General features: G+C 50.9%; 8 non-coding genes across 8 annotated transcripts; 1 reads left to right on the forward strand and 7 right to left on the reverse strand.

Moving 5' to 3' along the window:
* Positions 1–23,233: 23,233 nt before the first annotated feature.
* Positions 23,234–23,398, forward strand: LOC120394330. Its single transcript, XR_005592263.1, has one exon. It is a non-coding gene; the product is annotated as a U1 spliceosomal RNA (small nuclear RNA).
* Positions 23,399–27,769: 4,371 nt separating this feature from the next.
* Positions 27,770–27,965, reverse strand: LOC120394333. Its single transcript, XR_005592264.1, has one exon. It is a non-coding gene; the product is annotated as a U2 spliceosomal RNA (small nuclear RNA).
* A 3,264-nt stretch (positions 27,966–31,229) lies between these two features.
* On the reverse strand, positions 31,230–31,301 carry TRNAE-UUC. Its single transcript has one exon. It is a non-coding gene; the product is annotated as a tRNA-Glu (tRNA).
* Positions 31,302–31,953: 652 nt separating this feature from the next.
* Positions 31,954–32,026, reverse strand: TRNAK-CUU. Its single transcript has one exon. It is a non-coding gene; the product is annotated as a tRNA-Lys (tRNA).
* A 1,236-nt stretch (positions 32,027–33,262) lies between these two features.
* Positions 33,263–33,371, reverse strand: TRNAL-CAA. The gene is made up of 2 exons: positions 33,334–33,371; positions 33,263–33,308 (listed from the first exon to the last, which is right to left on the reverse strand). It is a non-coding gene; the product is annotated as a tRNA-Leu (tRNA).
* A 3,909-nt stretch (positions 33,372–37,280) lies between these two features.
* TRNAE-UUC lies at positions 37,281–37,352 on the reverse strand. Its single transcript has one exon. It is a non-coding gene; the product is annotated as a tRNA-Glu (tRNA).
* A 650-nt stretch (positions 37,353–38,002) lies between these two features.
* Positions 38,003–38,075, reverse strand: TRNAK-CUU. Its single transcript has one exon. It is a non-coding gene; the product is annotated as a tRNA-Lys (tRNA).
* Positions 38,076–64,508: 26,433 nt separating this feature from the next.
* Positions 64,509–64,582, reverse strand: TRNAT-UGU. The gene has a single exon. It is a non-coding gene; the product is annotated as a tRNA-Thr (tRNA).
* Positions 64,583–70,383: the final 5,801 nt, after the last annotated feature.

Below are 70,383 nucleotides of genomic sequence, written 5' to 3' on the forward strand. Positions count from 1 at the left end.
TCTAGGAAGCAAGCCGGCTAGACAGGAAAACATCAGATGCTGCTCCCAATGCTACACTCAAGTTTTTCAGAAATTAGTCGACTTTATGGCCAGAAGAGACCATTAGAACATCTAATCTGACCCCCTGCATATCACAGGCCTCCTGTATGACACAAGAGCTACTTTTGGGGGCAACACATTCCAGAAAGGCATCTAGTCTTCATTGATTGACATCAAGAGATGGAGAATCCACCACTTTCCTTGGTAGCTTGTTCCTGTGGTGAATCATCCTCTCCGTTGAATATTTGTGCCTTAGTTGTAATATGAATTTGTCTCTTTTCACCTTCCAGCCATTGGGTCTTGTTATGCCTTTCTCTGCTCGATTAAAGAGCCCTTTAATACCCAATATTTTCTCTCCATTAAGGCACTTCAACACTTCCATGAAGTCACCTCTCAATCTTCTTTTGATAAGCTAAATAGGTTGAGCTCATTCAATAGCTCACTAGAAGGCATTTTTCTCCAGCCCTCAGAACATTTGGTGGCTCTTTGCTGCCCCAGCTCCAATTTCACAACATATTTTTCAAATGAGGACACCAAAACTGGAGGCAGCATTACAGTATCAGTCTCACTGATGCCGTGTCACTTCCTGTGACGTTATTGACATAATCTATAACTGTGTAGATCATTGTTGCGACCACTGTTCTATATTTTCAGCCAATATGGTAGAAAGGTTGTTGTGTAAGGGGTCTATGGAGAGGTTCTGATTGGCTGATTATAATGATGCTATCTCTAGATGTGTATCATTTTTGTAGTTGATGTTATGAATATTGGCTCTATGCTGCCCATATTTCAAACTTGTGCTCTGCTTCCGGGGAACACCCCAGACAAGTTGGTGTCAGTTCTGTCTAGCCTGTTTGATGGCTCATTAAGGACCATCATCTGTACAATCGACCCATTGAGAGAAGGAGGATATGCCTTGTGACTCAGCAAGGTCTGCAGGGACCTGCCTATGGACAGAACTTTAAGGTTTTTCTATGCCAGGTGCTGTATAGAGTGTCCTTGGGACAAAGACCACATGGCAACAGACTATAAAAGGCTGATGCCTCGTCTCCATCTTGTCTTCAGTCCTGCTTCCTACCTCTGGATGGACTTTGCTACAAACTGAAGCTCTCTACAAAGGACTGAATGACCCCTTATTTTTTCTCTGGCCTAGCAAGAATGAATTGAATTTTGTGACTTTCTGGAAAGTGCAGCGAAATTAAATGTGGGGAATTTAGTCTCTGTATTTGTGAGCTGATGTTTTCCTCTCACAGGTCAGTGCCTGCACTGAAATACCAAGAGGGATCTAAGGGCTGGTGTACGCTGGGCACTGAACTGACAGAGCGACGTCTCTCAGGGTGTGACCCCCCCAACCCATATAGTTAAGGTGACCTAAGCCCTGGTTAGATAGTGCTAAATAAAAGGAAGAATTGTTCTGCCCATGGAGCTCTTACAGGGATGGGAAAACACCTCCAGTCACTGTCTACTCCAAAGTGCTATAGCAGTGCCACAGCAGCCTTTTAAGTGTAGACAGAGTGAAAGCAGATCTGGTTCCACTTTGCACTCTGGATGCTCAGGCACTAAGACTAGAGTAATAATAACAACAGTACAGTGCCTGCATAGTTGGCAGGATTTGAATTTGTGCAGGGTGACCCCAATAGATGCCTAACCCATTCCCTTAATGACTTGGCCACAACTACTTGATATAGAGCTGTTCTATTACATGATGATTCTGTTCTCACTGAATTGTCACTTCAAATTGCTCAGACCAGCTTCCCCAGCACACTCACGGCTGTGCATTAGTGTAAGTGTGTCCTTGGGTGAACAGCGAGAATTCCTGCCCATTTCCCTTCCAGCTGGAGCAGGATGAGAGTGTGTTTGTGTGAACGACATTGCTGAAGATTGTTGTTCATTCCCCACAATCAGACAGTCCCTTTCCTAGTCAAATCTCCAGCACATCGTTCCAATAGCTGGGGGCAGGATTTCTCTGGGGCACTGAAATTTTTTCAGGGGGCTGGTGCATGAACTCAGCCTTGCATTCCACCCTTGATGTTTCATGGACTAACAACAGCAGCAGAAAGAAAGAGCCGAGCCAATATCTCCCTGGCAGGGATGCAGGTGCCATGATCCCGCTGTCTGACTATCGCCAGTGCAGGAGTGAAGGGTTCACTGAAATCAAATGCCCTGGCTCAGACCAGAGACACAGGAAGATTTTGCTGTTCATGGATCTGTGCAAAGGAAATTGTGTCTCTGTGTGAAATTGAGGCAGGAAATGAAACATCCACATGGTGGCCCAATGCTCTAGGGAATGTGGGAGAAGGACTCGGGCTGAGAAATGATTTAACAGGGGTTTGTATTTATTGCCCTGATTAAAATCTATGGCTAAAAGGCAGCCACTGTTGTTAGTACTTGTACCTGTGTAGGGACACCCCAGTGGGTGTCAAGTCCATTGTCTTCACAGGGGCAGTCATTATTTTATCAAGGTACAAATTTCTTGGCCAAGGTATAGTCAAGGTCTAGACTCCAGAGAAAACAATACACTGCTGATAAGAAGAAGTACATAAAAAGATTTTGCAGCCACCATGGGCATAACTATGATGTGTCGTGTTTCACTCTCCTTTCCCTTTGGTGCAACCTCCTTTCCCTTTGGCCTTGTAGTTGACCAAGGGCAAAGCTGAACATCTCCTCAGACACCAGGGAGTGTTTATGTCCATTCCTGCGAGCTACACAGGGGTTTGATGTTGCTGCTTTCAGTCCTCTGGCTCTGCCGGGATAAGGAACAATTCAGGCTGTCACTGAACTGAAGGAGGAAGATCAGTTTTTGACAGGGAGAGGGACGCCTCCTCTTAAAGGTGTTTGTCTGGCTGGCAGTCCTTGTTCCCAGGTCTCGCCCGTGCGGTTCCAGCAGTTTTGGGACCAGGTCACTCCCTTGGCCCCACCTGCTGCCCCCAGGCGCTTTCCCCCCCCCGCCCAGGGGCCCCGTCAGTGCAGCGGAGCTGAGCAGCGTCTGCCTGCTCGCTCCAGTGGCTGCCGGCCCCTCCCCATGGCAGGGCAGGGTGGGGCTGTTCCTCCGCGCGCTGCCCCTGTCCCGAGCCCCTGCAGCCAATGGGACACTGTGGGGGTGATGCCTGGGGGCAGCAGCACATGGAGGCCCCCCAGCCTGCCCCACCTTGGAGCCCCAGGGAAGCGCCACACTCCTGACCCCCTCCCAGAGCCTGCACCCCGGTCCACACACGCCTGCCCCCAACTCCCTCCCACAGCCTGTGCCCTCTCCCTCCACACACCCCCTCCCGCCTGCCCCAATCTCCCTCCCAGAGCCTGCACCCAGCACCCAAACTCCCAGAGCCATGACAAGGAATTTTTGTGCCCGAGGCAAGGGCCGGCTCCAGGCTCTTTGGCGGCAGGTCCCTGAGTTCCTGTTGGAGGAAAGGACCTGCCACTGAATTGCCACCGCCGCTTCATTCATCCTTCGGTGGCAATTTGGCAGTGGGTCCCTGAGTCCCTCTTGGAGAGAAGGACCCACTGCCGAATTACTGCCGAAGAAGGGGCAGTGGTAGAGCTGCCGCCGAAGCGCCGCTGATCGTGGCAGAGCTGTGCCCCTCCACTTTGCACGCCCGAGGCAAGTGCCTCACTCGCCTCACCCTTGTTACAGCGCTGCAAACTCCATCCCAGAGCCTGCCCCCCAGAACCCCTCCCCCATCCAAACTCCCTCCCAGAGACCAGCCTCTCACCCCTTCTGCACCCAAACTCCCCTCAGAGCCTGCACCCCAGAACCCCTCCCCCACCCAAACACCCGCCCCGAGACCAGCCACTCACCCCATCTGCACCCCAACGCCCCCCCGAGCCTGCACCCCTCCTGCACCCCAATCCCCAGCCCCAGCCCAGGGCCTGCACCCTAGACCTCCTCCCCCCATCCAAACTCCCTCCCAGAGACCAGCCTCTCACCCCTTCTGCACCCAAACTCCCCCCAGAGCCTGCACCCCTCCTGCACCCCAATCCCCAGCCCCAGCCCAGGGCCTGCACCCTAGACCTCCTCCCCCCACCCAAACTCCCTCCCAGAGCCTTAGGCAGGTTGGGGAATGGAGTTTTGGGGGATGGGTTCTGGGCAGTATGAGTGACATTATTGGCCCACTGGGAGGACTGGAGGACTGGCCCTGGCCCTAAGGTAAATTGAGGTTGAGACCCTGCTTTAAGGGATTGGAGCAATGCTGGAGAGACTGACGGGTAGGGAGCTGGGGAGCTGTGTGTGCCCCAAGGAGAGTTGTTGTTGTGCTCTGGTGAGACAGAGCGGGGGTGGGGAGTTTGTAAGCTGTGGTGTTTGTACAGAGATAAAGTTTACTAACCCCCACATTAAAAACTGTTCCTGCTCTGGGCTATAGATGACACTCTTTGTTGAGAGTATAGCTCAGTGGGTGAATGTTTCCCTACAGCATAATGGGTTCCTAGTTCCAATCCAAGTGATTCCCTTAAAAAGCTTTTTCAAATGAAAATCGATTTCCAGACCCATCTCCAGTATGTTCAGGAGTTTGCTGAAGGCAGGAGTGGCGGGGTTGAAATGAATTTAAACTCTCAGCATTTTCCTGTGCAAATGAATAAAGACTCTAGCAGAGCTGTCCAGCAGCTGAAATCAGTTCCAGTCCTCGGCGTCTCTAAAGCCTGGTCTACACTAGGCGTTTAAACCGGTTTTAGGAGCATAAACCGATTTAACGCCACACCCGTCCACACTAGGAGGCACCTTATATCAATTTTAATGGCTCTTTAAATCGGTTTCTGTACTCCTCCCCGACGAGAGGAGTAGCGCTAATATCGGGATTAACATATCGGAATAGGGTTAGTGTGGCCACTAATCGACGGTATTGGCCTCCGGGCGGTATCCCACAGTGCACCACTGTGACTGCTCTGGACAGCACTCTGAACTCTGATGCACTGGCCAGGTAGACAGGAAAAGCCCCACGAACTTTTGAAATTCATTTCCTGCTTCCCAGCGTGGAGAGCTCATCAGCACAGGTGACCACGCACAGCTCATCTGCACAGGTAACAATGCAGTCTCCTGAGAATCGAAAAGAGCCCCAGCATGGACTGCACGGGAGGTACTGGATCTGATCGCTATATGGGGAGAGGATTCAGTGCTAACAGAACTGTGTTCCAAAAGACGAAATGAAAAAGTATTTGAAAGAATTTCTAAGGCTATGACGGATAAAGGCCACAGCAGGGACTCACTGCAGTGCAGAGTGAAAGTTAAGGAGCTCAGACAAGCCTACCAGAAAACCAAAGAAGCAAACGGTAGGTCCGGGCAGGTCGAAAACATGCCGCTTCTATGCTGAGCTGCATGCAATTTTAGGGGCTGCGCCACAAGTACCCCACCCTGACCATGGATTCTGAGGTGGGGTCGTAATCTCTGCCATGTCTGAGGACTTTGCGGACGGGGAAGATGAAGATGAAGAAGAGGAGGACGACCTAGAAGAGAGCACACAGCACTCCATGAGCCCCAGCAGCCAGGAGCTTTTTCTCACCCTGACGGAATTACCCTCCTCCCAGCCCTCCCAAGCAACTATCCCAGACAATGACGCCATGGAAGGGACCTCTGGTGAGTGAACCTTTGCAAATAGCAAACATTGTTTTTTAAGCAAGCGTTTTTTAATGATTGATTTGCCCTGAGGACTTGGGACGCATTCGCAGACAGTATAGTTACTTAGAAAAGTTTGTTAACATGTCCGGGATTGAACGGAAATCCTCCGGGCATCTCGATGAAGCGCTCCTGAGGTACTCCAGAAGCCTTTGCAGAAGGTTTCTGGGCAAGGCAGCCTTGTTCCGCCCACCATGGTAGGAAACTTTACCACGCCATGCATGTAGCAAGTAATCAGGTATCATTGCATGGCAAAGCATAGCAGCGTATGGTCCCGGTGACTGCTGGCATTCAAGAAGCATCCGTTCTTTATCTCGCTGTGTGATCCTCAGCAAAGTGATATCGTTCAGGATAACCTGGTTAAAAATCAGGAATTTAAGTAAGGGGATGGCCATTTTCCTACTGGGTTCGTGGACTGCAGCAGCTTAAAAAAAAAACTTTCCTGCACTTAGCCAAGCGGGGGGAGGAGAGGAGTGAAAAGCCGATGATCTTTTCGTGTTTGGTCAGCGGGATCTTCCTGCTACCAGCCACGCAGTGGGTGGGGGGTGGGGGGTGGGAAGGGTGTTGATTAGCAGGGAGCTAGCATGGTATTAGCCATGCATTGGGGGGAGGGGTAAATCACTACAGAAGCCGAAAGACAGTGGCTTACCATGGCCGCATGCAAGCTGAATTCTGATGCCTGGACCTGTGTCTGTGAGATCTGTAACTCCAGAGCTGCAGGCACTCAGTATTAAGATGAAAAATGCGACCTTGTAGGGAAATCACATGTGCTATGTAAGGTGAATAGTGCTGTTCACTGTGAAAGAGTATAACCATTGTTCTGTAAAATGTATCTTTCTAAATATTTCTCTCCCTCATGCAGCTGCAAATTTTTCAACCATCCCTCCTCCATCCCAAAGGCTAGCACAGATAAGGCGGAGGAAAAAGAAGATGCGAGATGAAATGTTCTCAGATATTATGGAAGTTACACGCAAGGAAAGAGCTCATCTGAATGAGTGGAAGGACGTGGTATCAAATTACAGGAAAGATGCCAGTGAACGTGAGGACAGGAAAGACACCGGAGATGAGAGGTGGCGGCAGGAAGACCAGCAGGAAAATCAGCGGTGGCGGCAGGAAGATCAGCGGTGGCAGGATGCAACTCTGGGGCTGCTGCATGATCAAACTGACATGCTCCAGCGTCTGGTGGAGCTTCAGGAACAGCAGCAGGATCACAGAGTGCCGCTGCAGCCCCTGTATAACCACCCTCAACCCTCACCATGTTCCACATCCTCCTCACCCAGACGTGTAAGAACGCGTGGGGGGAGGCTCCGTGCACCCGCCCACTCCACCCCCGTGGACAGCCCAACCAGAAGGCTGTCATTACTGTGAAATTTTTAAATGGCCTTCTCCATCCCTCCTATCCTCCTCCCAAACCACACCCTTACTTCTCTCCTCTTTTATAATGAATTAATAAAGAATTCCTGATTTTTATACTATAGTGACTTTATTTGCACAAGTAAGCTGTACTCGACGGGGGAGGGTGAGTTGCTTACAGGGAATGAGTCAATCAAGGGGGGGTGGGTGTTCATCAACAAACACAGCAGTCACACTGTACCCTGGCCATTGATGAAGCTCGTTTTCAAAGCTTCTCTGATGCGCACCGCTTCCTGGTGTGCTCTTCTAATCTCCCTGGTGTCTGGCTCTGCGTAATCAGCGACCAGGTGATTTGCCTCAGCCTCCCACCCCACCATAAAGGTCTCCCCCTTACTCTCACAGAGATTGTGGAGAATACAGCAAGCAGCAATAACATAGGGGACATTGGTTTGGCTGAGGTCTGAGCGAGTCAGTAATGTGCGCCAGCGCGCCTTTAAACGGCCAAATGCACATTCCACCACCATTCTGCACTTGCTCAGCCTGTAATTGAGCAGATCCTGACCACTGTCCAGGCTGCCTGTGTATGGCTTCATGAGCCATGGCATCAAGGGGTAGGCTGGGTCCCCCAGGATAACGACAGGCATTTCAACATCCCCAACTGTTATTTTCTGGTCTGGGAAGTAATTCCCTTGCTGCAGCCGTTTAAACAGAGTAGTGCTTCTGAATACGCGAGCGTCATGAACTCTCCCTGGCCATCCCACGTGGATGTTGGTGAAACGTCCCTTGTGATCCACCAGTGCTTGCAGCACCATTGAAAAGTACCCCTTCCGGTTTACCTACTGGATGCCCTGGCGCTCCGGTGCCAAGATAGGGATATGGGTTCCATCTATCGCACCCCCACAGTTAGGGAATCCCAGTGCAGCAAAGCCATCCACTATGGCCTGCACGTTTCCCAGAGTCACAACCTTCGTAGCAGCAGCTTAGTGATTGCTTTGGCTACTTGCATCACAGCAGCCCCACAGTAGATTTTCCAACTCCAAATTGATTCCCGACTGACCGTAGCTGTCTGGCGTTGCAAGCTTCCACAGGGCTATCGCCACTCGCTTCTCAACTGTGAGGGCTGCTCATCTTGGTATTATGGCATTTCAGGGCAGGGGCAAGCAAGTCACAAAGTTCCATGAAAGTGCCCTTACGCATGCGAAGTTTCGCAGCCACTGGGAATCGTCCCATACCTGCAACACAATGCGGTCCCACCAGTCTGTGCTTGTTCCCGGGCCCAAAATCGGCGTTCAATGGATAGAATCTGCCCCATTACCATCAGGATCTCCAAAGCGCCGGGGCCCGCGGTTTGAGAGAATTCTGTGTCTACATCCTCATCACTGTCATCGCCGCGCTGCCGTATCCGCCTCCTCCTCGCCTCGGTTTGAAGGTCCTGGTTCACCATATACTGCACGAGAGTGCGCGAGGTGTTTAAAACATCCACGATTGTGGTAGTGAGCTGAGCAGGGTCCATGCTTGCTGTGCTATGGCGTCTGCACAGTTCACCAAGCAAAAAAGGCGCGAAACGGTTGTCTGCTGCTTTCAGGGAGGGAGGGGTGAGGCTGTACCCAGAACCACCCGCGACAATGATTTTTGCCCCATCAGGCACTGGGATCTCAACCCGGAAATTCCAACGAGGGGGGGAGGCTGCGGGAACTATGGGATAGCTACGGGATAGCTACCCACAGTGCAACGCTCCAGAAATCGACGCTAGCCTCGGACCGTGGACGCACACCACCGATTTAATGTGTTTAGTGTGGCCGCACACAATCAATTTTATACAATCTGTTTTGCTAAACCGGTTTATGTAAATTCAGAATAATCCCGTAGTGTAGACGTACCCTGTGTGTCAGTGTAGATGCTGCTGTTCATTATATCACCATAACTGGCCTCCTCCAGTATCCCACAATGCCCGCCGTGAACTCGCCTGCCCTGCATTCCTGCTACAGAGCCATGGGCCCCTCCCCTTTCATCGCTCTGGGAAGTCCTGACAGCTGAGCCTGCTGCTCTGCTCCGGCAGCCAGGAGCAAATCACTGCCGTGGATGCTGCTCTCTCCCGCCCTGTGAACACAGAGCCGGTGGCGGGAACTTCCTTACATGGGGGGACACTGGCATCCGAACTGTGACACCCCCAGGACACCCCTTCCCTCGAGGAGGCTCTTACCTTCTAAACAGGGATGGCTGTTTTCTAGTAAAATCACTAAAAGGGAAGGAGAAAACTCGAAAGAGGTTCCTCCTGGCGCTCACGTCCGTGAACCCGAATACTTTCTCAGTCCTCAAAGAGAGACCTGGAGAAGGAGACTTGCTGAAGCAAAGCCACAGGGTCTCTGAGGTTTCCCTGGCCCCTCGCCCCTGTCCTGCCTGGCTGATGTCAGCATCTCTCTGTGAGGTCACCACCTCCCCACCACCTTTGACCAATAGTCTGAGGTCCTGCAAAAGGCCTTTGTGATGTCACTGCCTGTCACGGACTCACAGATCGTGCCCACTCTTGGCCCCGTGCGGTCCGTGGGGGGTGCCCCTTTCAGTGCGACAGCCCTTCTCGGGGGTCCACTCTCTCTCGGGGTCAGGCCCCTCCACCTCCTGGAGCCGCACCTCTCTGAGCCTTAGCACGTCTGTCTCTCGCCATGGGGCCCATCAGGGAGTCCACGCGCTCTGGACCCCCTGGGCCTCCTCACCCCCGAAGGGGTTGATGCCCCCTGTTCGCTAGACCGGAGTGACTATCAGCCAGCATAAAACAGGAGGGTTTATTGAGAGTTGAACACAGCACAGGAAACTCTCAGGGCCTCAGGCCTGGCCTCTCACAATAACAGCACATCCCAGTCCCCCTGCAGCCAGGTGGGCTCTGCCTGCTTCCCCTCGCCAGCCCCGAGCCCCCCTGCTTCCCAGCTAGGCCTCTGATATCCCCGGCCTCAGGCCCCACCTCTGTCCATTGTCTTTTCTCCAGGTAAACAGGGTTGCCTGGGCCTCCTCTCCTCTCCGTCCCCCTCTGGCTGGAACAGGTTGGTCACTGGGTCCTCTCCCCGCAGCCCATTGTCCTCTCACTGGCCAGAACTGGCTGTGACGCCTGAGCTGGGTCTCCGGGTCTCCGGGTCACCAGGTCACCAGTCGCTGGGGTCTCCATCCTCCAGGCCAGAGCATTGGCCTGAGCCGCCAAGAAGAAGTTCCAGCCCTGAAGGGAGCAGGACTTTCAGCACAATGGTAAAACTGCACGAGCACAACCATGAAAAGATTTAAACCCTCAATCGCCTGATCCGAAGTCAGACACCTTATCCATTAGGCCACGTGGTTACACAGAAAAAAAAGGCCCTCCAGGCACTTCTTTGGAAAAGGCCGACACTGACACATCCAACGAAGTGGGGATTCAGCCACGAAAGCTCATGCTCCAATACGTCTGTTAGTCTGTGAGGTGCCACACGACTCTTTGCTGCTTTTGCAGACACTGTGTTTCTCGGGTCAGCTACTGAGGGGGGCCGAGACTCTTTGGGCACAAGAAGTCGAGTTCCCAGTGACACGTGAGACTTAATTCTCTGGAGCCAGGTGCAGGGCTTTGGCAGGGAGGCTCAGGCATGGGGGATTGTGGTGCTACGGACGGACCAGCTGTCTAGGCGTGGAGATTTATTCTCACTGAGGAGGAGGAGGGGGAATCCTGCTGATAGACAGTGGCCAGGGCCAGTGCAACCACTAGGCGAACTAGTCGGCCGCCCAGGGTGCCAAGTGGTTGGGGGCACCAAAAAACACATTATGGGGAGGTGGGGGAGTGGAGGTGAGCTGGGGCAGGGGGCTGGGAGGTGCGGGGGGAGGGCTGCCCACAGCAAGTAACAGGGGTGGGAGCGTGCAGGTGAACAGCTCCCTGTCCCAGCTCACCTCTGCTCCGTCTTCTCCCCTGAGCACGCCGCCCCCGCTCTGATTCTCCTCCCCTCCCAGGCTTGCCGCACTAAACAGCTGATTGGCACCACAAGCCTGGGAGACGGGAGACGTGGCGAGCTCAGGGGAGAAGGTGGAGCAGAGGTGAGCTGGGGAGGGGAGCTGCTGCAGGGGGGGCTGCCTGGCTTGTCCCCATGGCCCCTGCCCCTGCACTCACTGCATGGTAAGTGGAGTGACCCAGCCCCAGCCTGGTCCACTGCCCTTGCTCCCAGCAATGCCGCCGGCGAGTGCTGTGGGGCGGTTCCCCCTCCCCCAAGCTTGGGAGCCAGGGGAGCAGAGCAGGCTGGGGCTGCAGGTCTCTGTGGGGGGAAGCAGAGGGGGGCTGGTCCCAGGCCATCGTGGGACCAGGGGGGCTGGCTACTTCCTGCAGGAAGTGGAGTGACCCAGCCCCAGCCTGCTCTGCTCCCCTGGCTCCCAGGCTTGTGTTGGTGTTGGCTGGATTTGTGCGGGTGTTTGTGTACATTAGCAATTGTGTGTGTGTGGCTGGATTCATGCATGTGTTTGTGTATGTTTGCAATTGTGTGTGTGTGCTCTGCTGCCCTCTGCCAGTGCAACAACCGTTTCTCTATATGTCACAGCCCCCATACCGTTGACCCCGATGGTGATTTCCCCATCTTACAAGGGCTGGCTGGCCTGACCCTTCTCCCCTCTGCGGAGTGTGGCAGGGGCTGCAGCTCACCCCCTGTGGGGCAGGAGTGCCACGGTGGGGTGCTGGGCTCCAATGCACCTGGAGAGCAGCTCAGGTGAGGCTGAGCAGGGCGTGTGGTGTCTGTGCTGCATTGCCTGGTGCTGGGCCATTGCACAATCCCCAGCCACGCCACACACGTCCCGAGAGGGATTGGGGGGCCAAGCAGATGATCCAGCAGGAGGGGATCATTCTCATTGGTAGCTGTCCAGTGGCAGTGAGTTCCACAGGCCTCGGCACAGGCTGTGTGGGGCAGGAGGTCCTTGTGTTGGGAGCAGTGGGCGTGAACTGTGTGCAGTTGTGTCTCTGTGCAAGATTGCGAATATTCTGGTGTGTGTGTGTGATTGAGAGTGCGGCTGTGGGGTGTGATTGTTTCTCTCTGTGGGGGTTGGGCTAGCATGCCCCTCTGGGTGTGTTGTGTGTGAGTGTTTTTGGGATTGTGTGAGTCCCTTGTGCGTCAATGTGTGTGTGTGTCACTTGCTGCAGGATACAAAATCCTGCAAAGCCACCACACACACAGAGCGGGGCTCAGCCCCACCAGCAGGGGGCAGCAGGGACACACACGTCTCTCCTGGGCCAGCGTGGACAATTTCCCATCACGACCCGGCACAGTGCTGGTGCCCCCACACGGGGGTGGGCAGTGACCGGGTGGGGGGGGGCAGGGACAGAGCTTTGGGGGTATGGGGGAGCAGGGGCAGGGAATGAGGGGGGCAGGGCAGGGCTTTGCGGGAAGGCCAAGTCTGTCTGCGGGTGTTTTCTGCCGGGCTCACCCGGGGGAGGGGGGAGGGGCCGGGGGCAGCGGGGGGGGGGGGGTGACACGCGGCCGGTGCCTGGGCCCGGCGGACCCACCCAGACCCACTCACACCCAGATGCAGGGGGGGTGGGTTACAGCCCCAGCGAACAAGGGGCGCCGGGAACATCCCCGCGGGGTGGACACAGGGATCGAGTCCCCGGACAGAGCCAGACCCGGCCCGGACCCGCCCCGCACAGACCTGCCCTGTGCCGGGGGTGGGGCATTTCGGCGGCAGGAGCTTCCCGGCCCCGCCCCGACCAGCCGCGAGTGGGGGGAAGGGGTGAAGCGGCGCAGCACGTTCCTGCGCGGGGCAGCATCATACCTTCAGAAGCCACGGTTGAGAAATGGGTAAGTGGTAAGTGGGTGGAGGCTGGGGCTGGGAGTGGGGCTGTGGCTTGCTGGGGAGAGGGGTGCAGACAGGGGTAAGGGGGTCGAGGCCGAGCTGGGAGCCAGAGGCCCAGGCTGAGGGTGGGGTTGGGGAAGAGCTGGGACAGAGTGGGGCTGAGCGCTGCTCCCTCCATGGGGGCTGGCTCAGGCCCTGAGGTGCCCCCATGAATGTGCCTCTGTGTCCCCCTAGGAGTCATGCCCCACTTTTTGGGGACCACTGAACCCTACTCGCTAAGCAGGGGCTAGTGATGCCAAAGCCCAGGGAAGGGAGAACAAGTGCGGGGCCCCAGCACTGGAACCATGACCCCCCGTTACTGTCTGTGGCTCTGTCCCCTTCCACACCTTCCACCCACGGCCCCATCCACTGTCACCTCTGTTCCACCCCTTCACCCACTGGCCCCACCCTGTCACTCCTTTACCCCTGCCCCGCTGTGGCCCCGAGACCAGAGATGCTCTGTGCCCCTGCTGCAGCCCCCGGGCCGTAGCAGGGAGTGGGAGCTCCTCCACTCCTGGGGCCGACATGGGGGAGAGTTTTCCAGGGGGCCCAGTTTGGCCAGGGCCCCTAGTCATGGGCCCCACTGCCCCCTGGGCGACGCAAGGTTTGGGGAGGCTGAGCCCCCCGAGCCTCCATTACGAGCCGCCCAGGCTACCTCTGCTCAGTGGGTGGCCAGTCTCCCTGTGTCTCTGCTGTTCGTGCTGGGGAGCCCGGCCGGCCTTAGGGGTGGGGCCCCCGGCAGCCGCCCAGGGCTCCAGGGGTCAAAGGGCACTGTGTGGCAGTGCAAAGGTGCTCACTGCTCTCCCCTGCCCCAGTGCTCCTCCGTGGCCCCATAGAGGGTGGGGGGAGCGAGGAGCAACACTATGTGCTCCATGCGTCCTGGTCACTTTCCCCACCTGGTGCTGTGAGGGGAGCATCAGAAGCTGCTGCTCTCTGCCCTTCCCTGATACAGCCCGGCTGAGGAAAGTGACCTGGATGCAGGGAGCTCGGATGATGTCACTTCTCGCCCCTCCCCACGCCCTGCAGCCCCTCGGGGTGCCCGGAGGAGCAGCATCCCAGGGAGGAGCAGGCAGCAATGCCAGCGGCTCCATGTACACAGGTCAGTGTCCCCACATGGGTGCAGGAGGGGGTGCAGGGGTTAGGGATGAAGGGGGTGCAGCAGAGGGGCAATGGCTGGTGGCACAGGAGCAGGGGCGGCTCTAGGATTTGCGCCGCCCCAGTAGGGCGGCACGCCACGTGGGACGCTCTGGCGGTCGCTGGTCTCGCTGCTCGTGCATCTCCTGCAGACGTGGCTGCAGAGGGTCTGCTGGTCTCGCGGCCCGTGGACCTCCCGCAGGCATGCCTGCGGATGCTCCACCAAAGCCACGGGACCGGGGACCCTCCGCAGGCACGCCTGCAGGAGGTCCACCGAGCCGCCTGCCGCCTCCCACGGATGCTGCCCTGCCGCGCTTAGCGCGCTGGGGTCTGGAGTCGGCCCTGCACAGGAGGGGAGTGTGGGAGTTAAGGGCAAAGGCGACAGTGTAGGGGTTAGGGCACAGGAGGGGGCAGGAGTTAGGGGTGAAGGAGGCACAAGGGTTGGGAGTGCAGGAGCTAGCTGTAAACGGGGAGGCGGATCGTCCGGGGCAATGGGGAAGTGCCAAATTACAAGTTTTGCCCCGGGCACCATTTCCCCTAACGCTGGTCCTTGGTCACATTTCTTGCTGGGAGGGGGAGGGGAGAAGAGGCGTTTTCTCTCTGTTTCTTTCCTCTCCATTTCCTGCTCCTTCCTTCAATTCCAGAAACCTCCCTTGTGTTTCAGACTGTGCAGTGACGCCCTCCCCACCCCAGGCCTCTGGAGCCTTTGGAGCAGAAAGTTCCCAGGAGCTGAGGGTGTATCCAGGGGTGAGTAGCTGGCAGGAAGGAGCCCTAGCAGCTCTTCTGGGAGCGCAGGGGAGGAATGACTCCCCCCTCTCTAGATTCTCCCCATGGGGCTCTGGGGAGCAGGGAGGGTTGTGTGATAAATTCCATCCAACTCCCCCTTTGTTCCAAGCCGAGGGATGTCTCAGCTCTGCACGATCCCCTTGGCAGCACCAAACAAGGGATGTTTTCCACTGCCCAGGAGACACCAGCCAGAGACTGATGTGCTGGAAATATGTTGGGAAAAGGGACTGTCTGAATTGCCAAGGCAGGGAATGAACAATCTACAGTAACATCATTAACCACAGACACACTCTAGCCATGCTCCAGCCAGTAGGGAAAAGGGCAGGAATTCTTGCTGCTCAGCCATGGCCACATGTACAGAGCTGCACAACAGTGAGTGTGCTGGGGAAGCTGGTCTGAGCAAACAATTGGAAATGACCCTTCAGTGAGAACAGAACCAGAGTGTAGAAAGATCCATGTGTTAAGTGGTTGTGGCTGAGGGCTTAGGGAGCTGGGCTATGACACCATAGGGGTTTTTCTGTGGAAGTCTGATTCTTGCCAGCTAGGGAAGGCTGGTGTGTGGTGTCTCCATGGCTGTACTTTCAATGATGCAGATTTCTCTCTCCCATTGTTTTGTGGGCATCCTACTAGATTGCCAGCTGCCTTTCAACTGCAGTGTGGAGACTTTGTGTGTGGGGAGAGACAGTGAGTGTGTTGAGGTAGGTAGGAGCGGATCATTATTATCCCTACTTGAAAGAGGGAGGAGCTAAGGCTGAGAAAAGAGAATTGACTTGTCTCAGGTCACACAGCCAGCCCATGGCAGAGTTGGGAATAGGACCCAAGAGCCCTGATTTTCAAACTAACCATCACATCTTGAATTTCACACATTGAATGACCTGAATAAAGTGCTCTCGGATGAGCTCCAGACCAACAACAGTGCACAGTAATTATTCAGCAAGTATTTGAGGAGAACTGCAATGTTAGAGAGAATCATGAACTGCTCAGAGACCATTAATGCAGCAAAGCAGCAAAATTCATCAAACATATGACTGGTTCTGACTTATTTCCTTGGTCTTAAAAGAGAACAACAAGGACCTGAGTCTCCTCCCTGTCAATAACCCCCTGCTCAGCCAATCAGGGTAGAGACTGAGGATGGGAGGCTGAGGGTTCTCACCAGAGAGCCCAAAGGATGGCCAGGTCACCAGTGGGGATCACTGCCCGAGCACTATTTCAGCCCCACATTTTTGGGTGGGCCTCCCACAATGGGAGCTGTTGAGCACTCCCCCGCAACACACACACACACACGCACGCACACACACACTGCTCCTGGTGTTGGGAGGGGAACACGTGAAAGGACAAAAGAAGCAAGAGACAAAGAGAAAGGAGGAAGGGATGGATGGAGGAAAAGGTGAAACAAAAAGGACAAACTCTAATGACCACAGTGATTCTAAAGGACAAAATCCCAGGTGCGGAATAAAATTCTGCCTCCTTAAGTTTGTATTTTCCATGCCTAAAATTCAACTGTCACTAGATGGATCAGACTGAACAGGTTTCAAACCTCAAGGAGGCTCTTACCTTCTAAACTGGGATGGCTGTTTTCTAGTAAAATCAGGAAAAGGAAAGGAGAAAACTCTAAAGAGGTTCCTCCTGGAGCTCACGTACCTGAACCGGAATACTCTCTCTGTCCTCAAAGAGAGAACTGGAGAAGGAGACTTGCTGAAGCAAAGCCACAGGGTTCTCTGAGGTTTCCCTGGCCCCTCGCCCCTGTCCTGCCTGGCTGATGTCAGCATCTCTCTGTGAAGTCACCACCTCCCCACCACCTTGGACCAATAGTCTGAGGTCCTGCAAAAGGCCTTTGTGATGTCACTGCCACACCCCTCCCTTGCTGTGCTAATGTCCTGCCCCTGGCCAGGCACTTTGGAGGATTGAGCTACTCCCTGTGGATCACCCCACTCAAGAAGCGTTCGTTCTAGGCAGCAAGCCGGCTAGACAGGAAAACATCAGACGCTGCTCCCAATGCTACACTCAGTTTTTCAGAAATTAGTCGACTTTATGGCCAGAAGAGACCATTAGAGCATCTAATCTGACCCCCTGCATATCACAGGCCTCCTATATGACACAATAGCTACTTTTGGGGCAAATACATTCTAGAAAGGCATCTAGTCTTCATTAAATGACATCAGGAGATGGCAAATCCATCACTTTCCTTGATAGCTTGTTCCTGTAGTGAATCATCCTGGCTGCTGAATATTTGTGTCTTATTTGTAATATGAATTTGTCTCTTTTCACCTTCCAGCCATTGGGTCTTGTTATACCTTTCTCTGCTATATTAAAGAGCCCTTTCATACCCAATCTTTTCTCTCCATTAAGGCCTTTCAACACTTCAATGAAGTCACCTTTCAATCTTCTTTTGATAAGCAAAACAGGCTGAGCTCATTCAATAGCTCAGTAGAAGGCATTATTCTCCAGCCCTCAGAACATTTGTTGGCTCTTTCGTTATCAGAGTTCTCAACTGCAGCTGGATGTGGTTCTTGTTCTTCTGCACAGCACAGCTCCTGGAGAGGAGGGATCTGCAAATGTACATTCGTATGATACCTTTGTTTAATTGATGAAAACATAAACTGGACACTTAGAGGATTGGAACTGATTTCAGCTGATGGACAGCTTTGCTAGGTTTTCATGCATTTGAACAGCAAAATGTTGAGTGTTTACATTCATATCAAGCCCCCTGCATAGTGGAGCTCCTGAACATAATGGAGAATGGAAATGAAAATGTTTTCCTTTTTTAAAAAAAAGAAAAAAGGTTATAAGAGAACACAGGAGTTTGACCAAGTACCACTGTGAGCAGCAAGAAGCACTCTATCACTGAGCTATACCCCCGTGACAACAGGAATATAGAATTGTGATCTCCAGGACTTTGCAGGATAGACCCTGCTTCATCGAGCTCCTTTGCCATTCCCAGACCACAGGTGGTTTTAAAAATGGGGTTTGATTAAACTTCTTAAATGTGGCAAACACCACAGCTTGCACACACACCGATATAGCTTCTCCCAGTGACATAGCTGCCACCTCTTGGGAAGTGGATTAACTTCACCCACAGGAAAACTCTCTCCCCTCTGCCCCTCACCTGCCTAAGGCTCTGGGAGGGAGTTTGGGTGGGGGGAGGGAGTCTAGGGTGCAGGCCCTGGGCTGGGGCTGGGGATTGGGGTGCAGGCTCTGGAGGGAGTTTGGGTGCAGAAGGGGTGAGAGGCTGGGCTCTGGGAGGGAGTTTGGGTTGGGGAGGGGGTCTGGGCTGCAGGCTCTGGGATGGAGTTTGGGTGCTGGGTGCAGGCTCTGGGCTGGGGCAGGAGGAAGGGGGAACAGGAGTAGGGGTGGGGTTGTGGGCGGTGGGAGGAAGATTGGGGTAGGCGGGAGGGGGTGTGGGAAGGGGTGGGGGTGCAGGCTCAGGAAGGGGGTCAGGGTGTGGCGCGTACCTGGGGCTCCAAGGCAGGGCAGGCTGGGGGGCCTCCATGTGCTGCTGCCCCCAGGCATCACCCCCACAGTGTCCCATTGGCTGCAGGGGCTCGGGACAGGGGCAGCGCGTGGAGGCACAGACCCACCCCACCCTGCCATGCGGAGGGGCCGGCAGCCACTGGAGTGAGCAGGCAGATGACTGGAAGGGTTTTCCAATCCCTGTAATAGCTACATGAACAGAACAATTCTTCCTTTTCTTTAGCACTATCTAACCAGGGCTTAGGTCACCTTAACTCTATGGGTTGGGGGTGGGTTTCACACTCTAAGAGATGTCACGCTGCCAGTTCAGTGCCCAGCGTACACCAGCCCTTAGATCCCTCTTGGCATTTCAATGCAGGCACTGACCTGTGAGAGGAAAACATCAGCTCACAAACACAGAGACTGAATTCCCCACATTTAATCTTGCTGCACTTTCCAGAAAGTCACAAAATTCAATTCATTCTTGCTTGTACAGAGAAAAATAAGTGACATTAAGTTTTTGGCTTGGGTAAATAAAATTAAGTGTTTAATTAATATAGTAAAAAAATCTGTCTTGATTCCTCTAACTAACACCACAGCGTGAAATAGGAACAGAGACAAAGCTTGTCAGTGACGACTAATTTAGCAAATGATCTTCCCATTATTAATTTCCACACTGCCCCCATTGGAGGTCTGGGCATCTCCAGTGTCACTGCTCTGCATTCACCTTCCCCTTCGAATTTTTCTCAGACATTCGCCTTCCTCTGCAGCGTGGGGCTCGGGTCACTTGCTGGAGGATTCTCTGCACCTTGAGGTCTTTAAGCCACGATTTGAGGCCTTCAATAACTCAGACATAGGTTAGGGGTTTGTTACAGGAGTGGGTGGGTGAGATTCTGTGGGCTGCATTGCGCAGGAGGTCAGACTAGATGATCATAATGGTCCCTTCTGACCTTAAGTCTATGAATCTATGAATCTAATCCCAAAATTGGAAAATTGTGTAGTTCAGAATGTGAATAGTGACCCCGTCTCCTTCCTGCACCTGCTCGACATTGCTCCACAGCAGCTTCTCCCCCTGCAGAGTCACCCCAGCACGGCAGTGCAGCCGCCCAGGGTTCAGCAGGGGCCCCTGGCAAGGACAGTGGGTGCAGCTAATAGCCCGGTTTGCCTGGCCGTGAGGCAGCTGTAAAAAAGCAACCTCCTCCCCAAGAAGGACAGAGACTGAATTCCCCAACTGTAACATCATGACCCCCTGTAGAAAGCCACACGTGTCAGTTGTATTGTCACAGGGAGATGCAAAAATCAAGTGACACCAATTTTTAAGTCGAGGAGATAGTTATTAACCTCACAAAAATACACTAAAGATCCCTCAACATAACACCTGAAGGTGAAATATGACCAGAGACAAACCTTGTCAGCAAAGGCTCATTTCCCAAACGATCCTCAAAATGTTACTAATTCCCACCCCTCCTCCACAGGAGCTCTGTGCAGTGTAACTGTTCTGCAGGCAGCTTCCCATTCAATGCTGTTGTGGGACATTCCCAGGCCTGCAAATGTACCAACGACAGAATTTGAAGAGCAAACCTGGCTCCTCGCCCCAGGCGGGATTTGAGTGTTTTGTCCCTGTCACTTAGTCTTTGTCAATAGTACAGATGCCATGGGCAGGACTCCAGGCTCTGCTTGAGGGATCCTGGCACAGGGGCTGGGGAGGAGAAAGGATTGTAGATTCTCACCTGACCTCTGGAGAGGAGGTAATAATTGAAGGGGGCATTTTTGACTCCTCCCCTCCTCAGTGTCCCAGGGCTGGAATTCTGGAATATATGTATTCTGTCTGCAACACCCTCCCCTGTCCCCCGGGCGGGCTGCAGCGCCGCTGGGGCTGTCTCCAGTGGCTGAAGTTGCCTCCATCTCTACTTTACCTGGGGGGTGTGGGGGAGACAAAGAGAGGAGATGGTCCCAGGGTGTGAAAGCAAAATTAGGGGGCTGGGAAAGAAGGACTGTTTGGAAAGGTGGGTTTTTTGCGAGGGGATGGGAGGTCATTCTTGTATTGGACCAGCTTCCGGTGGGGAGAGAGCGAGAGAGCGAGAAGCAAAATGTAAGCTGTGCTCTTTCCCCAGCAGCAGGTGGGCCACGTCGTCTCTCTGCTGGCCTGGCTTCCCGGGACGGGACCCGGCTACCACTACAGGGCAGGCAAGAGTGGCGGCCCGGGCGGGCAGGGGGCGGGGCCCGAGCGGAGGGGCGGAGCCGCGTGAGCGGGTATGCAGATCTGTGTGCGAGCAGAGCATTGTGGGAGCGGACGCAGGCTGCCAGGCAGGGCCCGACTTTGGCACCGGGAGCTCGGCGTGGAGAAGGGAGGGGCTCCGGGGGACGCGTCGGGGCAGCTGTCGGCAGTGGGGGCCGGTGTGGGCGAGGCCGGTGGTCGGTCCGCCCCATGTGTTATAAGTGCAGGGCGAGCGAGGGCAGGCGGCGGCCAGGCAGCAGGAACTCATACTTACCTGGCAGGGGAAATACCATGATCACAAAGCAGCAAAGAATCCTGTGGCACCTTATAGACTAACAGACGTTTTGCAGCATGAGCTTTCGTGGGTGAATACCTACTTCTTCGGATGCAAGCAGTGGAAATTTCCAGGGGCAGGTGTATATATAAGGAAGCAAGCTAGAGATAAAGAGGTTAGATCAATCAGGGAGGATGAGGCCCTGTTCCAGCAGCTGAGCTGTGAAAACCAAGGGAGGATAAACTGGTTCTGTAATTGGCAAGCCATTCACAGTCTTTGTTTAGTCCTGAGCTGATGGTGTTAAATTTACAGATGAACTGGAGCTCAGCAGTTTCTCTTTGAAGTTTGGTCCTAAAGTTTTTTTGCTGCAGGATGGCTGCCTTAAAATCTGCTATTGTGTGGCCAGGGAGGTTGAAGTGTTCTCCTACAGGTTTTTGTATATTGCCATTCCTAATGTCTGATTTGTGTCCATTTATCCTTTTCCTTAGAGACTGTCCAGTTTGGCCTATGTACATAGCAGAGGGGCATTGCTGGCATATGATGGTATATATTACATTGGTGGACGTGCAGGTGAATGAACCGTGATGGTGTGGCTGATCTGGTTAGGTCCTGTGATGGTGTTGCTGGTGTAGATATGTGGGCAGAGTTGGCATCGAGGTTTGTTGCATGGGTTGGTTCCTGAGCTAGAGTTACTATGGTGCGGTGTGCAGTTGCTGGTGAGAATATGCTTCAGGTTGGCAGGTTGTCTGTGGGCGAGGTCTGGCCTGCCACCCAAGGCCTGTGAAAGTGTGGGATCATTGTCCAGGATGGGTTGTAGATCCCTGATGATGCGTTGGAGGGGTTTGAGCTGGGGACTGTATGTGATGGCCAGTGGAGTCCTGTTGGTTTCTTTCTTGGGTTTGTCTTGCAGTAGGAGGCTTCTGGGTACACATCTGGCTCTGTTGATCTGTTTCCTTATTTCCTCGTGTGGGTACTGTAGTCTTGAGAATGCTTGGTGAAGATTTTCTAGGTGTTGGTCTCTGTCTGCGGGGTTAGAGCAGATACGGTTGTACCTCAGTGCTTGGCTGTAGACAATGGATCTTGTGGTGTGCCCAGGATGGAAGCTGGAGGCATGAAGGTAGGCATAGCGGTCGGTAGGTTTTTGGTATAGGGTGGTGTTAATGTGACCACCACTTATTTGCACCGTGGTGTCTAGGAAGTGGACCTCCCGTGTAGATAGGTCCAGGCTGAGGTTGATGGAGGGGTGGAAGCTGTTGAAATCATGGTGGAATTTTTCCAGAGTCTCCTTCCCATGGGTCCAGATGATGAAGATGTCATCAATGTAGCGTAGGTAGAGAAGGGGCGTGAGTGGACGGGAGCTGAGGAAGCATTGTTCCAGGTCGGCCATAAAAATATTGGCATATTGTGGGGCCATGCGGTGCCCAGCGGTGCCACTGATCTGGAGATATATATTGTCATTAAATTTGAAATAGTTGTGTGTGAGGATAAAGGCACAGAGCTCAGCAACCAGTTGTTCTGTGGCATCATCAGGGATACTGTTCCTGACAGCTTGTATTCCATCAGTGTGTGGGATGTTTGTGTAGAGAGCCTCTACATCCATAGTGGCTAGGATGGTGTTTTCTGGAAGGTCACCAATGCATTGTAGTTTCCTCAGGAAATCATTGGTGTCACGGAGATAGCTGGGAGTGCTGGTAACATAGGGTCTGAGTAGAGAGTCCACATATCCAGACAATCCTTCAGTGAGAGTTCCAATGCCAGAGATGATGGGGCGTCCAGGATTTCCGGGTTTGTGGATCTTGGGTAGTAGATAGAATAACCCTGGTCGGGGTTCTAAGGGTATGTTGATTTGTTCCGGTGTTAGTGTAGGGAGTGTCCTGAGTAGATGGTGCAGTTTATTAGTGTATTCCTCAGTGGGATCTAAGGGAAGTAGCCTGTAAAATTTGGTATTGAGAGTTGTCTGGCGGCCTCCTTTGGTAGTCAGACCTGTTCATGATGACAACAGCACCTCCTTTATCAACCTCTTTGATTATAATGTCAGGATGGTTTCTGAGGCTGTGGATGGCATTGCGTTCTGCACGACTTAGGTTGTGAGGCAAGCGATGTTGTTTTTCCACAATTTCTGCCTGTGTACTTCGGCTGAAGCATTCAATGTATAGGTCCAGACTGTCATTTTGACCCTCAGGAGGAGTCCCTGTGGAGTTCTTCTTCTTGTGCTGTTGGTGGGAGGGTAACTGTTTATCAGTGCGCTGTTCAGTGTTGTCCTGGAAGTATTCTTTGAGTCGGAGACGGCGAAAGTAGGCTTCCAGATCGCCGCAGAACTGTATCATGTTGGTGGGGGTGGCAGGGCAGAAAGAGAGTCCCCGAGATAGGACAGACTGTTATTCTGGGCTGAGTGTGTGGCTGGATAGATTGACGATATTGCTGGGTGGGTTAGGGGTATCACGGTTGTGGCCCCATGTGGCAGGTAGGAGTTTAGACAGCTTACAGTCCTTTTTCCTTTGTAGAGAGGTGAAGTGAGTGATGTAGATCTCCTGTCTTATTTTAGTGAAGTCCGTTTGTATGGAAGTTTGGTTATTGATGATCACAAAGGTGGTTTTCCCAGGATGAGGCTCATCCATTGCACTGTGGGTGTGCTGACCCCTGCGATTTCCCCAAATGCGGGAAACTCAACTGCATAGTTTGTGGTAGTGGGGGACTGCGTTCGCGCTCTCCCCTGGCAATTGGTTTGAACAACAGAAAACCGACAGTGGGCTGCTTAGGCTTAGTGCACTGCAAAGCAGACTCTCGGGAAAGCAGTTGTCAGTCTGGGCCTTTGGGAGTGCTCTTTTCCACAGGCCCTGTACTTCTAGGTATCTTTGTCACAGGTTCCTCTTTGTAAGCAAAGCTAAGCTCTGGAACTTTACTTGGGTCTCTCTGTGTTCTTGGCTTTCCCTGGTCTTTTGCAGCTGATCTGCTCTCTAGTCTGCTTTTGGGGGGCTTGGACCAGTGCCTTCTTTGGCTCTAAGGGGAGCTGCCTGCCTGCTCTGCTTCTTTCCCTGCTTGTAGCTTCTTGCCCGGCCCTTCTTCTCGGGCTCTTCCTCCTTTGACGTGAGGACGGCCTGTCCAAAACGCCTGTCCCACCTGGTCTCCTCGTCCAACAGGCAGCCTCGCCCCCTGCCCTGGGGCCGCTTTGGCTTTCGCTGTCTGTTCCTGACTCTTGGTGGCCCCCCTGTCTGTGCTACGGAGACTAGGCTGTCACAACCCCGTGCTGGAGCAGGGGCTTTCCGTCCCTTGAGGCCCACCCACCGCCTCCCCGAATGCCCTTAGCTACGCTGCGGGTTAGGGCGGCGTGGCCGCGTCGCCCAGGAGCGGGTTTTCCCTTTTGCACACCTCTGACGGATGGAGCTGTTTTGATGTAACTGTTCAGCACGCACCGACCCTCGGGCCTGGGCTGCACGGGGAACGTAAATCGGTGCGGCTACATCAGTCCGCGCCTTGGTTGGAAGAATTCTTCCGTCGACCTAGCTCCCGCCTTTCGGGGAGGTGGATGGCCGGCACCAACAAGGAAAACCCTCTCCAGGACCCTTCTCCGGGAACAGGGCCCTTCTGTTTGGGGGGATTATGCTGCTTTAAAAAAGAGAAATTGTTTAACTGCCTTTCTCTGAGGCAAGGTTGATTTGTATTGCTTCCCTCGTGGCTCCTTATAGCAGTTGTGTTCTGAAATCTTTAGGGTTTGACTTCATTTATGATGAAATCTTGCTGTAACTTTATTCTAATTTTCAATGAGTAACTAGACCTGAGCTGTTTGGTGTGTTAGTGGAAGATTGTTTAAAAACCTGGGATTCCACTTTCGGCTGCCTTTCCATTACATTTCCTCTGAAAGCCACCGAAAGCCTCCACTTCCCACATAACTCTCTCAAACCTGCAGTCATCAGGCATACAGAAGATGCTTCCTGTTTCACTCCACACGAGTCCAGTTCCTCGCTGTTTCCTGTCTAACCACTGCACACATATGGTATCCCCTCCCTACCCGGAGCTGCTTCCTGGCTTTTGCGCTCAGGACAGGAAAACGAGAATGGAGAGGTAAGCTGTGCAGGGAACTCTTCCTCAGCTCGCACTCCACCCCCCAAGGGCCTTTCGAGGTCTTCTACAGACTTCAGGTGTCATTTGATTTCCAAGGTTTATGGGCTCATTAATTAGCCATCTCTCCTAATGCAGGGATCCTACGGGTCAGACCAAAGATCGATGGCCCAAAAGAGCTAAGAAACAGAAATAAAGGTGAGTGCTAGGCGTTACATTCAGATGAGCATCCAGAATCTGACTGTGCCCTGGCAAGTTCAACGCTGCCGAAAAGAAGGAGCTCGTCAGGTCCCTCTGCTAGCACCCAAATCTGGTGGCTAGTCAGTCTGCTGGGAAATAAGGAAAAGGAAATGAATTAAAGGAGTCAGGCAATAACAAGGAAATGAAGAGGTTTGTTGAACGGGTTCTGTCTGATTGACTGTCTTCCCAGCTACCCATCAAAGTTAAAGACCTAGCCCAGTATCCTGTCTGCTGACAGCGGCCAATGCCAGGTGCCCCAGAGGGAATGAACAGAACAGGGAATCATCAAGTGCTCCATCCCCTGTCGCCCATGCCCCGCTTCTGGCAAACAGGGATACCTAGCTAGGGATACCGCTGGCAAAGCGCCATAGATGGACCTATCCTCCATTAATTTATCTAGTGCTTTTTTGAACCCTGTTATAGTCTTGGCCTTCACGACATCCTCTGGCAAAGAGTTCCACAGGTTGGCTGTGTGGTGCGTGAAGAAAGACTTCCTTTTGTTTGTTTTAAAGCTGCTGCCTATTAATTTGGTTTGGTGACCCCTGGTTCGTGTGTTATGAGAAGGAGTATATAACTCTTCCTTATTTACTTGGTCCACGCCAGTCATAGATTTACAGACCTCCTCGTATCCCCTTTAGTCGTCTCTTTTCCAAGATGAAAAGTCCCAATCTTATGAATCTCTTCTTAGATGGAAGCTGGTCCATATCCCCTCATCATCTTTGTTGTCCGTTTCTGAATCTTTCCCATACCCATATATCTTTTTTGAGATTGGGGCGACTGCATCAGCATGCAGTATTCAAGATGTGGGCATACCATGGATTGATATTGAGGCAATATGATAGTTTCTGTCTTATTACCTGTCCCTTTCTTAATGATTCCCAATGCTCCGCTGCACATTGAGTGGATGTTTTCAGAGAACTATCCACAACGACTTCCAGATCTCTTTCTCGCGTGGTAACAGCTAATTTAGACCCCATCGTTTTATAGGGATAGTTGGGATTATGTTTGCCAATGTGCATTACTTTGCACTTATGAGCACCGACGTTCATCTGCCATTCGGTTGTCCCGTCACCCAGTTTTGTGAGATCTCTTTGTGGCTCTTGGTAGTCTGCCTGGGACTTAACTCTCTTGAGCAATTTTGTATCATCTGCAAATTTTGCCACCTCACTGTTTAGCCCTTTCCCAGATCATTTATGAGTAAGTTGAACAGTACTGCTCCCAGTACAGACACCTGGGGATAAGAGAGGGCAGATCCTCTTCTGACACTGGCAGACCAGGTGCCAGCTCATGCCAAGGCCCCTAGGCCTTACTGAAAAGTGACAAACGCATGGCTGGAAACTAGTCTTGCTCACCTGTTTGTTAGTGTTGTTAAAACAGGCATTAGCTTTATAAAAACGTGTTTAGAGTTTATGACAAGCTCATGAGTTGCTGCATGCATTATTCTCACCTATAATAGCCGTAGCCCATGTTGTAAGGTGATATATAAGCGTTGGCACTAAAGCTGTAAAAAAACCCTTGCCGCCGCCCCGCCACCAGTCAGGAGAGAAGCATTACCAAGTGTGAAATGCCAGTTTACCAGAAGAGGCGTCATCTCCTTTCCAACAAGAGAAGGCCCTGACTGAGACATCAGGCAAGCCACTGTGGATCATCCATGGACAAAAGACTTGGTTGATTGCTCCTCCTCACACACCTCCGAGGAGGCAGAGCCCTGCACAAACACTTGCCCCCATCAGCTTGAGCTCTGGGGGAATGGAATAAAAATCCCTGTCAGGAAGAAACTGTTGTTCCCCCCTCCCCACGATGCTGCTTGGACTTCAGGGAGCCGGCACACCTTCTAAGCAGCAGCAAGGGATCCTGGCTGTTTGGCTAGGGTTAGCCCTAAAGGACATACAGAGCTTGCGTGTTACAGCAGCTTCTACTACCCCTGGGTAGCAAGATAGAGTCAGGGTGCCCAAGGGGTCTGTCTGTGACTCCATGTTAAGGCTGTTCTAGTGCCTGAGGAGTTCACACTTGATACTTGGTGGGTGAAATTAAAGTGAGGAGCCCCACTGCCTGCCAGGCCCAGGCGCCGTGGGCTGCTGCAATCTGGGGCTCTGGCCACACTAGAAAGGTAAGTTTCTAGCTTGCCTGGTTCAGAAAACCAGAAGGGAAAGAAAGAGAACCCACATTACATTTTTTAAAAAAAGAATCCTCCTGATTTGTAAGCCACTGTCATGATTTGGGGGATTTTCCAATAGCGAGGATGACAACAATGAGAAGCTAAGGGTTATTATGTAGCATTTAGATTACAGTAGGCTTGGGGGGGGGACGGGAAATCAGGATTGGGGCCCCTGTGTGCTGGGTGCAGCACGACACCTAGTGCCTTGTTTTGATCTTACGAACCAAGATACATAGAACGTAGGCCGGGTGGGGAGAAGTCTGTGTAACTCATGCAGTTGTGGATATACACGTGACCTCAAATATTACCAACCGCCCCACCCCACCCCCCAAAAATACAAAAAAAAAAAAAAAAATCCCATCTCCCCAACAGACCCAGAATCTGGAAAGCATTTGTCCCTCATACTGTTGAAAAGACTCACAGCAGAAAGAAGGAGTCCAGCTTCTTAAATAACTCTCTAGCAAGACAAAGAAGAACCTCTCACATCTATAGACTCACAAAACACTTCCAAGAAACTGTAAAGAAAGAAAAACACCCAGATTTTTCTGCTACTTCAAAAAACATTTGCTTTAAAGAAAGTATCACAGTTCAACTCTTTTCTGCTTTTCTAACCAGAAGGTTCTCCTCTAAAGGAGATACACCGATCCTGGAAGCACTGCAATACCAGATCAATGCATAGGGCAGACAAAGCAAGCTTCTGTTCTAACCCCCCCTGCTTCAAAAATCAAGTTAATATACAGTCCTCACATCAAGGATGTATCAGAGATTAAACTGATAAGAACAGACACAACACTTTGATCTGAGCTCCAAGGAGCCCAAAAACAATACTCACATTCTGCTATGCACGCACACCCCTGCGCCCACCCATTTCGACCTCACCAGGACGAGCTCCCAGAACCGCAACAACCACCACAACTCGGGAATTCTACCTGAGAATCACTTCCCCAAAATGACTCCAGTGGAAGACTTCGAAGCAAGAACCCTTAACACACAATTCTGTTCAAAGACAGACAAGTCTTGCAGACGCCTTCCTCTCCCTAGTTTCCCCTCTATACTCCTAATTTCCATAAAGCCACCCACTGACCTGGACTACCAATCTCTCACGGTTAACTCTTACAGCAAAACAGGGTAAAGAAAGCCTATGCAGGCGCTATTCCACAGCCCGAGGCGCTTTTCTGCTCCTTCCCACAGAACTAGCTCAAACAGACAGTCAATTGCATCAAAGCAATTCCTTGCCATTTGGGGCATTGGTGCCCCTTAGTCCCTCTGAGGTGATCGGCTGGTTCCTTCTGGCCTGAAACGCTAGGAATCTGACTCAAAGGGCCACAGCCTTCCTCTTCTTCTGCGCCTATGAACTAGCAGTCATCTGGGCAAAACGTTGACCGTTTCCTAAGTTAAAACACTGGTGTTTTCCCCACAGGAAAGGGATGGACAATTTCTCTTCTGTGGGAAGACGAGGGAAACCATGCAATCACCTTCTGGAAGGTATATTAAGGAGGGCGGTGGAAGAGCCCTCACGGACTAGACTAAGAAAGCAGCTCTTGAACTGACCTTCCAACAATGACAAACTAAAATCTGCAAGAGCAGCCTTTCAACTCAGGGGCCCAATAAGAAGCCGTTACCAATAACTAACCGAAGAGTTACAAATGACTCCAAACCAGACACTTTTAGGAAAAACCAAACGTTAACACAAACAACAACACATTTCTTTGCTGCTCTTCAACCGTGATACTCTCCTCCACCGTTCCTCCCAAAAACATACAAAACCAAAGAGCCAGTAGAATGCACATCACAAAACAGTCCCCTGCTAGCTAGGAAACAATCTCACTAACATGAGAATCTTAAAGTAAATAAACCATTTTCAGAGCTCTGAGCTTTTTTCATATACTATAGATAAGCTTCAGCCAGTGACACCAGTTCAGGTAGCCCCCTTCTGTTTTTCTCACAGCAGGCAACAGCCTTGCCAAAGCAAAGCCTTAAAAAATTGGGTACAAACTCATAAACATTCCTCTCCACGGAAAAATGCAAAGGGAAATAGGCTGGCCAGGGGCATGAGGACAATGGCCCAGACAAAGGGGGAGGGACTTGGTCCAGGGGTGGAGGAAGACAGAAAAAGGGACAGGCATGGGATTGGCTTCCTGTCTTTTTTCCTTTGCTCAGCATTTTACTTGTGACTGTAATGGGGAGACTTGAGAAATACCTGTGATGCTGGTGAGGTAGGTGGCTGCCCCGAGAGCACAGAGCTGAGCATTTTCCACTGGGTTGCTGCCTGCACCCTCAGCACCTGGCCATGATTGTATAGTGGTTAGTGTTCTGCGCTCTGGCCGCAGCAGCCTAGGTTCGAATCCAGGTCACGGCATTGCTTTTTGGTGGGGAGGGGCTATCCTGCAGCACGCCTCGTGGCTCAGTCTGATGGCGTCCATTTGCAAAGAGAGCCATCAGCCGGTCCTTAGTTTCTGCTTGGTAAAGGCAAGTCAGTGGGGTCCATTGGTCAGAAAAAGAGTACCAGGACTTCTTGCTGGGCATCAGGGTCCAAAAGCAACACATTACCTACTGGAAAGGGCTGTGTTTCGAATGTCCATCCAGTGTACGTTGAAGGGAAGGATCTGCGTGCCTGGGAAGCTGCGTCCCTCCAGAGGCGCTTGAGAAGCCAAAGGGGCCATGGGTGAGTTTGCGATGAGGTGAGTGTGAAGTGTGGAAGGGGGAGGGTGGCAAGAGGAGGTTTTGAGAGGAAAAAAGGTGCTGCTGAGCTGGTAGGTGAGGGTAAGGTCCCAGGCGGGTGTTGTGTGAGGAGCTGTGTAGGCCCGAAAAGGCGTTGTGCTGGGCAAGGGCAGGTGAGGAGGGCCAGGGCTTTTCCCAGGGCTGTTACTGCAGCCAAAGCCTTTGGGAAGCAGAAGAGGGCCATCTCGCTAGAGGGTTAAATTCACAACTCTTTCAACTCCCAGAGCCCTTCTACAGCACAGATGATTTGTATACACCTTCACCGTGAGCCAAATTGGCAGGTTTCCGGGAGCCCTGTGAGCCCAATGTTGTTTGAGTCTCCCTGCTGATTTATTAGGAGAATAAAAGATGGACGCCAGAACTGAGGCAGACTACGGACACCGCATTCTGAGAAAACAATGGTGAACCTCCAACTCCAGCAGTGTGGGCCACATAGACAAGTAACCAGCACCCGCAATCTTTACAAACTTTTTTCCAAAATAACTCATCTTTTGGAAAAATAGGTTGAGCCTTTTTGACAATCTGGCTAAAGATTTTAGTGCCTAACTGGGAGCCTAGTTCTTCTGCAAATCTGGCCCTAGCGGTGGGTGTGAGACCTTCTGAAAATTCTGGCCAATGTGTCTGGAAGCTCCAAGAAGCATCGCAACTTTGAGCATTTACTAGAACAGGATGAACAAAACCTTCCTTCCTTGACCTACAATCACCTTGATTCCAGGTTGAGGTTTCAAGAGAATTGATTTGATTCTTAGATGCACTGCGAAACAAACACCCTCCTGTAGACATTGGAAGGGGGAGGCTGAAATGGATCTGCCACTAAACCACGTTGCCTTTCATCAGTAGCCACCTGAGCAAGAGGGTAAGCACTGGCCTAGAGGTGAAAGGCCCATAGCCCATGCTCAGAAGCCTTCAGTGGCTAGATCTTAGGAATGGAAAAGCTTAATGATCTTTCTCCGGGGTGTTACTTCCAAAGACTTGTATATAGCGCTGGGTGAAAGGTTTTTGGATGAATATTATATTTAGTGAAATATTTTGGTGGACCCAAAATGGTTGTTTGGTTTGGTTTGGTTTCACCAAGAAAAGTGAAAAGAAAAGAAAAAGATCTTGGGTCAAAGTGCAATGTTGTTCTAATTTAGGTTAGGCTCGGTAAGAAGGAAAAACTAAATTGTTTGCACAAGTAAGTGTATTTGTGTAAAAGGGTGCAGAGGCTGGGCTTTAAGGGGCAGATAGCCATATTGTAGTAGTTGGAAGCTTTGCTTTCCCCATGGCCTCTAAAGAGTTTCCGAGCATTCTGAAGGAGGCCAGGAAGTTGCATTCTTCCGCTTGAACTCCAAGCGAGGAAGGCAAGGTAGACTTTTGTTGAAGAGGATAACTCCCTGACCAGGAATCGAACCCGGGCCGTGGCGGTGAAAGCGCCAAATCCTAACCACTAGACCACCAGGGAGATGACAGTTGGGGGGTTGGGCATAACTTTCTAGGCCTACTTTCTGTCCAACTGAGGCCATTCTGTCTGTCTTCAAAGGAGGTTAACACAAGCTCTGAGCTCTTCGTTTCCTTACGGTTCCCTTCCTATTTTTAGCACTGATATGAAAAAGAAACAGAAAACATATTAAGACAATTTCCAGTATTGTTATACATTGAGGCCATGTCTTTTTTTAAAAAAAAAACAGTTTTGTTGCTATCTTGTTTTACTCTCCATGGGCTTACAGAAATGTATGAGGGATTAATAAGATGTGATGGAATCGTCAGCCTTAAGCAATCTCCATCCCAATGAAGAGGGCTGGTGGAGGATTTGAGAAAGAAGCAGTTATCTCAACTACTGAGTGCTGGCGAAGATATAGAAATAAGTAGAGAAGCTCTAGATGGCTGCTCAGGGGGAGGGGGGCAATCAGCTTCTGAAAGGTTATTTTTTCCCTCTCTTGCCTGGGCTAGAAGAGACTCAACTCTCTTAGGACCATGGAATTGTCAATGTGTCTTGTCTTCATGATGTACTAAAGGTCCGAGACCGCCTCAGCTGGTTGAGAGGACAAAGAGTGGATTCCGTTATGCTCTGAGACTCTAAGGGAGAGAGTGATGTCGAAGAGTGCAAGATGAAACGCCCAACGTGGGGCTTGAACCCACGACCCTGAGATTAAGAGTCTCATGCTCTACCGACTGAGCTAGTCGGGCTAGGCCTCAAGGGGTAGCAAAGGCACAGACAGTGCAAAAGAAGAGCGAAGGAAGTTTCTTTGCGTGCTGAGATTCGTTTCCTGACATTTGCCTTCTTTCCTGGTTCCTTCGCTCTCCAGCTAGCAAACAGGGCCCGTTCCAAGGCTAGTTAGATGCTGGTGTCTAGACCAGAGAAGTGGGAAAATCATCTAGCAGCTGCTCAGAGAAACCTGGGTGGGAGGGTGGAATTTAGGATTCTCCCAGCAGGAGGAGGTGCTGTTTCTCAGCGCCCAAAGAGGGGGCAGAGAAGACAGTAACCCGCCGGCCACCAGACACATCTTTTCGCAGGGAATCAGAACCCCCTGGGGTAAAACTCTTCCAAGGATGTGTGGCTCCAGGAATGTCAGAGAAGGGAAGGACTGTTTGCTTTAGGAGGTGGGTGCGGGAACCTGCAGGTCCTTAGGTCCCTCCAGCGTCCGATGAAAGCATTTGGGGGGAAGGGGCCGGGATAGACAAAGACAGGAAAGACGGGCTTGCGGCTCCTGTGCAAACACCATGTTGCCAGCAGTCCAAGAGAAGCGAGTGGGGGTTCGAGCATTTTGGCTGCTTCCTGAGGGCACGGAACTCACAACCTGGCAATGCTCAGAGCCCCGTTCCTCGGGAGTTTTCTTTGTGTTGGTCTTGTGATGCTGAGGGAGGAAGCTGAAGCATCATTTGAGTTTGTTTCAGTGCCTTTGGTTGGGCTAAGGTTGTGACCCTGAGCACAGGGGTTCCAGCTCTTAACCCCTGAGGGGAATGGACCTTTGAGACCTCCTGATAGGATGTTGACACAATCTAACAGGGCTCTTGGTTGTAGCTGCCTCCTGTCTCTGCTCCCTATGTTGTGAATTCTGTGCCCTCATGAAGCAGCCAAACCAGAGTATGTAGAGCACCCAGTTTAGGGCTCAAGCCCAAACCCTGAGACTAAGAGACTTACCTTCCCTTTATCAGTGTCTACTGTACTGCTCCCTTCTTCCTCCACCTGTATATGTTTGACACCCATACCTGCCCAAGATCAAGCAATGCCAACTTTCTGGTGGGGAATAAACTGGAATTTACCCAACTAGGTGCCTTGAGCGCATGGATTCCGAAGGTATTTACGATTCCCTCTAACTTCTCTTGCCGCTACTCTAAGAAAGCTCCTAAACAAGGGCTCTTCCAATATGTTACAAGGGCAATTGAAACCAGGCCACCTCTTGAGGTGGAATCAAGAGGCTGTGTCAGGAGTGGGATTTGAACCCACGCCTCCTGCAGGAGACCAGAAGCCCCAGTTGTGGGAAAGACAGAGCCTTGAGTCTGGCGCCTTAGACCACTCGGCCATCCTGACGCTGGAACAAACGCAGCTCTCTCAACCCTCCTTTTCTTCAATATTGTATGAGCCGCTCAAGAAGGCCAAGACAGCATCTCCCGTTCAACACCTACATCACATCTGGTTTTTAGACACCATCACCCTCATCTAAAGTTTCAGGTTTCCTACAACCCTGTGCCTTCTGAGGTGTTCTAATCTCCCCCCCTCACTTATTAGATGGACACTAGGACAGAGGCAGAATAGAGACACTTAGCTTAATGAGAACCTCAAACTCCAGCACGGTGGGCCACAGAGTCAAGCAGCCAGCACTCACAATCGGTACCGGCCTTGTTTGGGTTTTTTTCCCAAACTAGCTCAGCACTCAGGGTGTTGAGCCCTTCTGGAAATCTTGCAAAAGAGTTTGGAGCCTGAATGGGTGTTGAGTTCTTAAGAAAACCTTGTTTTTGTTTTGTTTCCCCAAGAAAATTGGGGACAAAAGATTAATCTAGGGTGAACCTGGATGTTTACTGCTGTTTTCGTTCAGCTCCACTAGGCTCTTTCGAAAGCTGGTCCGTTCCCCATTACAGAGGGTCCAAGCAGAGCGAGTGAAGGAACCCTGTGCTCAGCATCACAACCTGAGCCCGAGGAAAAGCACTGAAACACGCTCAAATGACGCTTTAGGTTCATCCATCAGAATCACAAGAGCAAGACAAAGACATCTCAAGAGGAAGAGTCCTCGGTTTTCATTTACCCCATCGCAACCCTCTTCACTTCTTCTTCTGCCTACCTAGAGGCTCGTCCAGGAAAATCACTCAACTGATTATAATTTGGGCAGAGAAACCCAGGGAGGGCTTGTGCTCCCCCTCCATGTGAGCGGATAGCACTCTGACTTCGTCTACGGGGTCTATCAGCTTTGGCTTCCCCAGTTTGTCAACTCGGTGCAGGCAGGAAGCAGGCTCTCCTCGGCTTTGGCAAGCCACTTTCTGTCCAAATTGGGAAACCGGTCCAGTCTCCATTCCCCTGTGAGAACAAGAGCAGAGAGTTCACCAGCTGAACCCAATCCGAGGCATTGAAAAAAAATGGAATTATGCTTCCCGTTCCTCCGTCAGGATCACCAGGGAAACACACCAAAATCCCAAGAGGAACAACTCGTCTCTGTTTTAGTTACCCCCAACGCAATCCTCTCCGCTTCTTCTGCCTCCCTCGAGGCTCTTCCAGGGACAAAACTCATTGAGCTGATAGGATTTGGGGGATGGAAACGGAGAGAGGGGGTTTGACACCTCCTGAGAGGATGTGGACGCGATAGAACAGCTCTCTCGGTTTTAGAAGCCTCCTAGCCTGGCTCTTTTGTTGTCAATTCTGTGCCATCAGGAAGCAGCGAAAGCAGGGTAGGTAGGGCACCCGGTGACGTTGCACTCCATACGTTGTATGAAAAGATGCTTATAAGTGTGAGTATGATGTAAGTGGAATATGCTTGATGCAAAAGGTCTCTTGTAAGGTATCATAACAAAGGTTCTAACCTACTGAATATATGCCTCCATTTGTATGCATGTCTCATTCTTGTCTCTGAAGCTGGAAATATGAAGTCTAACTCTGAGGTCCTATTGTAATTGTGCAAAGCGTGGGCCACTAATGGCGGTTTAAAACCTTGACGGCTCCCATTGACAATTGGTTGTAAATGGTTTATTGACCTGCAAACCTTCCTGTGTACGTGTGGGCCAACCCAGGAAGAATGGAAACTAGGGGGTCTTACAGAGACCACGATAGTGGAATCCATCTTAAATCTGGTATTTTTCCATTTAGAAGGAAGGGTGAGGACCCAGAGAGACAAAAGATTCCCGCCTTATGCCAAAGCTATAAAAGGGGGTGAAGCAGGACAAAGGGGCTGCCAGTCATGAGAAAACCTAAGATGTCTGCTGGAAGTAACAAAGACCGAAGCAGGGGAAAGGATTGGGCCCAGACTAGGCAGGAGTCTAGTCTGTGAAAGAAGCTGATTGGAACACCTCTGAGGGTGAGCTATTCCCTGGAATCAGTTTCTTAATGTATTAGGCTTAGGCTTGCGTGTTTTGTTTTAGTTTGCTTGGTGACTTCCTTTGTTCTGTCTGTTATTACTTGAAATCACTTCACTCCAACTTTTAACCTTAATAAAAATGACTTTTGTTTATTAATAAACCCAGAGGAAGTGATTAATCCCTGGGGGAGCAAACAGCTGTGCATCTCTCTCTATCAGTGATCTAGAGGGTGAAGAATTTAGGAATTTACCCTGTATAAGCTTTATAGAGAGTACAAGGGATTTATTTGGGGTTTTGGATCCCACTGGGAGCTGGGTGCTGGAGACAGGTGCTGAGCTGTTTTGAGTTAAAGTCTGCAGCTTTGGGAGTGTGGCCCAGAGCTTGGGTCTGTGTTGCAGCAGGCTAGGGTGTCTGGCTCAACAAGGCAGGGTTCTGGAGTCCCAAGCTGGCAGGGAAAACGGGCTCGGAAGTAATTTCAGTCCCAAGGGGATCTCTGTGACCGAACCCATCACAGTGGCGTAGTCGAGCAGGATATGTGCACAGCTGATTGCTTTGAGACACTGGTAGTGATTTTTAAGCGTGTTGCCCGGAGGACAGACAAAGTGCTTATTCGGGAAAGGGAAGATGACAACTTTGGTTGCCAAATTGGCTGGGAAAGCTCTGGATATATTCAGTAAGATGCCTATTGCTGATGCTTCAAACTATGGTCTATTTAAGGAATTGGTTTTGAAACAGTTTCAGATTAGGCCCGAAACCTAGAGGGTTAAATTCACAACTCTTTCAACTCCCAGAGCCCTTCTACAGCACAGATGATTTGTACACACCTTCACCGTGAGCCAAATTGGCAGGTTTCCGGGAGCCCTGTGAGTCCGATGTTGTTTTAGTCTCCCTGCTGATTTATTAGGAGAATAAAAGATGGACGCCAGAACTGAGGCAGACTACGGACACCGCATTCTGAGAAAACAATGGTGAACCTCCAACTCCAGCAGTGTGGGCCACATAGACAAGTAACCAGCACCCACAATCTTTACAAGCTTTTTTCCAAAATAACTCATCTTTTGGAAAAATAGGTTGAGCCTTTTTGACAATCTGGCTAAAGATTTTAGTGCCTAACTGGGAGCCTAGTTCTTCTGCAAATCTGGCCCTAGCGGTGGGTGTGAGACCTTCTGAAAATTCTGGCCAATGTGTCTGGAAGCTCCAAGAAGCATCGCAACTTTGAGCATTTACTAGAACAGGATGAACAAAACCTTCCTTCCTTGACCTACAATCACCTTGATTCCAGGTTGAGGTTTCAAGAGAATTGATTTGATTCTTAGATGCACTGCGAAACAAACACCCTCCTGTAGACATTGGAAGGGGGAGGCTGAAATGGATCTGCCACTAAACCACGTTGTCTTTCATCAGTAGCCACCTGACCAAGAGGGTAACCACTGGGCTAGAGGTGAAAGGCCCATAGCCCATGCTCAGAAGCCTTCAGCGGCTAGATCTTAGGAATGGAAAAGCTTAATGATCTTTCTCCGGGGTGTTACTTCCAAAGACTTGTATATAGCGCTGGGTGAAAGGTTTTTGGATGAATATTATATTTAGTGAAATATTTTGGTGGACCCAAAATGATTGTTTGGTTTGGTTTGGTTTCACCAAGAAAAGTGAAAAGAAAAGAAAAAGATCTTGGGTCAAAGTGCAATGTTGTTCTAATTTAGGTTAGGCTCGGTAAGAAGGAAAAACTAAATTGTTTGCATAAGTAAGTGTATTTGTGTAAAAGGGTGCAGAGGCTGGGCTTTAAGGGGCAGATAGCCATATTGTAGTAGTTGGAAGCTTTGCTTTCCCCATGGCCTCTGAAGAGTTTCCGAGCATTCTGAAGGAGGCCAGGAAGTTGCATTCTTCCGCTTGAACTCCAAGCGAGGAAGGCAAGGTAGACTTTTGTTGAAGAGGATAACTCCCTGACCGGGAATCGAACCCGGGCCATGGCGGTGAAAGTGCCAAATCCTAACCACTAGACCACCAGGGAGATGACAGTTGGCGTGGTTGGGCATAACTTTCTAGGCCTACTTTCTGTCCAACAGGCCATTCGTTCGTCTTCAAAGGAGGTTAACACAAGCTCTGAGCTCTTCGTTTCCTTACGGTTCCCTTCCTATTTTTAGCACTGATATGAAAAAGAAACAGAAAACATATTAAGACAATTTCCAGTATTGTTATACATTGAGGCCATGTCTTTTTTTTTTTAAAAAACAGTTTTGTTGCTATCTTGTTTTACTCTCCATGGGCTTACAGAAATGTATGAGGGATGAATAAGATGTGGTGGAATCGTCAGCCTTAAGCAATCTCCATCCCAATGAAGAGGGCTGGTGGAGGATTTGAGAAAGAAGCAGTTATCTCAACTACTGAGCGCTGGCGAAGATATAGAAATAAGTAGAGAAGCTCTAGATGGCTGCTCAGGGGGAGGGGGGCAATCAGCTTCTGAAAGGTTATTTTTTCCCTCTCTTGCCTGGGCTAGAAGAGACTCAACTCTCTTAGGACCATGGAATTGTCAATGTGTCTTGTCTTCATGATGTACTAAAGGTCTGAGACCGCCTCAGCTGGTTGAGAGGACAAAGAGTGGATTCCGTTATGCTCTGAGACTCTAAGGGAGAGAGTGATGTCGAAGAGTGCAAGATGAAACGCCCAACGTGGGGCTTGAACCCACGACCCTGAGATTAAGAGTCTCATGCTCTACCGACTGAGCTAGTCGGGCTAGGCCTCAAGGGGTAGCAAAGGCACAGACAGTGCAAAAGAAGAGCGAAGGAAGTTTCTTTGCGTGCTGAGATTCCTTTCCTGACATTTGCCTTCTTTCCTGGTTCCTTCGCTCTCCAGCTAGCAAACAGGGCCCGTTCCAAGGCTAGTTAGATGCTGGTGTCTAGACCAGAGAAGTGGGAAAATCATCTAGCAGCTGCTCAGAGAAACCTGGGTGGGAGGGTGGAATTTAGGATTCTCCCAGCAGGAGGAGGTGCTGTTTCTCAGAAAAAGCTTCTCAGCGCCCAAAGAGGGGGCAGAGAAGACAGTTCCCCGCCGGCCGCCAGACACATCTTTTCGCAGGGAATCAGAACCCCCTGGGGTAAAACTCTTCCAAGGATGTGCGGCTCCAGGAATGTCAGAGAAGGGAAGGACTGTTTGCTTTAGGAGGTGGGTGCGGGAACCTGCAGGTCCTTAGGTCCCTCCAGCGTCCGATGAAAGCATTTGGGGGGAAGGGGCCGGGATAGACAAAGACAGGAAAGACGGGCTTGCGGCTCCTGTGCAAATACCATGTTGCCAGCGGTCCAAGAGAAGCAGGTGGGGGTTCGAGCATTTTGGCTGCTTCCTGAGGGCACGGAACTCACAACCTGGCAATGCTCAGAGCCCCGTTCCTCAGGAGTTTTCTTTGTGTTGGTCTTGTGATGCTGAGGGAGGAAGCTGAAGCATCATTTGAGTTTGTTTCAGTGCCTTCGGTTGGGCTAAGGTTGTGACCCATTCATATATATAGTATGAACTATATACACTAACTATACTACAAACGAATAAAGTTAACTACAACTATATAAATCTGAACTATATATACAAGAATTAACGAGAGAAACTACGAGTAGCTAGGGAAGTGGAGGTCAGCTAAGCCGCGCTCCACTGTTCCAACGACCGACACGGGCAGTAAGAAGGAACTGAGGGGCGGGTGGGTCAGCAGTGGTATATATCTGGCTCTATAGCGGCGCCACTCCAGGGGCACCCATCCGACCCACCGAGTGTTGCTTGGGTAAAAATCTTCCGACGAACGTGCACACGGCGTGCGCACACCTAACTGGAATGCATATGAGCAATCACTCGAAGAAGAACTCCTTCTTTCTTGTATATTGCAAAGAAACCTGGTGTTATTTTTCACCAAGGAAGCTGGTAGATGTTTGAACACAAAGTATTGCAGCTTGGGAACAATCCCCCAGAAATGGCATCTTCCCCCCCTCCACCCCGGAGCTTCCCTGCCTGAACGTACAGAGTGCGCAGCGCGCGTCTCTCCCTTGCTGCTGCTGCTGCCGCCTAAGGGCTAGAGCATAAGAGCAGTGCTAGCTGCTGTAGCACCTCAGGAGGGAGGGGACCCTGCCATTTTTGGCAGCCCTCCTCTCCCGCTACCTGGAGGAGACACGAAGGGGACTTCCGGCCAGGAGACGGACTTCACTCACCTTAGCAGCTGCTGGGGCTTCTGTGAGTGTTTGACCCTATGATTCCGCCCCCGCCCCCGCCCCCGCCCCTGCCCCTGCCCCTGCCCCTGCCCCATGCTGGGGAAGGGGCAGCCCCATCCCCCATCCACAGTGAAGTTATGGTGAGGGGCAGCAACATGGAAGGCCACCTGTGATGGCAACCCCCCCATCCAGTACCCATCATAGAGGAGGTGAGTGAGCTTTCTGGACCTGAGAGGGGCCCTACGAGCATGTGCAGTGACTGTGGTGCAGAGTGAGTGTGCTGTGGGGCAGAGGGGCAGAGGAGGGGTCCCTCCCCTGGAGCTTGCTGCTGCCAGTGGTGGTGATGGGGAGTCCTCTCTGGCCCTAGCCCTGGGGCAGCCTGTCTGCACCCCAAGTTCCTCATCCTCAGCCCTGCCCCACCCCAAAGCCTGCACTCCCAGCACCGAGCACACTCCTGCACTGTGAACCTCTCATCCCCAGCCCCACCCCAGAACCCTCACCTGAGGGGAAAAACATGCAACTTAAATTTGGTGGTCAGTTTGGAGTATCATTTTGTTTAGCACGATACTTGACTATTTTACACCCCTTCAAAGTATGTAACTGGTCATATACAGGTGTTACGAAGTGGGAATGTGCTTAATGTTTTCTCTGAATAGTGTCTGTGTGCCTCAGTTTCCCCAATGCATTTCTTAAGGCTCTAGATGGTGGGATAAGGGGGTGTGATTGTTGTAAAGCCCTAGAGGGCCAGTGTGATGCCGTCTGCACAGAGAATGGCCGAAACCCTGTCTCCAGGCAACTGATGGCCTGAGCCCCTCCCCTGCAAAGGTGCCAGCTGAAGGTGTTGGAGACAAAGAGATCAGGTGAGCAGAGAGGAGTGGGGGTTGGAGGGGGTTTGGGAGTCTGGAGCTGGCTGGGGACCAGGCGTGAAGTGCAGACAAGGGGGGTCTGGATCACTGCCCCCAGAATGGACCCGGCCTAGGGGTCCGGTTCACTGTAGCTACAAGCTCTGTTTTACACCCTGTTCCTGTCATCGAATAAATCTCTGTGTTACTGGCTGGCTGAGAGTCACGTCTGACTGCAAAGTGGGGGGGCGGGACCCTCTGGCTTCCCCAGGACCCCACCTGGGCGGGCTCGCTGTGGGAAGCGCACAGAGGGGCAGAGGATGCTGAATGCTCCAAGGAGAGACCCAGGAAGGTGAAGCCGTGTGAGCTTCTTGCCCAGAAAAAGTCTGCTCCGAGGGAGAGGAGGCTCCCCAAAGTCCTGCCTGGCTTGGTGGGGAGCAGTTCCAGAGCAGCGCCCAGGGACTCCGTGACACCCGGTACCCACCACAGGGGAGGCGAGTGGGCTTTCTGGACCTGAGAGAGTCCCTAGGAGCATGTGCAGTGACTGTGGCGCAGAGTGAGTGTGCTGCGGGAGGTGGGGACGATGGGTCCCTCCTCTGGAGCTTGCGGCTGCCGGCAACAGGGAGGGGGGTCCTCTCTGGCCCTAGCCCTGGGGCAGCCTGTCTGCATCCCAAGTTCCTTATCCCCAGCCCTGCCCCACCCCAGTCCCTGCACCCCCAGCCCTGAGCACCCTCCTGCACTGTGAACCCCTCATCCCCAGCCCAACCCCAGAGCCCACACCTGAGGGGAAAAACATGCAACTTAAATTTGGTGGTCAGTTTGGAGTATCATTTTGTTTAGCACAATACTTGACTCTTTTACACCCCTTTAAAGTGTATAACTAGTTGTATACAGGTGTTACAAAGTGGGGCTGTTCTTAATGTTTTCTCTGAATACAGTGTGGGTGCCTCAGTTTCCCCTGTGCATTTCTCAAGGATCTAGATGGTGGGATAAGGGGGTGTGATTGTTGTAGAGCCCTAGAGTGCTAGTGTGATGCCGTCTGCACAGAGAATGGCTGAAACCCTGTCTCCTGGAAACTGATGGCCTGGGCCGCTCTCCTGCAAGGTGCCAACTGAAGGTGTTGGAGAACAGAGAGATCGGGTGGCCTCCATAATGCCTGGAAAAGAGACAAAGGCCAGAGGAGGGAGTGTCAGTGCCTGTGCAGACTTCCGGGAAGCGCACGGTGTGGAAGGGGATGCTGGGATGCTTTGGAACAACTCCATACAAAGCCAGTCAGGACTCTGGGGGAGCTTTCTCTCTCGGAGCAGACTGTCTCCAGTGCAGGAAGCTTACACCTTCCTGGGTCTGACCTCGAAGCATTCAGCCCTTCCACACTGTGCGCCTTACGCAGCCAGTCTGCCTAGGCAGGTCCTGGGGCAACCAGAGGTCCCTGCACCCCCAACTCCACAGTCAGACGTGACTCTCAGCCAGACAGTAAAACAGAAGGTTTATTAGATGACGGGAACACAGTTTAAACAGAGCTTGTTGGTACAGAAAACAGGACCCCTCAGTCAGGCCCATCTTGTGGGGTGGGGAGCCCAGAACCAAGTTCTGTGTCTCTCCCCATTTCCCCAGCCAGCTCCAAACTGACACTCCCTCCTCTGGCCTCTGTGTCTCTTCTGGACAAGGAGGCCACCTGATCTCTTTGTCCCCAACACCTTTGTCATAAGTAGTTAGTTAAGGGTTAAGGTCTACCTGTAAAGGGTTAACACAGACCTGGTGAAACACCTGACCAAAGGACCAATCAGGGAAGAGAATTTGAAAATCCCAGAGAGCGGGAACTTGGGTCTCTGTGTTCTTTGTTCTGAGTTCTTAGCCGTCTGGACCTACACCAGTCTAGACGCTTAACCAAGTCTGCTCATCTTTCTGAACTAATTTCTTCTATTCAAGCTAGTGAGTATTAGAAGAACTGGGTAATTGCATATAAGAATCCTGTGTCTGAAATTCTGTGTGTTTGCATTGATTATTCGTAATTTTGCCTGTATTGTTTGTACTGAGGAAAAGGGAGAAATTTCTCCAGGGATTAATCAGATTAGACCCTATGAATGTCTATCTTGGATTCATAGAGATTGTGTATTTTTTCTCTTCTTTCTTTTATTCTTTTAATAAACTCTTTTAAGTTCAGGACTTGGTTAAGTTCCTTACCTGTGGATTCAGGGGAAGGAAGCTAGGCGCCACTCTGTGGAGACAAGAGTTGTCTCCAAGCAGAGAGAGAGCAGGAGAGGGAGGGGGGAAGTGGGCTGCTTCCCTGTGTGTAGAGATTCAAGGGATTTGAATCTGGGTTCCCCAGGGGAAGCTTGGGGGACAGGCCGTGCGTCAGACACGTTAACCTGACTGGTGGCAGCGAGAAGAAATCCTACCCTAAGGGTTAGGGTGGGGGGGAGAATACCTGCGGGTCCCCACCTTTGAACCCACAAGCTCAAAGTGGGGGTGAGATCCCATGACATGGTGGCAGCGGAGTTTCGAACCCATTGTTAGAAGGAGTTTTTTCAGCTGGGCTACACTGAAGGAAGCTATTCTCTTCTTCTAGAGCAGGAAAGCAACCTGAGAGAAGAGTTGAGTTTACTAGTCTTCTGTTTCTAAGTGGTATTGTTAGAAGCAGGTTCAGCAGTTTGGCTGGAGGGAATTGAGTTTCCAGCAGGCTTTGTTGGAAGCAGTTTTCTTTTGGGTTGCTATGACAGTCAGCTTGAGGAAAAAGCAGTTTTCATTCGGGTGTCATAGAAAAGCACCTTGGAGGAAAGAAAGTGTGTGCATTCCTTAGGTGGGGGGAAGTGCCCTCACAGGTTTGCTGGGGAGATAAGGAATCTCAAGACAGAGGTTTTAGCTCTGGTTGCAAGGAGGTGTGTCCCTCCTTTGTGTGATCAGGATTCCTTGGGTGGGGGGAGTGCTCCTCCGAGCTCATCCCGTCCAACAGGGAAAACAGGTTTGGCGAGGAGAGAAAGCTCCTGAAGCCAGTTTTTTTTTCCTGTGACTTTTGAAATGCAGAAGCCAGGAAGCCAGTGAGATTTTCACTAGTCTTTTCTCGCAGAGAGACAGAGAGTTTTTTAGATTTTCCCTATTGCTCAGTACAGAACAATAGAGAGTTGCAACACACAATTTGCTATACACAGGATTAATTACCCTTTCTTTACTCAAGTTATCATAAACAGGGAGGGGGTGTCCAGCACCCCAAGGCACAGATATGACGGAAACAAGTGACCAACTAGAGCTTGCTCGATTGCAAATAAAAATCCTGGAAGCCAAAGAGAGAGAACACCAGATGGCCATGGCAGCCATGGAGGCAGACCAGAAAGCCAGAGAGGCAGACCACATCAGACAAATGGAATTAAGAGAGAAAGATCTGGAAATCCAGAGGCAGGCTCTGGAAGTAGAACAGGCTAAGCAGCATAATCCACCACCCCATCCACCTACTGATCAAACTTTTCGGAGAAAATTTCCCGCCTACAGGGCAGGTGAAGATGTTGAGGCCTTTTTAGAAAACTTTGAGAGGGCCTGTATTGGATACCGTCTTCCTAAAGACCAATACATGATGGAGCTGAGGTCACAGCTCAGCGGACAATTATCCCTTGTGGCAGCTGAAATGCCTAGAGACCAGATGGACGACTTTCCACTGTTCCTAACCAAGGCCAGACTCAGAATGGGCATCACCCCTGATCACGCCCGTCAGCGTTTCAGAGCCCAGAAATGGAAACCAGAGATGTCTTTTCCAGAGCACGCTGCTTACCTGGAAAAACACTATTTCTCATGGATATCAGGATCCAAGGTTAAGGAGCTAGACGACCTACACCTCCTGATGATGATGGAGCAGTTCCTAGATGGTGTTCCTGAGAACATTAGACGCTACATCCAAGATGGTAAACCAAAAACTCTCACTGAGGCAGGAGAGATTGGAGCCAGATGGATGGCATCGGTAGACAACACGAAAGCTACTGCCAAAGGGAGCGAATCACACAAGGTACCCACCGAGACTAAACCTTACCATCGAGGGCCAATCAAGCCCACACCTACAACCCAAGCACAGTCACACCCTACCTCTTCTTCTACCTCACCAGTTTCCAGTAAACCAACACAACCCCGTGACCCATCAAGTGGGCGATGTTTTGGATGCAATGAACTGGGGCATATCAAAGCCAAATGCCCAAAGAACCTGAACCGGGTCCAACTCCTTGCACCTGCATGCCAAGGAAACCCGGAATTAGATATCTCTCAAATACCCATATGCTTTAGGGAAACTTTGAGAGTGGACGGAAAGGAAGTTATCGCATGGAGAGACACTGCAGCACATGTGTCAGCTATCCACCGAACCTTCGTGGACCCCAAATTCATCAACCCGAAAACCAAAGTGACAGTTCGCCCCTTCATGTCAAAACCTGTAACATTACCTACAGTGCGTTTACCTGTCCAGTACAAGGGCTGGTCAGGGACGTGGACTTTTGCTGTCTATGACAATTATTCTGTCCCCATGATTCTGGGCAACCACTTGGCCCATCACGTTGAGCCGCCAGAAACAGAGGGAGTGGTTACACGCAGCCAAGCCAGACGACCTGCTGCACCCATCCCTGTTCCTGAGCCATCCACCAAGACCCCGTCTGTGTTACCAGAGACCCAGACAGACGTGGTGGAACCGGATCCCATGCCAACACCTACAGCAGCCATACTACATCCAGTCCCAGAACCGGAACTGGAAGGGCACCCAGCGCCAGCACCGGCGCCAGCTATTACAACTCCACCGCCAGAGGGCGACAACGGGCCTGAACTGGAAAAACCAGTGCACAACCCTACCCTAGAGGCTCAGCCGGAGCCTGAAATAACACCTCGTGGACCAGCGGAGAGCGGTTCACAGTCAACAGAAACAATCTCATCACCTACATCACTTCCAGAGGAACTGGTGTCTCCCGCCTCAAGAGAACAGTTCCAGACAGAGCAGGAAGCCGATGACAGCCTCAAGAAAGCATGGGCGGCGGCACGCAGCAACCCACCGCCTCTCAGCTCCACTAACCGATCCCGGTTCGTTGTGGACCAAGGACTTTTATACAAGGAAAGTCTTTATGGTGGACACCAGGAGGGCTGGCATCCTCAAAAACGGTTGCTAGTTCCGACGAAGTACCGGGAAAAGCTCTTAAGCTTAGCCCATGATCATCCCAGTGGCCATGCTGGGGTGAACCGAAGCAAAGACAGGTTGGGAAGGTCCTTCGACTGGGAGGGGATGGGCAAGGACGTTGCCAAGTATGTCCGGTCTTGTGAGGTATGCCAAAAGGTAGGAAAACCTCAAGACCAGGTCAAGGCCATCTCCAGCCACTTCCCATAATTGAGGTCCCATTTCAGCGAGTAGCTGTGGATATTATGGGTCCTTTCCCAAAAAAGACCCCAAGAGGAAAGCAGTACATACTGACTTTTGTGGACTTTGCTACCAGATGGCCGGAAGCAGTAGCTCTAGGCAACACCAGGGCTCAAACTGTGTGCCAGGCCTTAACTGACATTTTTACCAGGGTGGGTTGGCCCTCTGAAATTCTTACAGATTCGGGAACAAATTTCCTATCAGGGACCATGAAAGACCTGTGGGAAACTCATGGGGTGCATCATTTGGTTGCCACCCCGTACCACCACCAAACTAATGGCCTAGTGGAAAGGTTTAATGGAACATTGGGGCCATGATCCGCAAATTCGTCAATGAACACTCCAATAATTGGGATCTAGTGTTACAACAGTTGCTGTTTGCCTACAGGGCTGTTCCACATCCCAGTTTAGGATTCTCACCATTCGAGCTGGTATATGGCCATGAGGTTAAGGGGCCATTACAGCTGGTAAAGCAGCAATGGGAGGGGTTTACACCTCCTCCAGGGACTAACATTCTGGACTTTGTAAGCAACCTTCAAAACACCCTCCGAGACTCTTGGGCCCTTGCTCGAGAGAACTTAAGAGATGCTCAAGCGGAGCAAAAGGTCTGGTATGATCGACATGCCAAGGAGCGGTCCTTCAAGGTAGGAGACCAGGTCATGGTCTTGAAGGCGCAACAGGCCCATAAGATGGAAGCGTCCTGGGAAGGACCATACATGGTCCAGGAGCGCCTGGGAGCTGTTAACTACCTCATAACATTCCCTGATTCCTCTTTAAAGCCTAAAGTGTTTCATGTTAACTCTCTAAAGCCCTTTTATCCCAGAGAATTACAGGTCTGTCACTTTACAGTTCAGGAAGGAGATGACACCGAGTGGCCTGAAGGTGTCTACTACGAAGGTAAAAGAAATGGTGGTGTGGAAGAGGTGACCCTCTCCACAACCCTGCAACGTCTGCAGCGTCAACAGATCAAGGAGCTGTGCACTCACTTCGCGCCCTTGTTCTCAGCCAACCCAGGACGGACTGAGCAAACCTGCCACTCCATTGACACAGGTAATGCTCACCCAATTAGGACCCCACCCTACAGGGTGTCACCTCATGCCAAAGTTGCTATTAAACAGGAGATTGACAACATGTTGGAGATGGGTATCATCCGCCCTTCTACCAGTGCATGGGCATCTCCAGTGGTTCTGGTTCCCAAACCAGATGGGTAATACGCTTTTGTGTGGACTACCGTAAGCTCAATGCTGTAACTCGTCCAGACAACTATCCAATGCCACGCACTGATGAGCTATTGGAAAAGTTGGGACGTGCCCAGTTCATCTCTACCATTGATTTAACCAAGGGATACTGGCAGGTACCACTAGATGAACCCGCCAGGGAAAAATCTGCCTTCATCACCCATGCAGGGGTGTATGAGTTTACTGTGCTTCCATTCGGACTGCGGAATGCACCTGCCACCTTCCAAAGGCTGGTGGATGGTCTACTAGCAGGATTGGAAGACTGTGCAGTTGCATACCTCGATGATGTGGCCATTTTCTCTGATTCATGGCCTGAACACCTAGAACATTTGAAAATGGTTTTTGAGCGCATCAGGCAGGCAGGACTAACTGTTAAGGCCAAAATGTCAAATAGGCCAAAACAGAGTGACTTACCTAGGACACCAGGTGGGTCAAGGAACCATCAACCCCCTACAGGCCAAGGTGGAGGCTATCCAACAGTGGCCTGTCCCAAGGTCAAAGAAACAGGTCCAATCCTTCTTAGGTTTGGCCGGATATTACAGGCGATTTGTACCACACTACAGCCAAATCGCTGCTCCACTAACTGATCTGACCAGGAAAACCCAGCCAAATGCAGTTAAGTGGACTGATGAGTGTCAGGAAGCCTTTATCCAGCTTAAGGCGATGCTCATGTCTGACCCTGTATTAAGGGCCCCGGACTTTGACAAACCCTTCCTAGTTACCACTGATGCATCTGAACGTGGGGTAGGAGCGGTACTAATGCAGGAAGGACCGAATCACAACTTCCATCCTGTCGTGTTTCTCAGCAAGAAGCTGTCTGAGAGGGAAAGCCACTGGTCCGTCAGTGAAAAAGAGTGTTACGCCATTGTGTATGCCTTGGAAAAGCTACGCCCATACCTTTGGGGACGGCAGTTCCAACTACAAACTGACCATGCTGCGCTAAAGTGGCTGCACACCAACAAGGGAAACAACAAGAAACTTCTCCGCTGGAGCTTAGCTCTCCAAGACTTTGACTTTGACATTCAACACATTTCAGGAGCTTCCAACAAAGTTGCTGATGCACTCTCTCGTGACAGTTTCCCAGAATCTAGTGGCTAAAAAGTGCTCTTTACATGTTATATGCTTAGTAGTATATGTAATAGTGCATGTGTTTATTACTCTGTTGGTTTTGCAGTTTAGGAGGAAATCACCGCCAGTGCTCCCACTGTTGGTGATTTGGGGGGCGTGTCATAAGTAGTTAGTTAAGGGTTAAGGTCTACCTGTAAAGGGTTAACACAGACCTGGTGAAACACCTGACCAAAGGACCAATCAGGGAAGAGAATTTGAAAATCCCAGAGAGCGGGAACTTGGGTCTCTGTGTTCTTTGTTCTGAGTTCTTAGCCGTCTGGACCTACACCAGTCTAGACGCTTAACCAAGTCTGCTCATCTTTCTGAACTAATTTCTTCTATTCAAGCTAGTGAGTATTAGAAGAACTGGGTAATTGCATATAAGAATCCTGTGTCTGAAATTCTGTGTGTTTGCATTGATTATTCGTAATTTTGCCTGTATTGTTTGTACTGAGGAAAAGGGAGAAATTTCTCCAGGGATTAATCAGATTAGACCCTATGAATGTCTATCTTGGATTCATAGAGATTGTGTATTTTTTCTCTTCTTTCTTTTATTCTTTTAATAAACTCTTTTAAGTTCAGGACTTGGTTAAGTTCCTTACCTGTGGATTCAGGGGAAGGAAGCTAGGCGCCACTCTGTGGAGACAAGAGTTGTCTCCAAGCAAAGAGAGAGCAGGAGAGGGAGGGGGGAAGTGGGCTGCTTCCCTGTGTGTAGAGATTCAAGGGATTTGAATCTGGGTTCCCCAGGGGAAGCTTGGGGGACAGGCCGTGCGTCAGACACGTTAACCTGACTGGTGGCAGCGAGAAGAAATCCTACCCTAAGGGTTAGGGTGGGGGGAGAATACCTGCGGGTCCCCACCTTTGAACCCACAAGCTCAAAGTGGGGGTGAGATCCCATGACAACCTTCAGTTGGCATCTTGCAGGGGAAACTGAGGCACCCACACAGTATTCAGAGAAAACATTAAGAACATTCCCACTTTGTCACAACAGGTGCAACAAAATATAATACCATATATTGAAGTAGGCAAGTGCCGCTTCTGACTTTCCACTTTTAATTGACCCTTGTAATCTTGTGGCACTGACGCGTTGTAGCTTCATTTTATATCGGCTTACAGGGCGGGAGCGGGGGGGGCACCACCATTTTGGGCCCCACCAAAAATTATACAAACCTGTCGCCTATGGGCGGGCATGGGGGTTTCTGGCAGGCGAGGGAGAAGGTGAAAGGAGGCGAGTGGTGGGTGGGGACTGACTAGGAGGGACGCAGCAAGCCAGCGGGGGGCTAGGGGGTGAAGAGGGGTGTGATGGTGGGGCCCAGCAGGGAGGGGGCAGGTCCTATTTTACTGCTGTGATCTGGTCACCCCATGTGCAGTTTCTTCCTGCCCCCACCGAACCTTGTTTCGATGGGGCGGAGCTGGGGAAGGAGGGTTTGTTTCCACGGGGCCGGGCGGTGCTGGGGGGGGGGGAAGAAGGGGGCAATTTTATATTAATAAGGAAATGTTTTATAAATTTTAATAAAATAAACATTAGTGAAGAAAATCAGTTGTACTATCAAAACAAATTATTTTCCTGATATGAAAGTGCAAATCAGCTAATTAATATATGATGCAATGTATGTAATAGATAATTTTGTTATTATTTATATAGTCATGGAAAGTAAATAATACATGGAAGAAACGAAAGGGTTTTTTTTAAGTGTTTTTTTGTTTTAGTCATCCCTGCCGGGGCCCCATCGAAACTGTTCGAATTGGGCCCCGCACTTCCTGAAGCCGCCCTGGCAATGAGGCTAATCATCTAGTGGAACAAGCTCCGCAAGGGACGTGGTTAATTCCCCATCACTGCTCTGTGTAAATGAAGACCGCAGCTCTTGCTGCAAGACACCTGGTGTGTGGGTGTCCCTGTTCCCCCTTCAGAACCTCTGGTACATGGTGCTTCCCTCCTCCCAGTTCAAGATCCCCATCATGTGGGTGCTCCCATCCAGGATCTCTGGTGGGGTCCCCCACCCCATGAACTAGCTCCCGTGTGTGGTTTCCCCTGCCTGCCCCCATCCGGGATCTGTGGGTGTCTCTGTTCCCCTTTTCAAGATCCGTGTTGCAGGGGGGCATCCCTCCCCCCAAGTCAGACTCCCCATCGTGTCGGTGCTCCCATCCCCCCTTCCAGGCTCTGTGGGGTGTGTGTGTGTGTGTCTAAAAAGAGACTGTGTCTCACTGTCTTGCCCAGGCTACACTGCAGGGGCTATTCACAGGTGTGATCCCACTACTGATCAGCACAGGAGATTTGACCTGCTTTGTTTCCAACCTGGGCCGGTTCACCCCTCCTTAGGCAACCTGGAGACCCCAAACTCCCCCAGGATCACCATATTGATGCTGAACTTAGTGCAGACACCCGATGAGCACAGCCCCCTGCAGCCCAGAACTCCTGAGCTCAAGCAATCCACCGGCCTCAGCCTCCCCAGGAGCTGGGATCACAAGTACCAGCCACAGGGCCCAGCTTGTTTCTCAGCCTGGCAGCTGGAGCTTTAAACTCTGCTTTTGAGCTCTGTGCCTTGGCCAGACGGGGACAGCCTGGAACTGGGAAATGCTCCTGCTCCCCCCGCCCCCGTCTCATGTCGAGCTGCAGGCGCCGCTGTCCTGCTAGGTAAGATCCCGGATGTTTCGGTGCCCCCTTTCCCCGCCCAGGTGTCCGGGTACCTCTGCCCCCCCTACAGAATCCTGGCTGTGTGGGTGTCCGTCCCTCTGCAGAGGATCCCGGAGTGTGGATGCCCTTGTCCCCCCCTACAACATCCTGGGTGTGTGGGTGCCACTCTCCCCCCCCCGTAGATCTCTGGTGGGTGGGTCCCCAGGGTGTGAGTGCTCCCATCCCCCGATACAGGCTGGGGGGGGGTATAACTGCCTCTCCCTGTCCTGCCCAGGCGGTGCTACAGCAGCTGTTCACAGGGGCAGCAGCCCCACTGTCAACCTGCAGCTTTAACCTGCTCCAGGGGTGACCTGCTTCACCCTCCTTTGGGAGCCCGGGGACCCCGAACTGCCCAGAATCACCTGATTGATGCCGAGCTTAGCACAGACACCGGCTCAGCCTGGCAGGGAGCTGCCCTGAGCCCTGACAATCAGCTGCCCTCCGCCTCCTGCTGCACAGCGAGGATCCCACGTGAGAGGCTTCGTGCCCAGTTTGTTCAGGAGCGTCCCAGGCTCCAGCTGTAAACTCTGCTGGTCAGTTCTAGTCTTTGGCCACACGGGGGCAGCACTAATGGTCCCATCTAAACGCTGTTTGCGTTCGGCCCTTCGGATCGCAGATTGTAACCCGCGGGCAGATCTCTGAGCGCAGCCAAATCCCTCCCCAAACTGAACATTGAAGCAGCAGCTCCCATTGGAAAGATCAGGATTTTTGCCTTTAAAAACAAGGGAAATGTCTCCAGCGAGAGACTGAAGAAGCTCAATTGATTTCATTGACTCCATGAATGTTCCTCTGTGTCCCCCTAGGAGTCATGCCCCACATTTTGGGGACCACTGAACCCTACTCGCTAAGCAGGGCTAGTGATGCCAAAGCCCAGGGAAAGGGAGAACAAGTGCGGGGCCCCCAGCACTGGAGCCATGTGAAGGGGCTGCAGGAGAGGAGTAATGGCTGGTGGCCCAGGGAATTAAGGGCAAAGGGGGCACAGGAGGGGGCAGGAGTTAGGGGTGAAGGAGGTGCAAAGGTTGGGAGTGCAGGAGCTAGCAGTAAAGGGGGAGTGGGGATCGTCCAGGGGCAATGGGGAAGTGCCAAAGTACAAGCACCATTTTCCCTAATGCTGGGAACCATTTTCCCTAATGCTGGTCTGAGCAAACAATTGGAAATGACCCTTCAGTGAGACCAGAACCATAGTGTAGAAAAGCCCCTTTGTTAAGTGGTGGTGGCTGAGGGCTTAGGGAGATGGGTTAGAAAACAACAGGTACTTGTCTGTGGAGATTTGATTCTTGCCTGCTAGGCCAGGCTGGGGTGTGGTGTCTCCATGGCTGTACTTCCAGTGTCTGATCTGCAACAGGGAGCCAAGTCTAGACATACTCAGAGGCTCTATGCCAGGGTTCCTCAAACTTCCTTTCACTACAACCCCTTTTTGCCCAAAAAAACCCCAAAAAACTTACTACATGACCCTAGAAAGACACACCAAGCCCCTCTACACTGAGCACAGGCAGAGGAGACAAAGCCTGAGCCCTGCCCCAGTTGGGGGAGGGCAAAACCAGAGCTTGAGGGATTCAGCCCTGGGTGGTGGGGCTCAGACTTTTGGTTTCAGCCCCAGGCACCAACAAGTCTAATGCCAGCCCTGGCAACCCCATTAAAACAGGGTTATGACCCACTTTGGGGTCTTGCCCCACAGTTTGAGAACCACTGCTCTAGGCTGATGGGAGAGAGTTTTCCTGGGGGTGTAGTTAATCCACTTCCCAAGAGGTGGCAGCTATGTCAGTGGGAGAAGCTATATCGGTGGGTGCGCAAGCTGTGGTGTTTACCACATTTAAGAAGTTTAATCAAACCCCATTTTGAAAACCACCTGTGGTCTGGGAATGGCAAAGGAGCTCGATGAATCAGGGTTTGTCCTTCAAAGTCCTGGACATCACGATTCCATACTCCTGTTGTCATTGGGGATATTGCTCAGTGTTAGAGTGCTTAACTGCAGTTCAAATAGTCCTCAGTTCAAACCCCCGTGTTCTCTTATAACCTCCTTTCTTTTTTTAAAAAAAGTTAAACATTTTCATTTCCATTCTCCATTCTGTTCAGGGGCTCCTCTATACAGGAGTGCTTGATAACAATGTAAACACTCAATATTTTGCTGTCCAAATGCACAAAAACCTAGCAAAGCTGTCCATCAGCTGAAATCAGATCCAATCCTCTAAGTGTCTAGTTTATGTTTTCATCAGTTAAACAAAGGGATCATACGAATGTACATTTGCAGATCCCTCTTCTCCAGGAGCTGTGCTGTGCAGAAGAAGAAGAACCACATCCAGCTGCAGTTCAGGAGTCTGATGACCAAAGAGCCACAAAGTGTTCTCAGGGCTGGAGAAAAATGCCGTCTAGTGAGCTATTGAACGAGCTCAACCTGTTTAGCTTATCAAAAGAAGATTGAAAGGTGACTTCATTGAAGTGTTGAAGGGCCTTAATGGAGACAAAAGATTGGGTATTAAAGGGCTTTTTAATTGAGGAGAGAAAGGCATAACAAGAGCTTGTGGCTGGAAGGTGAAAAGAAACAAATTCATATTAGAAATAAGACACAAATATTCAACAGCAAGGATGATTCACCACAGGAACAAGCTACCAAGGAAAGTAGTGGATTCTCCATCTCCTGATGTCATTTAATGAAGACTAGATGCCTTTCTGGAATGTGTTTGCCCCAAAAGTAGCTCTGGTGTCATACAGGAGGCCTGTGATATGCAGGGGGTCAGATTAGATGCTCTAATGGTCTCTTCTGGCCATATAGTCGACTAATTTCTGAAAAACTGAGTGTAGCATTGGGAACTGTTTCCGATGTTTTCCTGTCTAGCCGGCTTGCTGCCTAGAACATAAGAAAGGCCGTACCGGGTCAGACCAAAGGTCCATCTAGCCCAGTATCTGTCTACCAACAGTGGCCAATGCCAGGTGCCCCTGAGGGAGTGAACCTAACAGGCAATGATCAAATGATCTCTCTCCTGCCATCCATCTCCATCCTCTGACGAACAGAGGCTAGGGACACCATTCTTACCCATCCTGGCTAATAGCCATTTATGGACTTAGCCACCATGAATTTATCCAGTCCTCTTTTAAACATTGTTATAGTCCTAGCCTTCACAACCTCCTCAGGTAAGGAGTTCCACAAGTTGACTGTGCGCTGCGTGAAGAAGAACTTCCTTTTATTTGTTTTAAACCTGCTGCCTATTAATTTCATTTGGTGACCCCTAGTTCTTGTATTATGTGAATAAGTAAATAACTTTTCCTTATCCACTTTCTCAACATCACTCATGATTTTATATACCTCTATCATGTCCCCCCTTAGTCTTCTCTTTTCCAAACTGAAGAGTCCTAGCCTCTTTAATCTTTCCTCATATGGGACCTTCTCTAAACCCCTAATCATTTTAGTTGCTCTTTTCTGAACCTTTTCTAGTGCTAGAATATCTTTTTTGAGGTGAGGAGACCACATCTGTACACAGTATTCGAGATGCGGGCGTACCATGGATTTATATAAGGGCAATAATATATTCTCAGTCTTATTCTCTATCCCCTTTTAATGATTCCTAACATCCTGTTTGCTTTTTGACCGCCTCTGCACACTGCGTGGACATCTTCAGAGAACTATCCACGATAACTCCAAGATCTTTTTCCTGACTCGTTGTAGCTAAATTAGCCCCCATCATGTTGTATGTATAGTTGGGGTTATTTTTTCCAATGTGCATTACTTTACATTTATCCACATTAAATTTCATTTGCCATTTTGTTGCCCAATCACTTAGTTTTGTGAGATCTTTTTGAAGTTCTTCACAATCTGCTTTGGTCTTAACTATCTTGAGTAGTTTAGTATCATCTGCAAACTTTGCCACCTCACTGTTTACCCCTTTCTCCAGATCATTTATGAATAAATTGAATAGGATTGGTCCTAGGACTGACCCTTGGGGAACACCACTAGTTACCCCTCTCCATTCTGAGAATTTACCATTAATTCCTACCCTTTGTTCCCTGTCCTTTAACCAGTTCTCAATCCATGAAAGGACCTTTCCTTTTATCCCATGACAGCTTAATTTACGTAAGAGCCTTTGATGAGGGACCTTGAGTGGGGTGATCCAAACGCTCCTTGAGTGGGGTGATCCACAGGGAGTAGCTCAAACCTCCAAAGTGCCTGGCCAGGGGCAGGACATTAGCACAGCAAGGGAGGGGTGTGGCAGTGACATCACAAAGGCTTTTTGCAGGACCTCAGGCTATTGGTCAAAGGTGGTGGGGAGGTGGTGACCTCACAGAGAGATGCTGACATCAGCCAGGCAGGACAGGGGTGAGGGGCCAGGGAAACCTCAGAGACCCCTGTGGCTTTGCTTCAGCAAGTCTCCTTCTCCAGGTCTCTCTTTGAGGACTGAGAGAGTATTCGGGTTCATGGACGTGAGTGCCAGGAGGAAGCTTTTTCGAGTTTTCTCCTTCCCTTTTCCTGATTTTACTAGAAAACAGATGTCCCTGTTTAGAAGGTTGAAGCCTCCTCGAGGTTTGAAACCTGTTCAGTCTGATCCATCTGGTGACAGTTGAATTCTAGGCATGGAAAACACGAACTTAAGGAGGCAGAATTTTATTCCGCACCTGGGATTTTGTCCCTTAGAATCACTGGGGTCATTAGGGTTTGTCCTTTCTGTTTCACCTTTTCCTCCATCCATCCATCCCTCCCTCCTTTCTCTTTGTCTCTTGCTTCTTTTGTCCTTTCTCCTGTTCCCCTCCCAGCACCAGGAGGGGTGTGCGTATGTGTCTCAGGGGAATGCTCTGCAGCTCCCACTCTGGGAGGTCCACCCAAAAATGTGGGGCTGAAATAGTGCTTGGGCAGTGATCCCCACCAGTGACCTGGGCCATCCTTTGGGCGAGAACCCTCAGCCTCCCGTCCTCAGTCTCTACCCTGATTGGCTGAGCAGGGGGTTATTGACAGGGAGGAGACTCAGGTCCTTGTTGTTCTCTTTTAAGCCCAAGGAAATACGTCATAACCAGTCATATGTTTGATGAATTTTGCTGCTTCGCTGCGTTAATGGTCTCTGAGCAGTTCATGATTCTCTCTAACATTGCAGTTCTCCTCAAATACTTGCTGAATAATTACTGTGCACTGTTGTTGGTCTGGAGCTCATCTGAGAGCACTTTATTCAGGTCATTCAGTGTCTGAAATTCAAGATCCGATGGTTAGTTTGAAAATCAGGGCTCTTGGGTCCTATTCCCAACTCTGCCACTGACTGGCTGTGTGACCTAAGACAAGTCAATTCTCCTTTCTCAGCCTTAGCTTCTTCCTCTTTCAAGTAGGGATAATAATGATCCTCTCCTACCTACCTCACGGTGGGTGGGGATCCATTGGAGAGTGTCACTAGGAGTAGTGCATAATATGCGGTGTCCTATCACATTTACTCAGAGCAGATTATGACATAATAGAATAGCTGAAATAGTCTATTTGATTTGTATTTTTTTATTTTGAAATTGTTAAGAGCAGCAATTACTTAGCTCAGACTGAAGCATCTTATCTAATGTTTGAGATCTAAGTGTCTCCTCTTTGTGTGCGACGAGACAATTTAACACACTGTGACAAACAGGAGATGCTTTTGTTTTGCAACAAAATATTTTTGCAAAGAACTTTCATCCCACTTGTTTTGATTTCGAGAAACAAACTGGTTTAGTCTGAAGGGGATTTTCTGACAGAAATGGTTTCAATGAAATTTCCCCACCATCTCGATTCCTGGGCTCTATCCTTTTCTCTGGGGTTTTTTTTGTCCATTAGAACAGGAGTCAGGACTGTTGGCTTCTCTTTCTGGCTCTGCCACCACCTTGCTGTGTAGGCCCTTGGGAAGGTCACTTCCCTTCTTTGTACTTCAGGCTTCTCCCCATCTGTCCAATGAGAACAGGGACAGTTCTCGAACTCTGGGCAGTCATTTTCAGCCGGGCCCCGGCAGGGATAACTAAAAATTTATAAGACTTTCATTTCTTAGGAACCGGTTCCCTATAAAAAGTTCTGATTTAAGGGATGTGCCACAGTATGTATTTTTTGTACCAATAGCATTACCATGCATCTGTATTTTCCCAGGAGGAATTTTTAAATTTTTTAATTTTAAAAATTCCTCCCAGACAGTGATTTAAGAACCAAAAAGCCTGACATGTCCAGGAAAATACGGGTGTATGTTAACCCTACCTAAAGTTCTTTTTTAAAAAGATGGGCCTGAACCAGAAATGAGCTCCGTTTCACATGTGTGGGTCCCCGCCACTCCCTGGGGGTGTGCTAGGGTGACCAGATGTCACGATTTTATAGGGACAGTCCCAATTTTTGGGTCTTTTTCTTATATAGGATCCTATTACCCCCCACCCCCAGCCCGATTTTTCACACTTGCTGTCTGGTCACCCTAGGGTGTGCACATGTGTGGGTCCCAGCTGCTCCCTGCCCCCCTCATTGAAGCAGGTGTGCAGGGTTACTGCCCTGGGAACTGCAGGCACCAGTGGCCATGGGGCTGGCTGGAGGCAGGGCAGGGGCTGACTGGAGGTAGGGTCTGGCTGCAGGCAGGGCAAGGGGTGCAGGGCTGGCTGGAGACGGGGTGTGTGGGGCTGGCAGGCTTCAGGAAGGGCCGCAGGGGCGTGTGGCAGGGGTTGGCAGGGCTGGAGACAGAGGAGTGCGGGACTGGCTGGCTTCAGGCAGGGTGGTGCAGCAGGGGTTGGCTGGAGACAGGGCAGGGGGTGCGGGGCCGGTGGTGTAGGGCTGGTGCAGGCAGGGGGGTGTGGGGAGCTGGCTGGCTTCAGGCAGAGCCGCAGGGGGTATGACAGGGGTTGGCTGGAGACAGGGCACGGGGTGCAGGGCTGGCTGCAGGGGATGTGGGGCTGGTGCAGGCAGGGTGTGCAGCAGGGGCTGGCTGTGAGCAGGAGGTGCAGAGCTGGCTGGAGACAGGGGCTGGCTGTGGGCTGGGCTGGGGGGGGGGGGGTGGCTGGAGGCACGGGCTGGTGCAGGCAGGGCTGGGGGTGCGGGGCTGGCTGGAGATGGGCTGACTGTGGACAGCGGGTGTGGGGCTGGCTGGAGACGGGCTGGCTGTGGGCAGGGTGTGTGGGGCTGGCTGGAGGCAGGGGCTGGTGGTGGCAGGGCAGGGGGTGTGGGGCTGGCTGGAGGCAGGGGCTGGAGGCAGGGCAGGGGGTGTGGGTACAGGGGGTACAGCCCACCCTGTAGAGTAAGTGCCCCTCTTCCTCCCGCCCGCACCGGGGTAACAGCAGCAGCCTGGGGCTCGGGGGCTATTTAAAGGGCCTGTGGCTCCCCTGCTTCTACCGCCCTGGCCTAAAAAGCTGTGGGAGCCCTGGGGAAGCAGTGGGGCTCTGGTGGCTATTTAAAGGGCTGGGGCGGTAGAAGCAACGGGAGCCCCAGACTTTTTAAATAGCCCCCAGAGCCCCACAGCCCTCCCCCAGCCCTATCCCAGCCCTGCTGGGAGCCCCAGGCCCTTTAAATTGCCCCTGAGGAAGCGGGCCACCCTGGTACAGCGCACCAGCTCTTGCCAGTACGCAGTACCGGGGCTTGGGCACGGGGCCCTCTTAGGGGTGGGGCCCAATTCAGGGGAATTGGCCTAAAGCTGGCCCTGTGTGGGGGTGGGGTGGGCTGTGGCAGGACTTGGTCCCATTCTGGGCACCACCAAAAATTATCCAAACCTGCTGCCCCTGTCCAGCCCAACCTTCTGCTGATGCACCTCAGCCCACACCCCTGCAGGGTTTGAAGCTTCCATTGCTTAAATTCCAGGACACTGGGGGATTTCAGCTCCCTTTGCCCAGAGGAGCTTTCACCCCACTCCCAGCCAGGTTCTTGTCCATGGGATCACTGTAGGGGCTGGGTCCCGCTGGGTCTTTTCTCTCTCTACGACAGGCCAGGGTGCAATAACTGGGGCATCTGAGCACCCAGGACCTTCTGTGGGGCTGCCATTCCCCTTCCCCTTCTGTGGTCTCATCAGTCATTGACTCCAGCCTTTTTTCTACCCATCGTCAGCACCATCCCAAGCCAGCTGCACTCACCTCAAAAAGACAGTGTCCCCTGGTGGGTGTGAATCACTGACCTCCCTCCTCCCTGAGCACTGACTGCCCCTCTGTTTCCTGGCCTCTCAGTCTGTGCAGATGGGACCTTTCCTCCAGTGCTGGAGGATTCGCCCTTCTCATCTACCCTTGTCCCAAGCAGCACAGCAGGTGGGAATCTTACATGTACTGAGGAGACTTAGGAGCAGAAACCGCCCCAGACCTTCCATGCAATTGGCACTTGCCCCTCACTGAGCAGGGTTGAAACTCCTGCAGGGAGACTGCTGGGCCACATCCCCTCTGGGCATGAGCAAAGCAGCAGGGTGAAAAAGGAACTTGGAGATTGAACCCAGGGCCTCATACATGCAAAGCATGTGCTCTACCACCGAGCTACATCCCCAGATAGTCTTCGCTTGCTATGGGTTACACCAGGGGTAGGTAACCTATGGCACGTGTGCGGAAGGTGGCACATGAGCTGATTTTCAGTGGCACTCACACTGCCCAGGTCCTGGCCACCAGTCTTGGGGCCTCTGCATTTTAATTTAATTTTAAATGAAGCTTCTTAAACATTTTAAAAAACCTTATTTACTTTCCATACAACAATAGTTGGTTATATATTATAGACTTATAGAAAGAGACCTTCTAAAAACATTAAAATGTATCACTGGCATGCGGAACCTTGAATTAGAGTGAATAAATGAAGACTCGGCACAGCACTTCTGAAAGGTTTCTGACCCCTGGGTTACACTCAGAGCCCTCTTGTTTCCAGAGCACCTAGTGGCCTAAGAGCAGCCTGGGGGACACATTCCCTGCTCTGAGGGCCAAACCTGCTGTCCTGGAGGCTGCTGGTTCTTGGGGTCACTTTGCAGCAGGGCCAGATTCGATGTGTGGGGCAGAGAGAGTGGGTGCCCTGGACTCAGGGTGCAGAGATACACTCAGCCCTCTCCCCAGCATTGGGTGGGGGGTGCTGCCACCCCCTGCTGGAAGGTAATGGGAGGGGCGCTGTGAGTCACTCAACACCTGACCCTGGTGGCAGCAGTGGTGTGGGGAGCTCCAGGTGTTTCTAGGATCTGCTATTGCCACCTGCCTCTGAAGTCCAGCTTTCCCCAGCACATTCACTGCGGTGCAATTGGGTCACTGTTTCCATGGCTGAGCAGCAAAGAATCACTCCCAGTTTCCCTTCTATCGGCAGCAGGATTAGCCTGTGTCAGTGGTTAATGAGGTGGATCTAGTTGTAGATTGTTATTTATTCCCCACCTTGACAATTCACACCGTCCCTTTCCCATGCAGATTCCCAGCACCTCAGTGATCCTGGTAGCAGGAGTTGGGTCCTGAGATTTTCAGGGTTCTTTTCCCCTCCACCTGGAGTGAACTCAGCTTTTCCCCCATCCCAGACAATCCATGAAATAACAACAGGAGCATAAAGAAAGAGGAGGGAACATCTCACGGCCAGGGCTGGATGTGTCCAGGGCCCCCTGCTTGTCCATTGTTTCCATGGAATTTGGCCCCCTGCTTTGCACAAGGGACAGAGAAGGATCTTGCTGTTCCTGTGTCTGTGCAAGGAAAATTGTGCTTCCCTAGGAAAGAGAGGTGGGAAATGGCCCCATGGTGGGACAATATCCTCAGGATTAAGACCTAAGGACTCAGGCTGAGAACTGAAAGAACTGCACTCATCTGGGATTTAACAAATTATCTTTCATGGAGCAGGGCCAGATCCAGCGTTTTTGGCAACCCAAGCGGAAAAAAAAATAAAAAAGCTGCAATCAATGGCAGCTCTACCTCTGCCGCTTTTGGTGGCAAGTCCTTCCATCTGAGAGGGATTGAGAGGGCCGAATTGCCGCTGAAGCCTCCCCTTTCCATTGACTGCCTCAGGCACCTGCTTGCTGCGCTGCTGCCTGGAGCCAGCCCTGCCATGGAGACACTGGGAAGATGGGGGAATCAGGAAAATAACATGGATTTATTTACATTGCAAGCGAAGAAAAAGCAAAGCTTTCTTGGTTTAAGGTCACTTTTCCCTGATTGGGAATTGAATCCAGGCTTTAGCAGTGAAAGTGCTAAATCCTAACCACTAGACCACCAGGGTGGTGAGGATATTGTTTTTCTTCTCACTTATACTACACTTTCTTAGGCTACTTTCTAGCCACTTTCTGAAATTGCTCCATTTTCCACTCCCTGAGGGGCTAGGAGCAGAGAGTGCAGGAACCCCTGTGCTCAGGGTCACAACCTCAGCCCAACCCAAGACACTGAAACAAACTCAAATGATGCTTCCTCCAGCAGGATCACAGAGACACACAAAAAAAACCCATGAGGAACAATCCTCCTCTGCCTTCCCCATCGCAACCCTCTCAGCAGCCCGCTCTTGCGGGAAGGACTGAGCTGATAGGAGCTCTGGCACAGAGACCAAGGGAGGGGTGTTGCTCCCTCTCGCTGTGAGCTGATCACAGTCTGACTCCGTGTAACGGGGCTCTGAGCTTTGCCATCTTGTGAGTTCTGAGCACTGAGCCCCCCGGACCCTTCTGCTGGGAGCATGGGGATTGCACAACAGCTGCAAGCCCTTTTCCCGTCTCCTTGTCCTCCTCGGCTTCCCCAGACCTTCCCCACAAATGGTTCTATCAGGCGCTGGAGGGATTTAAGGACCTGCAGGTTTCCCTCACCCACCTCTTAAGGCAAACAGCGATTCCCTTCTCTGACACTCCTGGGCCTGGGCTTCTTTTGAGTTTTTCCCCAGGAGACCTGATTCCCTGTGAAAGTGTGTGTGGCATGTGGGGAACTCAGACTCAGACTCTCCCCCACTAGATGAGTCCAACAGCACCTCCCCTTGGTGGGAGAATCCTAAATTCCACCCTCCCACCCTGGTTACTCTGACCAGCTGATGGCGACAGCATGTTAAATCAATCCCAGCTCTCTGGGCTAGAAAGCAGCATCTAACCAGCCTCATGACAGCTCCGGTTTGCTCGCTGGAGACATAACGAACCAGGAAAAAAGGCAAATGTCAGACAGGGAACCTCAGCTCACAAATAAACACCCTCAGGCTCCTTCTACACTGTGACTGGGCAGCTGACTGACTTTAAATCTAGCTAGCTCAGTTGGTGGAGCATGATGGTCTTTCAGGGTGTGAAAAACCCCAAAACCAGTATAATTAAGCTGACCTAAGCCGTGGTTAGATAGTGCTAAACGAAAGGAAAGATTGTTCTGTCAATGTAGCTATTATAGGGATGGAAAACCCCTCTAGTTACTGTAGCAGCTGTCTACTCTACAGTGCTAGAGCAGTGTCACAGCAGCATTTTAAGTATAGCCAGCCTCACAGTGAGACCAGATCTGGCTCTGTGGACACTCAAGCACTAGCAACATACTAATGCCTCCATAGTTGGCAGGATTCAAACCTGTGTGGGGAGACATCAATGGATCTTTAGTTTATCACCTTAACCACTCAGCCACAAGTACTTAATGTACAGTTACTTCACTACACCATGATTCTGTTCTCACAGAATTGTCACTTCAAATTGCTCAGACCAGCTCCCCCAGCACACTCCTGGCTGTGCATTAGTGTAAGTGTGTCCATGGCTGAACAGCAAGAGTTCCTGCCCATCTCCCTTCCAGCTGGAGCAGGATGAGAGTGTGTTTGTGGTTAATGACATTGCTATAGGTTGTTGTTCATTCCCCACACTGACAATTCAGACAGTCCCTTTCCTATTCGAATCTCCACCATATCATTCCAACAGCCGGGGTCAGGATTTCTCTGGGGCACTGAAATGTTTCAGGGGGTTGAACTCAGCCTTGCATTCCATCCCTGATGTTTCATGGACTAACAGCAGCAGCAGAAAGAGCTGAGCCAATATCTCACTGTCAGAGGTGAAGGTGGCCACGTCCTCTGTCTGACCATCGCCATTGCAGGAGAGAAGGTTTCAATGGAATCGAATGCTCTGGCTCAGACAAGAGACACAGGGAGGTTTCGCTGTTCATAGATCTGTGCAAAGGAAATTGTGTCTCTGTGTGAAATTGAGGAGGGAAATGAAATGTTCACATGGTGGCCCAATGCCCTAACAAATGTGGGTGAAGGAGTTGGGCTGGAAAATGATTTTACAGGAGTTTGTATCAATTTATTGCCCTGATTAAAATCTATGGCTAAAAGGCAGCCACTGTTGTTAGTACTTGAACCTGTGTAGGGACACCCCAGTGGGTATCAAGTCCATTGGCTTAACCAGGGATAGTCGATTATTTTATTAAGATCTAAATTTCTTGGTCAAGATATAGTCAATGTCTAGACAGCAGAGAAAATAATACACCGATGATAATAAGAAGAATTTAGAAATAATTTGCACTATGGGCATAACTATGATGATTGTCTCGTGTTTCACTCTTTATATCTGGCACGACTGCCTTTCCCTTTAGTTTTGTAGTTTACCAAGAATAAAACTAAACATCTCTTCAGATACCAGGGAGTGTTTGTGTTCATTCCAGTTAGCTACACAGGGTTTGATGTAGCTGCTTTCAATCCTCTGGCTCTGCCCTGATAAGTAACATTTCAGGGTGTCACTGAACTGAAGGAGGGAGATCATTTTTTGACAGATGACGCCGCCTCTTAAAGGTGTTTGTCTGGCTGGCAGCCCTGGTTCCCAGGTCTCTCCTGAGGGAAGAAAGTTTCTGTGCAAAATACTAAAACTTTTAACAGAGAGGAGGGAAAGGCCATGGCCACATGATGGGGCCAGTATGTATGACAACCTGGTTCTTTTATGTGGGATGACTCTGAACACTGACTGATCTCCACTCCCTTGGATTTGAAGAGATGTTTAGTTTTCATTTAGGAACCTATAAGGCTGAACCAATGTTACGGATGGTGACACTACGATTGAAGGGTTATTTAATGTTGTAGAAATTGTTAAAAACACTGAGCTTAAACAGGAACTGCCTGTTATTAAAGGCTGGTTTCCCCACGTCAGTTCCATAAGCTCTGCTAGAAACACCCTGGCTTCTCTCCTGCCTCGGTGGGAACTGGAGGGAATCGTCCCCTGCTGCCCTTGGCTCCAGGCTGGTTTTTCTGGGGAGGGGACGTGGAATTGATTTGTTTGCTGTTGAGAAGGGAGCCAGGCCAGTTCTCAGGGAACGAGAACTTCCAGCATCTTCCCAGCCCAGCCTAGCCTAGGCTGCTGCCCTGTCCCAGCCTCTGTTCCCCTGGGGGCCCTGCGTGTTTGACTCTAGAGCAGGCCGGGAGCAGCAGCTGAGGCAGAGGACAGCCTGGGCCGGGCAGATAAGAAGGAGTTTAGCCAGAAAAAAAGGTAAAATGGCAGGGGAGTATTACCTTGGACTCGACGGCATTTCTCCATTGGTCTGTCTGCTTTGGGGCAGGGACAATAACACGTCCTGCTGCTTTTGTTATTTCAAAGGGCGGTTTAGGATTTTCATTCTCACACACGGTGCACAAAGCAGGACTCAACCTTTGCCGTAAACTAAACAAGCTGCTCATAGATTCTGGCAGCCACAATGAGCATTTGGGTGACAGCTCAGACCTGCCCCTGTACCAGAGGGAGACAGGGGTCATCTGTGTGGGGACTGGACCACTGACCTACCCGCTCCTAACTCCCAAACCTTCAGTAACTCTATTATCAGTGCCTGTGAGTGTTATTTAAACCATAAGGAAAACCACACTGGGCCAGACCAAAGGCCCATCTAGCTCTGAATCTTGTCTTCTGACAGTAGCCAATAGCAGGTGCCCCAACAACCAGGCACCACTGGGAGTTGAACCCAGGATCTCCTGTTTACAAAACAGATGCTTTAGCCAGCTAAGCCATGGTGCCTGTGGGTGACTAAAACGCACTGTCTGCCCACACCTGACTCCCTGCCATCGCTACCAGGGCCTGAGAAGCTTTGCTTGTCTTTGGATTCTACAAAGCAGAGGAGCAGGTGACATTTTCCTTGCAAGCTGTGTGTGAGTAAATCTTTGGCCATGTCTGCACTACAAAGTTGTTTCAGCAGAATTATATTGCTCAGGTGTGTGAAAAACACACAACGCTACCTCGGTCGGCAGCTTGTGGCTGGTGTACACAGTGCAATGCCACATCTGGCGACAAAACTGCCCTGTTTTGCTGACAAAATAAAATGACTTCGATGAGAGGCCTAGAGCTTTTTGCAGCAAACTTAAAGTAACAGAGTAGACTCTGCTGTTCATTATATCACCATAACTGGCCTTCCCCAGTATCCCACAATGCCCGCCGTGAACTCGCCTGCCCTGCATTCCTGCTACAGAGCCATGGGCCCCTCCCCTTTCATCGCTCTGGGAAGTTCTGACAGCTGAGCTTGCTGCTCTGCTCCGGCAGCCAGGAGCAAATCACTGCCGTGGATGCTGCTCTCTCCCGCCCTGTGAACACAGAGCAGGGTGGTGGGAACTTCCTTACAAAGCGGGGAGGGGGACACCGCCATCTGAATGTGACACCCACATGACACTCCTTCCCTTGAGGAGGCTCTTACCTTCTAAAAGGGATGTCTGTTTTCTAGTAAAATCACTAAAAGGGAAGGAGAAAAGTCAAAAGAGGTTCCTCCTGGCACTCACGTGAACTCGAATACTCTCTCAGTCCTCAAAGAGAGACCTCGAGACGGAGACTTGCTGAAGCAAAGCCACAGGGTCTCTGAGGTTTCCCTGGCCCCTCGCCCCTGTCTTGCCTGGCTGATGTCAGCATCTCTCTGTGAGGTCACCACCTCCCCACCACCTTTGACCAATAGTCTGAGGTCCTGCAAAAGGCCTTTGTGATGTCACTGCCACACCCCTCCCTTGCTATGCTAATGTCCTGCCCCTGGCCAGGCACTTTGGAGGTTTGAGCTACTCCCTGTGGATCACCCCACTCAAGGAGCGTTCGTTCTAGGCAGCAAGCCGGCTAGACAGTAAAACATCAGATGCTGCTCCCAATGCTACACTCAGTTTTTCAGAAATTAGTCAACTTTATGGCCAGAAGAGACCATTAGAGCATCTAATCTGACCCCCTGCATATCACAGGCCTCCTGTATGACACAATAGCTACTTTTGGGGCAAACACATTCCAGAAAGGCAGCTAGTCTTCATTAAATGACATCAGGAGATGGAGAATCCACCAATTTCCTTGGTGGCTCTTTGCTGCCCCAGCTCCAATTTCACAACATCTTTTTCAAATGAGGACACCAAAACTGGAGGCAGTATTCCAGTATCAGTCTCACTGATGCCGTGTCACCTCCTGTGATGTTATTGACATAATCTGTAACTGCATAGATCACCATGGGACCACTGTTCTATATTTGCAGCCAATATGTTAGAAAGGTTGTCGTGTAAGGGGTCTATGGAGAGGTTCTGATTGGCTGATTATAATGATGCTATCTCTAGATGTGTATCATTTTTGTAGTTGATGTTATGAATATTGGCTCTATGCTGCCCATATTTCAAACTTGTGCTGTGCTTCCAGGGAACACCCCAGACAAGTTGGTGTCAGTTCTGTCTAGCCTGTTTGATGGGTCATTAAGGAACATCAGCTGTACAATCGACCCATTGAGAGAAGGCAGATACGCCTTGTGCCTCAGCAAGGTGTGCAGGGACCTGCCTGTGGACAGAACTCTTAAGTTTTTCTATGCCACATGCTGCATAGAGTGTCCTTGAGACAAAGAAAGCAAAGACCACATGGCAAGAGACTATACAAGGCTGATGCTTCATCTCCATCTTGTCTTCAATCCTGCTTCATACCTCTGGAGGGACTTTGCTACAAACTGAAGCTCTAGACAAAGGACTGAATGACCCATCCCAGCTGTGGATGGACTCCAGAGACTTGATTTGAACCTGCAGTTTATTCCATCACTGCTACAAGCCTGAACCAAGAACTTTGCCATTACTGGATGTGAAGGGTTAAAATCCATGTGCATTTTGTATAACAACCTGGTCTTTGGATTGTGCCAGCTCTTTTCCAGACCCAAAGTCCAGAGTATGGTCAACGGACCAGAGGCCTAGCAAATCGTGATCAGCTAAGAGAAAGCTGGGTAAACAGAAAGCCTTGCTTGCTAAGATAGGCCTGGTCAGCAAATTGCCAGGTTTTGGAGCTAAGAACTAAAGAATTGTGTCTTGTTCAGAGCTACAGATTGAACAAAGAATCCCTGTTCCTATTGTGTTAGTCTCTTCTATAGGGAGACGTTCTTCCCACAGATCCAGCCTTGAGTTTATGAGAAGTTGGCACATGTCAGTATAAGATACGACATCCTTCCACCTCCCTTCCCAGGGACCATGTAGTAAGTTTTTTGGCAGAAGGGGGTTGTAGTGAAAGGAAGTTTGAGAAACTCTGGCATAGAGCATCTCCATTAATGAGCTGCAGTGACATAGACTCAATGTTTGAAATGTTGACATGTCCTTAGCCTCTGAATACGTCTAGACTTGGTGCACTGTGGGTGATAATAATAATAATTGGTGCACTGTGTCTGTGTGTGGTCTGACACTGAAAGTACAACCATGAAGATACCACACACCAGCCTTGCCTTGCTGGAAAGAATCAAGCCTCCACTGAAAGACACCCATGGTTTTCTAGCCCAGCTCCCTAAGCCCTCAGCCACAACCACTTAACACAGGGGCCTTTCTATACTCTGGTTCTGTTCTCACTGAAGGGTCATTTCCAATGGTTTGCTCAGACCAGCTTCCCCAGCACACTCACTGCTGTGCAGCTCTGTACGTGTGGCCATGGCTGAACAGCAAGAATTCCTGCCCATTTCCCTACTGGCTGGAGCATGGTTAGAGTGTGTTTGTGGTTAAAGATGTTGCTGTAGATTGTTCATTCCCTGCCTTGGCAAATCAGACAGTCCCTTTTCCCATCATATCGCCAGCACCTCTGTGAGTCCAATAGCAGGGCAGGTTTTCTCTGGGCACTGAGATTTTTCAGGGAGTTGGTGGCTCCTTTCTTTCCTCACCCTGAGTAAACTCAGCTTTTTATTCCATCCTTGATAACTCATGGAACAACAGCAGCATGAAGAGGAGAGGGAATATCTCACTGCCGGGGGTGGTGGGGAAGGTGGACACGTCCTCTGTCTGACCATCGCCATTGCAGGAGAGAAGGTTTCAATGGAATCGAATGCCCTGGCTCAGACAAGAGACACAGGGAGTTTTTGCTGTTCTTGGATCTGTACAAAGGAAATTGTGTTTCTGTGTGAAAATGGGGAGGGAAATGAAACACCCATATGGTGGTGCCTAAGGCAGAAGGGTCCCCTAATGGATTAGAACAGGACACGTTCTCAAGCAGCACGTTTCTTAGTTTGCCCATCTGTCAATTTTGATTATTATCGATGGAAATATTTTGCCATTGGGTCGTGTGTTTACACAGAAATTGACATTTACCAACAAACACGTAATTCTTCCAGTCCTGCCGAGTCTGCTGGTGGTGAGTTTAGAGGGACACATTCCCTCTTCCCACTCCCCATGCCAGGCCTGGACTCTCCATGCTGCCCACTTCCCACACAGCCGGGATCCTTCCCTGATCCCCTCAGAGCTCTGCCCCCCACCCAGTGGCGTAGCCAGGTTTTCAGCATAGGGGGAGCAAAAAACATAAAAAGGCGCCCCCTTGGCTCCTCCTCCTCTGGCCACGCCCCTGCTTGGCTCCCCCTCAGACCAGACCAGACCCTCCACCCGCTCACCTTCCCTCCTGCGCTGCCGCCTGTCCCCGGCTCCTGTCCCAGGGCTTGGGTGTGTGTGCACCGGCCGGCAGGCGCCGCTTCCACGCCGGCCTGCTGTCCTGCGACTCCTCCAGCCGTGTGGTGGGCAGCGCCAGCTGGCAGGCGCAGCTTCCACACCGGCCTGCCGCTGCCGTCCTACGGCTCCTCTGGCCATGCAGCCAGCAGACGCTGCTTCTCTGCTTGCCAGCCTGATGGGAAGAGGCTGCTTCTGCTGAATCCCGCCAGCTATGCTACTGCCCCCACCCCCACTTCTGGGATCCCCTCTGAACACTGTCCAACTCCCCTGCTGGCAGGATCCCTTCCCATTCCTTTCATTTCCTCCTCCCTTCTGAGCAAAAGCTCTGGACTGTTCCCACACTGGGAATTGAACCCAGGCCGCCTGGGTGAAAAAACAGGAATCCTGACCACTAGACCATATGTGACTTGCATAGGCACTAATGCATTTACACATTCACTAACCCATTCACATATTCACATTCAGGTTTCAGAGTAGCAGCCGTGTTAGTCTGTATCTGCAAAAAGAACAGGAGTACTTGTGGCACCTTAGAGACTAACACATTTATTTTAGCATGAGCTTTCGTGAGCTGCAGCTCACGAAAGCTCATGCTAAAATAAATGTGTTAGTCTTTAAGGTGCCACAAGTACTCCTGTTCTATATTCACATTCAGTAACATTTAAAAGTAGCCGTTCAAAAAACTTCAAAAACAGACGTCAAAGCGAATCTGCAGAGTTACAATTTATTTGCAAACTTAACACCATTAATTTGAGCTTGAATAGGGACTGGGAGTGGTTGGCTCACTACAAAAGCAATTTTCCCTCTCTTGGTATTGACACCTCCCCATCAATTATTGGGAGTGAACCACATCCACCCTTACTGAATTGGCCTATAACACTGGTTCTCCCTTGTAAGGTAACTCCTTCATGTCATGTTCCAATATATATTTATGTCTGTATCTGCAATTTTCACCCCAAGCATCTGGGGAAGTGGGTTTTTGACCCACGAATGCTTATGCCCAAATAAATCTGTTAGTCCTTAAGGTGTCACCGGACTCCTCACTGTTTTCGTGAAATAAAAGCAAAACACATTCTAAGCTGATCTTAACCCTTTCAATGCCCTTACAAACTTAGATGCTTCTCACTACAGGCTGGCTGGTTGCTTTTCAGCCAGGCTCTCCCTTCATCAGCTCTTCAGTCGCTTGGTGTGGTGATGGCTGTAGGTGGAAGAGAGAGATAAAGCATAGCGAATGTCTCTCCTTTTATCATGTCCTTTCTTCCCATTGGCTTTGTGGCCCTCTTCAGAGTCAGGTGAGCATCACTGCGTCTCTCCAAGCAAGGCTGAGCACCCCGTGTGTGGCCTCATGCAGGTGATGGCTGATTCCCAACTTACAGCATAGTGACAACCACACTACACAATTCTCATAACTTCATATGCATGAATGGTATACATAGATCGGTAGAGAAATGACTTTCAGCAGATCATATCCTTTCCCCTGATATCTTACAAGTCATGCTCTATATGTAAGATCATGATTATATGAAAATGAGGAATATGGGGGTTACAGCCCGCTCCCCCAAAGGTATAGAATGTGACACTGAGATTCTATTTTCATTTATAAAAGCAGCAAAGAATCCTGTGGCACCTTATAGACTAACAGACGTTTTGGAGCATGAGCTTTCGTGGGTGAATACCCACTTCGTCGGATGCAAGACTTGCATCCGACGAAGTGGGCATTGTGATAGATCCAGGCCAGGTGGGTACAGCAGAATAGCAGAAGGCAGATATACTGGCCACTGGATTAACAGTTTTCTGTTTCCTGACTGACCAGAGCAGGGGTTGCTCCAGGCTAATGAGAACACCTGACTCTAATTAAACTGTAAAGAGTCAGGTGAGGCCATTCAGTTAATGTGACCACCTGACTCTAATTAAGGC

This window comes from Mauremys reevesii, unplaced genomic scaffold, assembly GCF_016161935.1.
Source record: "Mauremys reevesii isolate NIE-2019 unplaced genomic scaffold, ASM1616193v1 Contig51, whole genome shotgun sequence".
NCBI classification, from domain to species: domain Eukaryota; kingdom Metazoa; phylum Chordata; order Testudines; family Geoemydidae; genus Mauremys; species Mauremys reevesii.